The sequence below is a fragment of the Lolium perenne genome, chromosome 3 (genome assembly GCF_019359855.2).
Source record: "Lolium perenne isolate Kyuss_39 chromosome 3, Kyuss_2.0, whole genome shotgun sequence".
NCBI lineage: Eukaryota > Viridiplantae > Streptophyta > Magnoliopsida > Poales > Poaceae > Lolium > Lolium perenne.
This window is the reverse complement of record NC_067246.2, coordinates 268,440,750-268,512,838: the sequence shown is the minus strand read 5'-3', so window position 1 is coordinate 268,512,838 and position 72,089 is coordinate 268,440,750. Positions and strand designations below refer to the sequence as shown.

At 46.1% G+C, this 72,089-nt stretch overlaps 4 protein-coding genes and 1 long non-coding RNA gene across 5 annotated transcripts; 4 read left to right on the top strand and 1 right to left on the bottom strand.

Annotated features, from left to right (window-relative positions):
• The first annotated feature begins 10,236 nt into the window (after positions 1 to 10,236).
• Positions 10,237 to 11,175, top strand: LOC127339934 (uncharacterized). Its single transcript, XM_051365725.1, has one exon. It carries the CDS (start codon positions 10,237 to 10,239, stop codon positions 11,173 to 11,175), a length of 939 nt encoding a protein of 312 aa, XP_051221685.1.
• Positions 11,176 to 16,445: 5,270 nt separating this feature from the next.
• LOC127344016 (receptor-like protein EIX2) lies at positions 16,446 to 19,622 on the top strand. The gene has a single exon (XM_051370238.1). It carries the CDS (start codon positions 16,502 to 16,504, stop codon positions 19,379 to 19,381), a length of 2,880 nt encoding a protein of 959 aa, XP_051226198.1. The 5' UTR covers positions 16,446 to 16,501; the 3' UTR covers positions 19,382 to 19,622.
• Positions 19,623 to 37,557: 17,935 nt separating this feature from the next.
• On the top strand, positions 37,558 to 39,958 carry LOC127344017 (uncharacterized). Its single transcript, XM_051370239.2, has 2 exons — positions 37,558 to 38,194; positions 38,885 to 39,958. The coding sequence occupies exons 1-2, from the start codon at positions 37,656 to 37,658 to the stop codon at positions 39,603 to 39,605; spliced, it is 1,260 nt and encodes a 419-aa protein (XP_051226199.1). The 5' UTR covers positions 37,558 to 37,655; the 3' UTR covers positions 39,606 to 39,958.
• A 3,353-nt stretch (positions 39,959 to 43,311) lies between these two features.
• LOC127344018 (FBD-associated F-box protein At5g56370-like) lies at positions 43,312 to 44,971 on the bottom strand. The gene is made up of 3 exons (XM_051370240.1): positions 44,066 to 44,971; positions 43,822 to 43,971; positions 43,312 to 43,653 (listed from the first exon to the last, which is right to left on the bottom strand). Exons 1-3 carry the CDS (start codon positions 44,969 to 44,971, stop codon positions 43,312 to 43,314), a joined length of 1,398 nt encoding a protein of 465 aa, XP_051226200.1.
• Positions 44,972 to 50,990: 6,019 nt separating this feature from the next.
• On the top strand, positions 50,991 to 51,863 carry LOC127339935 (uncharacterized). Its single transcript, XR_011754250.1, has 4 exons — positions 50,991 to 51,109; positions 51,200 to 51,286; positions 51,365 to 51,430; positions 51,509 to 51,863. It is a non-coding gene; the product is annotated as an uncharacterized lncRNA (long non-coding RNA).
• The last annotated feature ends 20,226 nt before the right edge of the window (positions 51,864 to 72,089 follow it).

The window sequence follows — 72,089 nt, the reverse complement described above, 5'->3', positions numbered from 1 at the left end:
TAAGCAAAACTGAGCAGATCTTCGATTTGCTCCTGAAGGAAAAACAGCTGAAGTTACCCGAAGGCCATAAAATCTCTACGGTGCAAGAGTTGAATGGGAGACCATACTGCAAATGGCATCACACGTTCACCCACGCCACCAACGACTGCAAGGTGTTGCGTGGACAGATTCAGATGGCGATAGAGCAAGGCCGATTAATCTTCGGTCAATTTGCCATGAAAGTGGACATGCAACCGTTTCCTAGCGTCAACATGGTGGAGCTCAACCATGCCACGAAGCGTCAACCGGGTTTCTCTTTCGATATCAACATGGCAGGACCTGTAGACCGCCATGGTAAAGACAAAGAGGAGAGAAGTCACTCCCGTGGCAAGGATAAGAAGGAGGCCGATCCACGCGACCGGCCCCAATATGATAACAGACGGTACCTCACCGAGGAAGAAGTGAGAAGCGTGCGGTATCAACGACCACTCTCCACGCATCTCCTTAACAAATATGAGTACCAGTACGACCGACGTCGGTGGTACGACGAAGATGACGACAGATATCGTCGGTCTGGTGCAGACGATAGAAAACATCGTCGATATGATAGAGACGATGAAGGATATGAACGCCGCGCTAAAGGGAGATCAAGAGAGCAGGAAGACATGGACAGACACTGGGATTGTCCTTTCTTTAAGCACTGTTGGGACTCAGGAATGATCCGATTGCCTACAATCGACAACTACCCAGAATGTAGACAGCAGAGGAAGGGCACAAGTGAGGTGTCAGTGTTCAAGCGTCTAGGGCCTCTCCCACCTCAAAGCCGGCGAGCTGAGTTTTCTCGAGATGAAGACTTCGAGGAGTCAGAAGATGAAGAAGAAGATAGGTACCACCGGCCAAGGTGGTGCCCTGATGGACTCAGTCATTCTCAGAAGCGTAGGGTTCAGCGGCTACGTAACTTGGAGGAAGCCGAAGCGCAGTACCTGTACACGTTGAGGAAAGCACGACCCGATCTGGCCGCGAAAATTCAGCAAACTTTGGAGACGGAGGCGCGTCCACAGAAGAAAGAATGGCTCCCCAAGCAGACAAAAGCCAATGCAGAGGCATCGGCTGACATAAATATGGAGTTCATACTGCCGTCGGAGTTTCATGCTCCAAGAACTGAAGAAGTGCCAGTAGCACAGTTTGACTGCGGTCCACGGCCAGTTGTCTTTGAGAAGCCACGAGAGAGGAGCTACAGGCACTTGAAGGCCCTGTACCTAAGAGGTTATATCAATGGGCAGCCTGTCAACAAGATGTTGGTCGACACGGGAGCGGCAGTCAATATAATGCCATACTCCATGCTACGGCGTTTGGGACGCTCTAATGAAGATCTGATCAAGACCAACATCACACTAAGCGATTTCAATGGCCAAGCATCAGAAGCACAAGGCGTTCTGAACGTAGATCTAACCGTAGGCCGGAAAACCATCCCTACGTCGTTCTTCATCATCGACAGCAAGAGCACCTACGCGGTCCTGCTAGGGAGGGATTGGATTCACGCTAACTGCTGCATTCCATCTACGATGCACCAATGCCTGATACAGTGGGATGGAGATGAAGTGGAGGTCGTTCATGCAGATGACTCGATCGAAATCTCGCTAGCTGGCATGAACATTTGGGATGCAGACAACCAAGAGCCGATCTCTGGAATCAGTTTGGACGGCTGTGAGCGCATCGAAGCGTCAAAAAACGGGGTGAGGCTGGTCTTATCCACCGGCCTGACAGAGTAGCAAGACCAAAGTCAGTAGACGTACGTGGCAAGGCCGATCCCTGCGATCGGCCCCAAAAAATAAAAAGCAAGGATCTCACCCTAAACATGTCACGTAGTCGTCGTAGAGCACAAATAAGTTGTAAACCCTCATTGAGAAATGCAATGGAAAAGGAGGCCGATTCAGGCAATCGGCCCATATTATCCTCACCATATGTTTTGCCTGTGTTCAGCATCGATCTAGCAGGCGACGGAAAGCTAGGATATGGGTTTACATCAGCTGATGAGCTAGAAGAGATTGACATTGGTCCTGGGGATAAGCCACGACCAACATTTATCAGCAAAAAATTAGATCCGCATCTGAGGAGCCTGATGATAGCTTTGTTGAAAGAATACCCAGATTGCTTTGCATGGGATTACACTGAGATGCCAGGGTTAGACAGAAGCATCATTGAGCATCGGCTCCCTCTGAAGAAAGGATTTCGGCCGTTCCAGCAGCGAGCACGACAGATGAAGGCCGAAATTCTGGTGGAAGTCAAGAAAGAGATCGAGAAAATGCTGACCGCCGGATTCATCAGGCCATGCAGGTACGCTGAGTGGATTTCTAACGTCGTACCTGTAGAGAAAAAGGATGGCCGATGGCGCGTCGCCATAGATTTTCGGGATCTCAATAGAGCCACTCCAAAGGATGAGTACCCAATGCCGGTAGCAGAGACGTTGATCAATGCAGCTGCTGGTCATAAGGTTCTAAGTTTCATGGATGGCAATGCCGGCTACAACCAAATTTTCATGGCTCCAGAAGATATACACAAGACTGCATTCAGAGTGCCAGGCTCGGTGGGCTTGTTTGAGTATGTAGTCATGACATTTGGGCTGAAAAATGCCGGCGCGACGTACCAAAGAGCCATGAATTACATCTTTCATGATCTGATCAGCAAATTGGTGGAGATTTACATTGATGACGTGGTGGTCAAGTCTGTTGCAGTGGAAGGACACTTGGAGGATTTGCGACACATGCTGGACCGAACTAGAAAGTTCGGACTAAGAATGAATCCAAAGAAGTGTGCTTTTGGTGTAACGGCCGGTCAATTCTTGGGTTTCTTGGTTCATGAACGCGGAATTGAGATCGGCCTGAAAAGCCAAGAGGCAGTGCGAACGATGAAGCCACCTACCACGAAGAAAGAACTCCAGTGTCTCATCGGCAAAATCAACTTCGTCAGAAGATTCATCTCCAATCTGTCAGGGCGAATCGAGCCATTCATGGGTTTGGTGAAGATTAAAACTGATGAGGAGTTTCGCTGGGGGGCAGAGCAACAGCAAGCATTTGATGAGATTAAGGAGTATCTCACGAAGCCACCTGTGTTGGTTCCGCCACAGCAAGACAGGCCATTCTACATTTACTTGTCGATGTCGACACCTCCATCGCTTCAGTGGTGGTGCAAGTTTATGATGGTCTGGAGAGAGTGGTTTTCTACCTCAGCAGAAGAATGTTGGATGCAGAAACGAGGTACCCTGAGATCGAGAAGTTGTGCCTCTGTTTGTTTTTCACCTGCACCAAGATTCAGCATATTCTGCTGTCAGCAGAAATTATCGTCATATGCAAATCAGACGTCATCAAGCATATGTTGTCGGCTCCTGTGTTGAAAGGCCGACTCGGTAAATGGATGTTTGCATTATCGGAATTTGATATCCGGTATCAGCCTGCGAAAGCAGTCAAGGGACAGGCGTTGGCCGATCTTATTGCTGAACGAATAAACACTGATATAGCAGCACTGACTGTGCGTGCATGGGCCATGTTCTTCGATGGATCGGTTTGTGATGATGGTTGCGGCATCGGCATTCTACTCGTGTCGCCTCGGGGGCAACATATTCCTTCTCCATCAGGTTACCTACCCCTTGCACCAACAACGTCGCTGAGTATGAAGCAATATGCAAGGGAATGGAGTTGCTATTGGAAGCCGGGGCAGAAGCAGTGGAACTTTTTGGAGATTCCAAATTGGTGATTTCCCAGCTCACGGAGGAATACAAATGTGAGAGCGAGTCGCTCTTCCCATTATGGATGCAATACCGTGAGCTGATGACACAGTTCAGATATATAAATTTCAATTGGATCCCAAGGTCGCAGAATACCGAGGCGAACGATCTCGCACAGATGGCATCAGGATACAAGGATGTAGCAGATGGAACCGATGTCCAGGTGCAGTTCATGGAACCAGATGATTGGAGAGCCGATATTTTCAATTACTTGAAAGATTCAGCTCGGGGGGCACCTAAACGGATAAGATATAAGGCCATGAAGTACGTCCTAATTGGGGATGACATGTTCTATAGGACGTTGGAAGGGTTACTTCTCAAATGTTTGGGACCAGCCGAGTCCAATCGGCTCTTACATGAGGTACATGAAGGTGCCTGTGGAACGCATCAATCGGCTCATAAGATGAAATGGCTGATCAGGCGATCGGGATTTTATTGGCCCACCATGCTTGAGGACTGTTTTAAGTACTATAAAGGGTGTCAAGCATGTCAGAAATTTGGGAGTATTCAGATGGTACCTGCATCAGCAATGAATCCCATCATCAAACCTTGGCCATTTCGAGGTTGGGGCATGGATATGATCGGCAAAATTCATCCTCCATCGAGCAAAGGCCATGAGTGGGTTCTGGCCATTACAGATTATTTCACTAAGTGGGTGGAGGCCGTCCCTATGAAGTCAGTAGAATCCAAAGATGTCATCAGTTTCGTGAAGGAACATGTCATTCATAGATTCGGGATTCCCCAGACTATCACGACCGATGGAGGTTCGGTTTTCGTTTCTAAGGAATTTAGAAAGTTCTGTGAGGACATGGGAATCAAGCTGATCCGATCGTCTTCATACTATGCTCAAGCAAATGGGCAAGCTGAAGCGTCCAATAAGAGCCTTATCAGGCTGATTAAGAGGAAAATTGACGAGTATCCTAGACGTTGGCACGAGGTGTTGTCAGAGGCTTTGTGGGCTCATCGCATGTCGTGTCATGGAGCAATAAAGACCTCGCCATACCATCTGACGGACTATGTTTCAGAATGATTTAACAACTGAAGAATATGCAGCCCAGATGAGTGACAGCATTGAGGATGCAACGGAACTCAGACTCTGGTCGCTTGAGAAAATCAAGGAGAACAAAGCCAAGGTAGCTCGCGCATATAATAAGAAGGTGAGACCGAAGGAGTTCCTTGTTGGTGATCTGGTATGGGAAGCTGTGTTGCCGTTGGGGACTAAGGATAAAGCGTGGCACGGACCGTACAAAGTCGACCAAGTTTTGAAGGGCAATGCATACATGCTCGAGCAGTTGGATGGGGTGAAGTTCCCAGTGGCCGTCAATGGCCAGCATCTCAAGAAATATTTCCCAAGTATGTGGGATGATGGGCAGTAAAATATGGAGGCCGATGCACGAAATCGGCTAGTAAAAAAAACAATTCTCTTCCCAAGTATGGGGATGATGAACAATGGAATATGGGGGGGTCGATGTATGAAATCGGCCGATAAAAAGAAATATATGTGCAAAGCAACAGGATGCTAGGTACAGCCGATGCACAGACATCGACTTGAGAATAAAACAGCCGATGCGCAGCCATCGACTCTAGAGGAACAAAATATTATGATCAGGTATCAAGTTACAGTCTGAGTTTGAGGAGTGTTTGCTTGAACCAATCTAATTTGGTAATTGAGGTTGGCCTTATGGGCGTTTGATGGTGAAAGACCGATACGCTGCTATCGGTTCTTGGTGCGTTGACAATCGGAAGATTAGAAGACCCTCGGAAACTCAAATTGGGGGAACAATTTTCATTGATTCAAAGAGGGATTTTACAAGGAAGAGCCGATGGCTCTCAAAAGGATCATCCGATGCCTAATGCACTATCACTACTAGCCTTGCACTACTCCCTAATCTACGGGCCGTCGCTGCCCTCGTCGTCGCCGTCGTAGCTGCCGTCGGCGCTACTGCCGGCGGGCTCCTCGTCGCTGCTGATGAAGCTACCGGCAGGGGCTTCATCCTCCTCATCATCGTCGTCGTCGTCGTCATCCGACCCGACGCGGAAGCGCTTGGCCGGTGGGTACTCCTCGGAGGAGGAGTCCTCCTCCGTCTCTTCTTCCTCCTCGTCGGAGGAGAGGTCCGCCTCCCATGAGAAGAGGTCGTCATCGCTTGCCGCTTCCAGCTCCCCGTCAACGAGGAACTGGAGGTCTTCTTCCCCATCGGTGAGGGGTTCGTCGTCCTCCGACTCGATGGAGGAATCCCAATCCCTCGCGTCCCAATACTCGGGGGCGAGAGCCTCGTATATGGCCATCAGATTGACTTCCGGCTCTAGCTCGCTGGAGGAGGAGGAGTCGAAGGAAAGGCCGGAAGAGGCAGATGAGGAAGAGGAAGACATGGTTGCAGAGGGGGATTTTTGCCGATGGCTAGTGCGGAGGAAGGGGATGAAGAGGCGAGCTGCTCAGATGAGTTTAAATAAAAGGGATCTAGTGAAAGCCGATTTAATGCTTGAGCAGTTTTCGAGGATGCGGTGCCAAAGCTGACAATCGTGCAGGAGTTGAGAAGACAGGGCATTATGATGGAAAGATACTGAAGCGGTTCTGCTCTGCCACGACATGACCCTGCGAAGGAAAAAAAAATGCAGATCCCAAGGTGTCGTCGCTGCGTCACATGTTGGCCAAAAACAGAGTGGTTTTGAAATTATCATTACCAAAACCAGGGGGCATGTGTTATCACCAGATTTTGGCCAAATCAAGATATGGGCCGTAATCGAGATGGGCTTGGAGGATATACACGTGGAGTGTCTCTGAAGCGGCCTTGCACGAGAATTTGGGCTAGATTGCCCGTATATCTGTATATTATGACAGATTAGAATCAAGAGATAGAGTTTAACCCGTACACGGTTAGGTTTATTCCCGAATTAGGAAGTCCACAGACTATAAATATGTATCTAGGGTTATTGAGAAAGGAGGACGACCACGTTCACAACAAACACAATCTAGGCGCATCGCCACCCCTTGTTTCGAGGGTTTCTCCCGGGTAAGCATCATGCTGCCTAGATCGCATCTTGCGATCTAGGCAGTACAGGTTTATTCGTTATCTGGTGTTACTCGTACTGAAGCCTTTTTGATGGTGAGTAACACTACTTATCGTAGATGTTTTGGGGCTTGCATTGTTGTTCTTCTGATATGCTTGCTTAGATATGCAGCCCCTCGATATCTAGCCGCCCTTACACCTATCTTAGGTGTAGGGGTGACATCTTGCTTCATCTTTATTTAGTAGATTCGATCTGTTATAGTTGCTCCTTGTTCTTCAAGGATTAGTTTGATATCCGTATGGCTAGGCCTTACAAACGGGTTGAACGATCCGGTAGTGCGCTAGGTATGGCTTACCAATCCTAGAAGGGATGTTCCGGGAATCGACTTTATTTTGGTTTTTAGGCCTCTTTTAGGGTTAGTTTTCCATCATCTTTCGTATCTGCTAGGCTCAACTACGTGTAGGATGTTCCGGTTATACGGTGAAAACCCTAAACTGTCGTAGATTGATTTAGCTTAATTTAATGAAGCAGGACACCCATGTTATTGCAAGATCTAACATGAACCATGGGTCAATCGGCTCTTTGAGCCGATGAGCAGGGTAACCAGAGAGCCGATCGAGGCTCATTTAATGTTTACGTGTCTACCATGCAGGAAGCTAATCGAAGCGATCCAACACCTTCCTGACCAGGTATAGGTCAGGTGGCACGCCCTTGCGACCGTTAGGACGTGTGCCAGAGCATTGCGGGATGACGTCGAGGGACCAGGGCCCACCAGCAGTCTTGGAAGCCTCCCGACTCTTCGTGTTGCTCGACGCTGCTCGCCGGTGGGTTTTGGCAGGCAACAGTATCTTAAAGCTTGAAGCAAAACGAACTTAATGATTGATCATATGCTACGCTTACTATGGGTGTATGTCCATCACATCATTCACCAAGTGATATAATCTTGTTATTAATAACATCCAATGTTCATGATCAGGAAACCATGATCTAATCAACAAGCTAGTTTAACAAGAGGCTTACTAGGAACTCTTTTATGTTTACAAAACACACAAGTATTAATGTTTCCGGTTAATACAATTATAGCATGGGATGTAAATATTTATCATGAACACTAAGATATAAAAATAAACACTTTTATTATTGTCTCTTGGGCATATCGCCAACAAGCTCCACCACTCCGCCTGCCGGCAAGAAGACGGAGGCGGAGAAGCTCCGCTCCGACGTGGCGCGCATCCGCGGTAGCTACCGCTACCACAGGTACGACGTCGCGACGCCGCCCGCCTTCGCCAAGCGCGAGTCGGAGCGCTACCGCGCGGCCGTGCCTCCTGCCCTTCGGCGGCGGCGTCGTCGTCGTCGGGGTTGAGCTCCCGCCAGCGCCCGTCGACGGCGTTGGTGGTGAAGATGGAGGTCGACGCGGAGCCGGAGCCGCCGTGCCTCCTGCAGTTCGCCCCCGGCGACTACCTCGATGACAAGCAGCTGAAGTTCGTCCTCCCGCAGCTCGACGTGAACGCGGGGCTCGCGCCGGGCGACTTTGTCGAGGAGCGCGACCTCGACACGTTGGTCGGCCTGTCGCGCGCTCGAGCCAGCAGGACACGAACAAGGCCGCCGAATGGAAGCACATCGCCGAGGAGCAGGGCCGCGTCTTCTTCGACCTCGGCAGCGACGAGGAGTGAGGAGGCCGCTCCGACGCGCCGCCGCCACGGCACACGGCTCCGGTGAGTATCCCGGAGCCGATTTTGCTGTAATGTAGTCCCGTGGCGGCGGATTTCAACTTGGATTGAGGAAATTCGAGTTCCTTTTGATGTAATGCAGTTGAATTTAGGGTCAATGTATGCATGAACTGTGCGAACGAATTGATCTTCCGTCTTGCGCGCGTTCTTTTTTAATTTGCAGTTTTATATGCCGTATCTGAACTGTGTTCGTGCTTTTCGAACCCCAAATCCGCGTTGGGGTGCCCTGGATACGCAGATTTGAGATTTGGGGTTTGCCGTATCTGCTAGAGATGCTCTTATGTGGACAATTATACAGTTTCTCATTGCTCCTTTATAAAATTGAGATAATATTCAGAAAAAAGAACCAAGCCACCTCACTGAAATGGTGAAAACCAAGTAAATCCACCTCCCTGAATGGCTGTTATACTGACACCGGTGACACCTAAACAATTCATCGGCTCCAACAAACAACGGAGGAGTAAGACAAACCAAAAAGGCGGCAAGACTAAGGGGGAGACTCGCTCTCCTTCCCGGCCTTGGTGTGGGAGCTCTGGGCCTGGGGCTAGGGTTCTGACGGATCAGGCGTCTCCTCCGTAGATCGGATGGCTTCAAAGATGGATGCAAGATCGGCGACAAGTGGAGATAGCTCGCGGATGAAGGGCAAGGATCCGGTGAGTATCGATGTGATGCTGGAACAACTAGACTTGGAAGATGATGAGTTCAACGACTTGGTTGTGGACGAAGATGATCAGGAGATCAAGGAGAGCGTTCAATGGATGGCAGTTGCAAAAGTGCAAACCGACAAGTCGTTTAGCCATGCGGCGTTCTTCGGTGAGATGAGGGCAGCATGGAATACAGCGCAACCCGTGAAATTCAGATCGATTGGCGGGAGCGAATTGTGGAGTATGGTCCTTGGCTATTCCGCAATTGGGCAGTGTTGATTGAGCCATATGATGGCTTCTCAAGAGCTGAAGATATAGAGCTAGCTTTCATGGCAATTTGGATTCAGATCCATGCACTACCAGAGGGGTTTTGTAAGCTGAAAATTATTACCCAATTAGTGGAGCGTGCTGGCCTGAAAGTCATTGCGGTTAAAACTGATGGGATAAGAGGAAATTATGTCAGAGTAAGGGTGAAATATGATGTACGAAACCCCCTGACCCGGGTGGTATCGCTCATTAGGAATAATCAGAGGCAGTTATTTGTGGTCCGATATGAAAAATTGGCCTTTTTCTGCCAATCATGTGGGCGCCTTGGACATGGGTATAAGGAGTGTGGCAGGGGAGTATATGAAGAAAAGGATTTGAAGTACAAGGAGTGGTTATATGCTGATAATCTGCCTCGCACCAATATTGGCAGTGCTTTTAATAGGACTCGGGGTGGAGGAAGGATGGGACGTGGTGGCCTCGGCAGGGGTGGAAGGGGACATCCCCATCAGGTTGAGGAAGAGGATACTGATGAGCTCAAGGATACTGGTACAAGCCCAATAAAAACTAGAGATATCGTTATGAGGGACCAGAGCTTAAACGGTCGGAAGAGACTGAACTTCGACAAAGATAATGAGACTGGGGTGATTGATGGTCAATTAGTGGTGGCTAACCCAACAGAGGTTGTCATGCCAGAAGAGACCGATGAGAACAACTCCTCGTCGGTTGACAGTAAAGGAAACAAGAGAGCTAAAAAGGGCGGAGCTGAAAACAACAATAAATCGGGAAATTTGGCGGGCTCCCTCGAGGGGTGCCACCAGTCCCAATGAGAATCCTATCTTTGAACTGCCGTGGTTTGGGGAGTGCTGCGGCAGTTCGGGCGCTCCGAGAAATCCAGGAGCGAAACAACCCCCAGGTGATGTTTCTTTCGGAGACTCACCTGAATAAGGAGGGAGCAGAACGTTTACGAGTACAAACGTATATGGATGAAATCATAGTTGCGGAGAGTGATGGCCGAAGTGGTGGCCTGGTTATGCTTTGGAAAAATGAGGTGAAGTTACAGGAGATTAATATCCATACCAATTATATAGATGCCCTAGTAGATGGTGATGACGATGAGACTAGCTGGAGATTAACAGGCATTTATGGTGAGCCGTCTTGGGAGAACAAGTACAAAACCTGGGAGCGGTTGAGGGAGCTTCATGGGCTGATAGAAATGAGATGGGTGGTGATTGGAGATTGGAACGAGATCCTATATAGCCATGAGAAAGAGGGCGGCAACCCGAGACCCATGCAATATATGCAAGCTTTTCGGAATGCCCTCTCCGATTGTGGGTTGGAGGACCTTGGATACATAGGCGATACCTTCACGTGGAGAAGGAAGAGGAGCAGGCGTGCATCGGGTATGAGAGAGAGACTCGACCGTGCATGCAGTAATGAAACATGGGCTCAGCTCTTCCCCTATGCATGTCTGTCCAATCAGGAGGGTTTAAGATCGGATCACCGACCGATCCTGCTAGATACTGAGTACTACAAAGCGACTGCAATGTCTAGGAAAGTGAGAAGGAAGAGGTTTGAGGGTAAATGGCTGAAGGAAGAGGGAGTTGGCGAGGTAGTACAGGCAGCATGGGATGCAAGTTTATCTGAGAATGGCGGTGACGTAACCAGAGCTGTTGCTTCAGTTCAGAAAGCTTTACATGCCTGGGATGGTACCGTTTTGAAAAAAACCGAGAGCCAGGCTAAGGGTTTTGGCGAGACAACTTGAAGACGTGATTAAAGGGGAGTTGTCGGAAGAAAATTCAAAGAGACAAGAGGAACTTACAGAGGAAATAGAAAGGATCCTTGAGCAGGAGGAGATCTACAAGATGCAACGAAGTAGAGTGAACTGGTTGACTCATGGCGATCGAAACTCGGCCTTTTTTCACAACTATGCAAAAGCAAGAAAGAAAAAGAACCTAATTGTAAAGTTAAAAGACGATAATGGAGTATGGAGAGAAGGGGATGCTATGATTAAACCGATCATACAGGACTATTTCTCACAGTTGTTTTCTTCGGAGGTGGGAGCTACTGACCCGACCTTGATTGAAAGGGTAAAACCTCGAGTAACTACTGAGATGAACGAAAGACTAGTTGCTCCTTTCTCGGAGGAAGAAGTGAAGAAGGCTCTTTTTGCAATTGGCGATTTCAAATCACCAGGGACGGATGGAATGCATGCTATTTTTTTTCAAAAAATTCTGGCCCTATATAGGCGGTGCTATTACTAATGAGGTTTTGGTTTCTTTACAAACAGGTGTAATTCCTGTAGGGTGGAATGAGACGGCAATAATTCTTATCCCGAAAGTGGAGAGCCCGGAGATGATTACACAGTTCAGACCAATCAGTCTTTGTAATGTGCTATATAAGATAATCTCGAAGGTGCTCTCTAATAGGCTGAAGATTATCCTGCCTGAAATTATCAGTATAAGTCAGAGTGCTTTTGTACCGGGTCGGTTGATTACTGACAACGTCCTGGTAGCTTATGAATGTGTGCATGCTCTGAAGGGAAGAAGAGAAGGGAAGCATGGTTATTGTGCGGTGAAGCTAGATATGCATAAAGCATATGATCGAGTGGAGTGGGGTTTTCTGAGAGATATGATGAACAGATTGGGCTTTGTGGAGCAATGGACAAATCTGATTATGTCTTGCATTACCACTGTCCAATATCGTGTTTGGTTTAACTCGGATGAGACGGAGGTTTTTACTCCGACAAGGGGGCTGCGGCAGGGAGACCCACTCTCGCCGTACCTGTTTCTGCTATGTGCTGAGGGTCTCTCAAGTTTGCTAACACATGAAGAAGAGAGTGGTGGGATTCAAGGAGTCAGAGTGTGTCGCGGGGCACCATCGGTATCTCACCTCTTATTTGCCGATGATTCACTGATTCTAATGAAGGCGGATGCGCCTAATGCTGCAGCTGTTCGGAGGGTGTTGGACTTGTATTGTGCCAGTTCTGGACAATTGGTGAGTGACCCAAAGTCAAGTATTTACTTCAGCCCTAATACAGGAGAAGAAAGCAAGTTGGCTGTATGCACAGCCCTTCATATTGAGGCGGAGGCTTTAACAGAAAAATACCTTGGTCTTCCGTCACATGTAGGAGTGGATCGTTCGGATTGCTTCCAACACTTGGTGGATCGGGTGTGCAAAATCATTAGTGGATGGAATATGAAAAACCTCTCAATGGGAGGGAAAGAGATATTACTGAAGGCAGTGGCTCAAGCAATTCCATCATATGCTATGTCTGTTTTTAAATTGCCAAAAGGAATTTGTAAGGCCATTGCGGCTGCTATTGCTCGCTACTGGTGGGGTGAAAAGGATGGGAAGAAGGCGATGCACTGGTACTCATGGTGGAAAATGTGTACGCCAAAGAAACAAGGGGGTATGGGTTTTCGTGACCTACATTGTTTTAATTTGGCTATGTTAGCCAAGCAGATTTGGAGACTGGTAGAAGCCCCTGATTCATTATGTGCTCAAATCCTGCGAGCTAAATACTATCCCTCAGGTGATCTATTGCATGCTGAGCTAAAAAAAGGTGCATCTTTCACCTGGCAGAGTTTGATGGCGGGCCTGAATACATTTAAGAGAGGTTATATATGGAGAGTTGGTACTGGCTCGGATATTAACATATGGCAAGATCCATGGCTGCCAAACAGCCCCAATGGGAGAGTGCTTACTAGGCGTAACAATGTTATCATTGACAAGGTGGAGGATCTGATAGACCCAGGTACGGGATCTTGGGATGAGCAAATGCTGCATGATATCTTCTATCCAATAGATGTAAGGAGAATTCAAGCTATTCCCCTGTCACCACTGGCGGAGGAGGATTCTATAGCCTGGCTCGGTACAAAGAATGGAATGTTCTCGGTAAAATCAGCATATCATATGGAATGGCAACATCAATACGGGAGTAGAGCGAGGAGAAGAGATGAAGCCGGAAATTCTGAAATAAACCCAGTCTGGGATATTTGTTGGAAGCTAACAGTGCCGGCCAAGGTGAAAATATTTACCTGGAGAGCTCTACATGGGATCATACCGTGTATGTGCGTTTTAGCAAATAGACATCTTGGTGGATCTGGACAATGCCCGGTTTGTGAATGGGGAGCGGAAGACATTGCTCATATGATTTTCAAGTGTGATCGAGCAAAGGAAACATGGGAGGCTCTGGGTATATGGAACATTATTCAAGCAGCTGCTGATGAGGATCGGTCTGGTAGTGTCATCTTGGAGACGCTGCTCCGATCCAAGCAACTAGCTGCTAACCAAATTGGAGGTTCTCAGACGAGAGAAGTGATAACCACGGCAGCCTGGTTCATCTGGTGGCGACGCAGAGAATTGAAGCATAAAGGTGAAGCGCCATCCCCAAGCAGAATGGCACTATCCATAAAGGCAATGGTGGCAAACTGTAACCGGGCACGAGCAAATAGAAATGGGACGATCAAAAAAGGCTGGACTAAACCCCCGGGAGGTAAAGTTAAATTAAATACTGATGCCGCGGTTGATCTAGCGACGAGGAGGGCATCCACGGGGTGCATCATCAGAGATTCGCAAGGTCAGTTTCTGGCAGCTTGCGGAGTAGAAATTGAAGGGGTCATCGATGTTACTACCGCAGAGGCTCAAGCGGTAAGGGATGGGCTACGGTTGGCTGAACGCATTGGCTGTAACAATATGATTGTCGAGACAGACTGTCTAGATGTGGTCAATGCGTATAATTTCCCTCTTGAGAATAGGATCATTGGCGTGGCCTACTTGGACGAGTGCAGGACTATGATGGCTGGCTTCAATGAAGTATCTATATCACATTGTTCAAGGGAAGAAAACAAAGCGGCTCATCAAATAGCTAGATCTGTAGGAGACCCAAATTGTAATTTTTGGCTTGAGAGCCCGCCTTTTTTCTTGTATCCACAGCTGGTGGATGATGTAACCATACTTTGATTGGGGACAGCAAGTTCTTGACGCACTCTTTTCCTTCCAGGGTACCGAAGGGGGCTGGAAGGTTTTTAATGAGGCGGCTTGCTTGTCTAGTATAATGTTCAAAAAAAAAGGCGGCAAGATATACATACTTCTGTCTGAAATTAGAGGTTTTGTGCCACATGTATGGTATATTTACATAACAGATTCTTTGCCAAAATTTCTTTTTTTTTTACTGTGACTACGGCGGGCATAAGCCAGCCTGAACATATATTCAGTCAAGTTGCCTATGAAGCCTTTTAGCCTCTACAAGATGGGTCTAAATGGACCAGAGTACACAGGGGTTACAAGGATGGAGAATAAAAAGAAAAACACACACCCACAACACACAAGACCGAGGAGGAAAAGTGGCCACCCCACAAACCTATGGGGCGGTTGGCCGATGAGAACTCATCGCAACCCAAGTACAGCGATCACAAGGAAGAGCCCAGGGATACGCAAGAGGGGCACTACAGCTCTAGTCCTCGCCGGAGTAATCGAACGGCATTGGATCGCCGAGACTTAGCAACGACACTGCACCGTCGACGTAATCGAAGGGAAGCGCGCAACCGAGACCACCCTACGCACCGACACCATCTGCGTCGAGGGGGCTGCCGAAGGGTCGCGCGCGGCCGAGACGACGCCACGACGCCTGTGTGCCGCCAGCTAGAGTCGAAGGGCATCACCAAGCAGAGACACACCCATTGAGCACTCTCGCAAAGAGCACCCTCAACGCGCCACAGAGCTCCGACAAGGACCCGACACCGGAGCCTAGCAACCGGCAAGAAGAAGTCACCACCACCGCTGCCACGGCTCACCTCGCATCGGAGAGGAGACCGCACCCATGGACGCCATCTGCAGAACCATAGGGCACACCGGTACAGAAGGAAGCAACGTCCCCTGCAACTGATGGCAAGACAGAGGGGCTCAACACCCAGCCACGACGGCCCCCCCGGGTGGGAAGCGCGTCGTCACCATGGCCACCACTGCGAAACCATGGCACTCGCCAGCCCCAGCGGCAACCCCCTGCAGGCTGATGTCTGAGTAAAGAGGAGACGACTCTTGCAGCCACGCACCGACCACCACAGGCCGGCACACCGCAAGCAGGCACCCTGCCGCCCGACGCCACGCCGGCCAGCGAGAAGAACCGGCTCACGCCCCTGCCGCCGAGCTGCCGAACGTCGAGGCCTTGGAGGGGGGCGCCCTGCCACCGATGCAGGACACGACACCACTGCAAGATCCAAGATTTGGCCCAGCCGAACCCGCCCCAGGCCTGCAGGCCCGCAGCAGGCCCAGATCGAGCCCGAGCCGGCGCGCCGCCGGCAGAAACGCCCTCCGTCGACGCATCCCCCGCCGATGCGCCGCCCAGAGGCCACCAAGCTCGCCAAGGAGGCTCCGCCGAGCCTCACTGCGCCGCCGGGCAGAGGAGCGGAGGAGACCGACGCCACCAGATGCGACCGCCCCGCGAGGCCGCCCTAGCACGCGAAGAGGAGATCCCGCCGCCGCCGGCACCGCCCGAGCTTTGCCCGGCGGCTCCCGCCGGCGGCGGCAGGGGAGGGGAGGAGGGGGGTGGCTGTTGGACGGGCTAGGTTTCCGCCCCTTGCCAAAATTTCTGGCCAAGCGAAACTCACAAGATCATCTAGTGTTAGTTAGGACAGCAACCATAATTAAACGACCACGGATAAATCATAAACTCCCCATGTGGAAATTAATTCAGTCCTTATCCCAGTAAGACAAAAGAAGGAAACAGGGAAAGGCTCAAGTGTATCTGTTCCTTGAGTCAGCCTTTGGTATAAATGACGATGCCCTGATCCCATTGTCATCCATTGATTGGTTCCTCATTTTATTTCATCTTCTGCGAAAAATGTGTGCCTCATGTTTTAGCTCCTGATTTATTCCTCTGCCGTGCATTGCATGGTTGAGTGTCTTAATCATAAGAAACTCCAGCCACAAATTCTCTATAAGAAAATATGTGTGCCAAGACCAAGACCAAGACCAAGACCGAGACTTGGACCATAAATATATTGTGCTTTTCTGGGGAACCCAAGATCAGCTACTCTCTCCATTCCATTGCCATTCCGGTCTGCTGCTCCCTCCTTCGTGTGACCAATATGGCTGAGTTTGGGCATCTCGCCCGAGGAGTTGCAGCGATACTTTGCCTGTTGATTTTCCATGTAGCACCGTCCGAATTGGATTCCCTTGCTCAAGCGAGGATATCAGGTGGTACTGGAGTCTGCATCAGCAGGGAGCGGGATGCGCTTTTGTCCTTCAAGGCAGGCCTTCTGGATCCTGCTGGCCGTCTCTCGTCATGGCATGGCGAAGATTGCTGTCAGTGGGAGGGAGTCAGGTGCAGCAACAGAACAATCCATGTCGTCAGGCTCGACCTCCGCAATACGCATCACAACGACAATAACAGCCTGAGCCTGTCGAACGACGAGATGAGCCCCTCTTTGGCTTCTTTACAACAGTTGAGATACCTTGATCTGAGTTGGAACTACTTCAACTACACTAGCATACCTGTGTCCATCGGCTCTCTCAGAAACCTAAGGTACCTCAACCTCTCGTCATCACATTTTGGTGGGACAATACCTTCCCAACTCGGCAATCTCTCAAATTTAAAATATCTCGATGTTTCTGGGTTTTACGGTGATCTGCAAGCGGTGGATCTTGCATGGTTGTCACGTCTATCACTGTTGAGTTATCTTGACTTGAGCCAAGTGGAACTTCATGATGTGCGGGATTGGGTTCACATGGTTAACATGCTTTCTTCTCTCAAAGTACTCCGCTTAAGCTTTTGTAACCTAATTTCCAGTAGTGCAGTATCTGCTTCTTCAAAATCAAACCTCATACATCTCCAAGTCCTCGATCTATCAGGCAACTTATTTAGCACACCACTGGAATACAACTGGTTTTGGGTTCTCACAAGCCTTAAGGAACTTCACCTCTCTTCTTGCGAATGGCATGGATCTATTCCAGAAGAACTGGGAAACATGACGTCCCTTGAAGTCATAGATCTTAGTGAAAATTATATCATGGGTTTGATACCAAGTAACTTACAAAATTTGTGCAATTTGAAAGTTCTGCAGTTTGAATATAACAACATTCATGCGAGCATAGGGGAGTTCATGGATCGATTGCCAAGGTGCTCATGGAGTACAATACAAGTATTGTCAATGCGTAATGCAAATATGTTTGGAAAACTACCAATTTGGATTGGGAACATGACCAGTCTCATTGCTCTTGACGCTAATTATAACATGATAGCTGGTACTGTACCACTGGGAGTTGGAGCACTTGGTAACTTGACAGTGTTGGATCTCAGTTACAATAATCTCGATGGTGTGCTCATGAAGGAGCATTTTTCAGGCTTACTGAATTTAGAGTCTCTGGACTTGTCGTATAACTCCTTGAAAATGGATATTGAACCAAATTGGGTTCCTCCATTTAGACTAAAGGACATAAACTTCCAGTCATGCCCAGTTGGCCCCCGTTTTCCAGATTGGCTTAGATGGCAAAGCGACATTGATTTTCTTCTTCTCGGTAATACAAATTTGGATGATGTTATTCCTGATTGGTTCTGGGTGACATTTTCTCGAACGTCAGTCTTAGATGCATCAGGAAACATGTTGCGTGGTACATTACCGACAAATCTACAGCACATGTCTGCCTATCGTATATATCTGGGATCCAATAATCTTACAGGTCTAGTTCCACGGCTCCCAATAAATATATCAAGGTTGAATCTGTCTTCGAACTCTTTCTCAGGGTCATTGCCCTCAGATCTGAAAGCTCCACTACTTCAGGAGTTGTTAATCGCAGATAATCAAATTACGGGCACCATTCCATCAACTATTTGCCAATTGACTGGTCTGAGACGGTTGGACCTATCGGGAAATAGTTTAACAGGAGATGTTATGCAGTGCTGGAAGGAGTCAGATAACAATTCTTCAGTATTCAGCTTAAATTCTGCAGATCACTTTGGTTCTAGCCTGTATAGTCTAGCCTTGAGCTACAATGATCTATCAGGTGAATTCCCTAAATTTCTTCAGGGTGCATCACAATTAAAGTTCCTTGATCTTTCATACAATAGATTCTTTGGAACATTGCCAAAGTGGTTACCAGAAAAAATGCCACAATTGCAAATCTTGAGGGTGAGGTCAAATATGTTCAGTGGTCATATTCCTGACAATCTCACTAGCCTTGATGGTCTTCGTTATTTGGACATAGCCCATAACAATATATCAGGAACCATACCATTGTCGCTATCAAACTTGAAAGCAATGACACACATATTATATAGTAGTGCAGATGACTATGTTTTCGAGGAGAGCATACCAGTAATAACTAAAGGCCAAACACGTGAATATACCTTTAAAGTCTACCGCCTACTGGTGAATCTTGATCTATCATGTAATAGTTTAACAGGACAGATTCCAGAGGAGATAAGTTTTCTGATTATGCTCACCAATCTGAACTTATCAAGTAACCAGTTGATCGGCAAAATCCCAAATCAGATTGGTGACCTGAAGCAGTTGGAGTCCCTGGATTTATCCTACAACGAGCTTACCGGTGAAATCCCGTCGGGTTTGTCAGATCTGACCTCTCTGAGCTACTTGAACTTGTCATACAACAACTTGTCAGGCGCCATACCGTCCGGGCCGCAGTTGCAAACTCTTGACAGACAGATTGACATCTATATCGGCAACCTGGGTCTCTGTGGCTACCCTCTCTCGAAGAACTGCTCTACTAGTACTACTGGTGCAGGGCAAAGTGTTGGTCATGAAGATGCAGATCATGTTGTGCCTCTCTACCTTGGGATGTGCATAGGATTTGTGGTGGGTCTTTGGACTGTATTTTGCACAATGTTAACGAGGAGAGCCTGGGTGATTGCTTACTTCCAGATCATTGACAAGCTGTATGACAAGGTTTATGTACGGGTGGTTATAGCTTGGGCTCGCATGATGAAGAAAACATGCGATGGCGCAGCGTGAGGAGCCCACGGCATATGGTTGAATTGCTCAACCTTCCTATAATGTATTGTTGCTTTGTGATTTGGAGTAAGTGGTGCTATAGTGTGTGTACTGCTGCTTGTCTGTACTACTCCTGGTGTCCTCCATCACCATATATTGTATGGTTCGAATCAAGTGGAAATATTCCCATGTCAGTTTATAAGATGCCTTGTTCTGTAAACACCGATTTGTAGTTCTGATTATAAACAACGTAACCGCACACCGAACATACATGATTTGGATATCGGTGAACACAGACTATGTGCAACAATTTGAAAGAAAGGCAAAAGATTTGCCTTTATGTGCAACAATTTGCGATGACCCTTTGTATGTTGGCAGCTAACTGATTCATACAATACACTCCAATTCTCGGTGCTTAGTGGAATACATACCTCTCGATGTATAGGCATGCCCCTCACTTGCAAGGCTGCAAAAAACAAGTAATTACAACAGGTTTGTCATGTTCTCTGTTCAGTCCTAGCCCGCCGCTTTGTTCGTCTATATGTGTATGCTCGGACTAAACACAGTCCAATGTGCGTATTTGAACTGTATTTTGCACCATGTAACGAGGACAACCTGGATGATTGCTTACTTTCAAATGATCGACAAGCTGTATGATGAGGTTTATGTGCTAGTGGCTATAATTTGGGGTTGCCTGATGAAGAGAACCCACGGGTGGCTATAGAAAATGTTCCATCAGGTTTAAAAGATGTCATGTTCTGTAAGCATCCTATTCTAGTCTGATACATGAGATTGTGTTGGGTTCTATGTTCTGTTAGCAATTGTTCTTTCAGGCGTTATTTGCATATTTGGATTGCTATGTTCTTTATTCTAGCGCGACGCTGCCGCTCACAAGCCGGCAACTCTGGCGCATTGCTCCTAAGCAGATCCTGCTCTTCTCTGTCAACTGCACTCCTTAGACTCGCTCTTTTCTCTCAGCTGATCGTAAAAAAAAAAATCACTCGGGCTCTGTGCTACTGGTTCTGGCCAGTTCTTGTGCTAACTCGTCGGTTTAGTTCGGTGCGGCGGTTCGGGCCCTCGGTTGGGTCCGCGGGATTATGTCCACTGTCCGCCCACGACGGACATGGGACGCTTCAGGCTTTGCTAGCTGCCGTTTTTTTACGACTAAACCTTAAGAAGGCTGGAGAAGTTACACAAGTATTTGTTATCTGTAAAATGATTATGTGTGAGTAGATTAGTTCTAAAATTGACATCATCCGAAATATGAATGAATGCGTGTTTACAAGTAGAAGAAAATTTTAGTAAGACAAGTGTTTACATTAAGGGTTCGCCTAGCAAACACCTGAATGAGATTGACGTCATCCACATTTAAAGAGAAAATTTGAGTTGCAACCAAAGGGCAACCGAGAAATATCAGTTACAATCATCATGGTGCAACTGAAAGTTTCAGGCTAAATAAAAAAATTCAGCTGCAAGTCTGCAACAATTGTGCAATTGAAAAAAGTCTGATGGTAATGGCATGATTATTTACCGTTTCCATCCGTGTGGTACGAAAATGCATCTGCACCCTAGCCCAACTGCTCGATGCAAAATGACAGGTCTGTTCGCGGGGACTCAAACATGGCCTAAATTTGCGTCGCGAATACGTCTGTGCGGACGCAACATGTGACCTTGTATTCGTAGACGGTTCCACAGGTTAGGGACAACAAAATCGAACGCTCTCATTCCCCTCAATTCCGTTTTCGCGCCGGCGCGGCCCAATCCCCGGGCCGACCCCAATCCACGGTAGTGTGCAACCCCGGAATGACAACTGCGATGATTGATGCACCTTCCCAAGCATAGAGGAAGAGCAATCGCCGCCATCTTCAATTTCTGCGGTGCCTTCTCGGTTGCATGTCGCGGCAATGTAAAAGTTGTACGCCTACGCGTAAGAGATCTCCCACCATCTCCCGCCCGCCGCTGACATAATCTCTACGATACTAACCATGATAGGGCGGCGCCATGAGCAACCTCTCATTGCCTTCCGACTCTGACAACAAAGGCAAGGCCCCATGATGGCGATATTGCTGGGAAAGGGCTCAAACGCCCAGTAGCTCAAGCTCCCCACCGAGCGTCGACATCTCCGATGACCCGAATGTGCACGGCGCCATAGCCGACGACCAGGAAGAGGAGGGAGATGCCATCTGAAAGGACAAGATGTTGCCTAGAGGGGGATGTGTGAATAGACGTTTTGAAAAACTATTACGGACTTGGCTTGTAAGAATGCGAAATTAAACTAACATTTATTTTACAAGCACAAAACCTAAAGAGGCTTAACTAAGTGCAACAACGACAACTAGAGCTAAGAAAGATAGGCACAAGAAATATGAACACAAGAGATAGCAAGATAGAAGAACTTCAAGGTCGATGGCTATCTCAAGGAAAGTAAATCCAGGTATGGAGTGATAACTGAGGCACGCAGAGACTAAGATGTATTCCTGTGTTCCCCACACGAGGTGAGGTACGTCATGTTGGAGAGATGCAGGCTACCACGAAGGTAACCCGAACTCCACGAAGACTCACCTTCTTCTCCAAGCCAATTCCACGAAGGATAAAGTCCTTTCCCTTATGGTTAGCTTTTCCTCCACTCTGGAGATGGCAAGCTCCACAACCACTTCATAACCTCCACGAAGGAGGAGCCCGGTCATCTTCACAATGTTCCACCAAGAGGTCACTGGAGCACCAACCTTCAAGCCAACTAGAAGGTAACCCCTCCAAGAGTAACAAGCTCACGGTCTCTCACTCGAACTAATCGTAACGGAGAGCTCAACACTTATGCAAAGATGCAAAAGCAAGAACACCAAATATGTTCAAATCCCTCACACTCAACTCCCACCAAAGCAACAAATACTATGGAGGAACTAGAGAGGAAGAACAAGGGAGAAAACAACAAATGACTCCAAGATCTAGATCCCAAGAGTTCCCCACACAAAGAGGAGGTTTTGATTGGTGGAGTTGTAAATCTAGATCTTCTCTTTCAAATCCCTCAAGAATATGCAAGAATCATGGAGGAATGGAGAGGTAGCAAGCTTTTGAGGTTCAACAATAGAGTAGGGAGGGAGCAAATAGAATAGTTGACCTTACCTCCTCAAGGAGGAATGCAGGATATATATAGGTCAAGAAGAAAATTAGTCGTTTGAGGATAGAGTCGAGCAACCCATCGTACAACTTGGCAGAGCCGACCAGGAGACCGGCCACTCGGCGCCTCACCCGGCGGGCCGGGCTAGGGGCCAGCCTACCTGGAAGCAACACCCGGCGGGCCGGGCTTTGTGCCGGCTTGCTTGACTTTGCTCAAATGACCATTCTTCTCTGAGAACTAAAAGCTCGTCTCGTCTCACATTGTTTCCGGAATCCGATTGAGATGAAACCAATTTTGCTGGAAATAATAAGACTTCTCACAGAATGTTTTTAGAAAGGAGGCCTCTCAACATCAAGAAATATTAAAAGATGATTAAACTCGAAAATGCAATAGAAGATGCATACGGATTCTGTTTTCGATGAATTTAGGCTTGTTGAAAAGCTAGCAACAAGCTCAAAAATCTCACTTAGAGAAACACCAAGAAATAACAAGAATATAGGGATGAAAAGTATGCAAATGATTGAGATCCTAAGACGATGTGATAAGTTACCCAACCGAAAGCCCATCTTGATAGTGTGGCTATCCTATAACATGGTCTCCAAACAACCACCTTGAGAACGGAAAAATGAAAACCTAGCAAGGCCATACCTTTGCCTTGCACATAATACTTGATCTTGATGACAATGCTTCAAGGTTCACTCAAGCCAGAATGACTCATTTGATCATTGTTGCTTCGTGAAGACTCACAATTTCTCCCCATACACCACTATGGGATATCTTCATTGAGGCACATCTTTACATGTCCATTACACCAAATGAATGGCAAACTTCAAGCATGATATCTTCGATATGCTCATCTTGAACTTTTCCTTCACGTCACTGATGACATCCAAAGCTTGATGTCCTTCTCTCATGGGCTATATGAAATCAACTATTGATGCATGCCCATGGCAACATACTTAACCCACATAGACAATAAAAATACACATATAGTGGGTTAGCACATGAAGCGTAATTGACAAGGCTTACCATCCAGGAGATCACATGATCCAACGTGACACGATCTTTATGTTTCATGTATTGACCAACTTGAATTCAATCTTCAATCTTCACCCTCTTAATTTTGGTCAACCTTGTATCTCTTCATGTTCTATCATAATATCTTGATCATCCATTGCTAACACATACGCTAGAGCATGGCTAACTTGAGTTTCACGCAAGAACTCCATCTTCATTTCTTCTTTTTGATCATATAATATTATTTTCTTCAAATCAATCATCTTGATGTCAATACTTTTTTTTGAAACTAGGCAAGAGGCTTGCCATTCATTGATATAGGAGAAGAGAATGGCCAGTTTATGAGGGAAACCAGCCGAAAACCGATACAACACAACACAACACGCCGGCCCCGAGGCCACGCACCACACGAGCCGACGGCCTAGCCACCCCAGTGGCCAAGGCCGACACCCTAAAACACCTCAAAACGCAACAAGGCGGAGGCAAAACACGGAGCCGCCGCTCCGACATCCACGCCGACCCCCGGGGCCGCGCACCACCTAGCCGAAGACAAGCCGAGGACGAAACCGACAGGACAGACAAAACGAACAACAAACTTGCAGTGAAGGGCCTCCACAGTGATGCCTCCAACGAAGGGAGCGACGTCCAGAGCGCCGCCATCACCGGCATCGGCCGAGGCCGATGCAGGGTTTTCACCCGGAGCACACCGAAACCGAAGACGTGTTCGCCTGACCGCCTAGTCGAGGAAGCCAAACCACTCGTCGACGCTGACAACCAACTCGCTCCACAGCTCCCTCCGGCCGACGGAGCAACCAAGGCGAGGACCCCAGCAGGCAAAACGACACAGGAAAGTGTCGCCCTCGCCCGATCCCACGAGGAATCAGGGTTTCCCCTGGAGCACCCGGGCGGAGGCGCAAGAACACCACCACGCCGACGCCTCCAAGGAGGTCACGACGCCAAAAAAGGCGCCGCCGCCGTCGGTTCCAGCCGCAGCCAGAACAAGACTTTCGCCCGGCAGAGAGTCGCAACCTCACACCCGCCGCAAAGGGCCGGCCAGTCCACCACCACCACCCCGCGCCGACTCCGCGCAACAGCCACCACCACCACCAATCCATAGAGCTCCGCGAGCACGACCGACACCCACCGCACCTCGCGGAGATGAGAGGCCGGGCAGCACAGCATGCAGCCGACCGAGCACCGCCGAAGAGCACAGTGGGCGCCGCCGGAACGCCACGAAGGAGGGGGCGCCGGCCAACACCAACGCGGAGGCTCGGAGACGACGCTGACGCCCGCAGACTTGAGCTCCCAGGACCAGCCGCCGCGCCGCCCATGCGGCCACCGCGGCCGCCACACATCCGAGGAACCCGGGGCCGCCGCCCCTGCGCCCAACTCCGCTGGATCGCCGCGCCAAACCAGGGTCGCCACGCCGATCCGGCTGGAGCTCCAATCGCCCGAAGGGGAGAGGCCCCTGCCCAAACCGCCCGCGCGAGAGGAGGATGGTCCGCCGCCACCGTCAGCCGCGCGGCCTTCGTCCGGCGGCGTCCTCCGGCGGCGGCGAGAGGAGGTGGAAGGGGAGGAGGGGCGGCGGCTGGGCTAGGGTTAGAGTCGCCCGAGCCGCCCCCCTGGGAGCGACGCGGGGACGGTTCGGTTGCCGAGTGAAGGATGTTCCTTGATGTCAATACTTAATGTATATCTTTATCATAGCATCCACACTTGAATCTAACACATGGACTCAGTGACAGGCTTACAGGATATGCTCGGTATGCCGCGGAATACCCCACGGTCGACCGTGCAAGTCTTAGTAAAATTAACTGGCCGATCATTGCAGGTGAGCTAGTGCATGTGGACTGCAGCCTTGCAGTCTGAGCTAAGAGCATCCCCACTCGTTGGGGCTCCCCACGTCCAAATCCGGCGAAATTTTCGTCCGGATTGGATCAATTTTTGGCATGGGGGGCAGTATATTTCCAGTCGTGCGCTCCCCAAGCGGCGTTTCTCGGGAAAAAAGAGGATGGCCCGGGGAGTCCGGACGAAAGAGGAGACACGTGAGCGTGGGCAGTTGGTTTTGCTCCATCCGGAGTCCCCGAGAGATCCCCGGGAAACCGAGGATGGCCCGGGGAGTCCGGACGAAATTAGGCCGTTTTCCGGACGAAAATGAGAACCTGGGGGCGCGACTGGACCGTTTTTCGCCGTCCGGATGTAAAAACAGCTCGTGGGGGCTTCTCGGGGAGACGAGTGGAGATGCTCTAATGCATGCACCCTGAGCCATGCAATCTGAATAGTAATGTTGGACCAACTCTACAATGCGTTTTAGCAGTCTGATAATTTAGTCAACTGATAATTAATCTAGGATATAGTTAAGTATACGATTAATTTTTATATATTCTGTTGTAAATTTTTGTAACATCTTGTTTATATATTTTGTTGTCTATTTTTGTATAATCTGATTACCATGCAATTCAATACTTTCGAAATTAATTTAGGGTCGCACGTAACAGCTAAACTTCAGTTCAATCGGTCGATGATGTACTTGTCCAACAATTTATCTTTTGATTAGATTGCAAAATCACTTTTTTTTAATTATTTTATCGTATATGATAATTGTCATATATTTTTCCTCTATATTTTAAGATAAAATATATTTTTAATAAACTCGCTAAATTTTTGTTGTGGCATACCCTTTGCTAGAATTCTAGGTTCGCCACTGCATGGAAACAATACATATGAAACATTTCTTCGTATAAACACAATGAAAACATTAATCCATAGAGAACTGCCATTAATTACCAAAAACACACTTAATGTACCCTTACACCATCGCTGACGACCAGGAGGAGGAAGAGGGGCCTGCAGCGGCGAAGAAGAAGGCGAGGGCCCCGGCGAAGGTGGAGGCGCAGAGGGCGTACACCAACAGTGACATGGTGGCGGAGGAGGAAAACTGGAAGGACGACATGTCAGAGGGGGAGACATGCTCGTTGGAGGCGACTGACTCGTCTGAATAGGTGATGATCGACTCATCTGAACAGGCCGGTGACAAGCAGGGAGCGTCGCCATGACGATGGCACTACAGGCCCCTCCAAGAAGAAGAAGAAGTAGATTAATGTTTCGATGTTTCATATTGCTCCACTAGAATTTAATATTATTTTCTATAATTTGTTTGATATAATTAATTCTATGATTTTATTTCTACGAATTTTTACTTGTGGACTTATACGCGGGAAGGGGTTCAAGCCACATGAGCTTCACACGCACATGGAGTCATGCAGGGGCTTGAGGGAGGGGATGAGGAGCAGCGTGCGTATGAGTGTCAACAGGAGCCGAAACTCCACCGCCAAGGCTGGCCATTCCTCTACGGATCGACCACACAATGTGTTCCTCCTCACTGAGCCATGAACTCGTGATCCGATCCATGATACGACAGATGTAAATGTGATTATGTGGGTCAGTCTGTGGGTGTGTGCGTTCACGGGTGGAATCGTTTAGCTTGGCAGTGGAATACATAAGTGGTTTGGAGATTCTTGCAGCTAGCATTCTTCCTTTCAAACAGTAGGCACAAAGTGACCAGCTTTAATAAAGCCCATACGGCTAGGTTTGGTACAAGATGTAGAGGAGCAGCTTACAAGCAACACAGACAACAGCAAAACAAAGAAGGGGAGCGTCGTCGTCAACAGAGTAGCCGTCCTTGCCTGCACCAGGAGAAGCAAGCCATCACGTGAGCGTTCTCTTCCATGACCGGAGAGGGACCTCTACCCCCTCGCCCCGGCTCGAAGGGCGCCGCACCGCCGTCATTGGAAAAGCTCACCCTGAGCAGAGAACTGTCCAGGAACCAGACTGCCAAATGGACACAAAAGAGACGAGCTACACATTGAACCGAGCTCGCCTTGAGACGCCTTGCCGCCCGCCATGGATCCACTCACGCCGAACCGAAGCCGCGGATCTGATCGTTGATGAAGAAGTTGCAGAGGAATAGGAGCTCACCAAGGTACACAAGGAACCAAGACCAACCCCGAGCCACACTGCCTCCGCCGCCCCCACCAGCCAACACAGAGCCACACCCACCGCCCCATCTATCCCAAGGCGGCGCCTTCAAGAAGGTCATGACGCTACCAGCGCCGCCTCCGCCCCAACAAAGTTGGGGTTTTCACCCGGGAGACGGAGGGGGAGGGGGAGGGGAGGAGAGTAAGGACGGTACCTCAAGAAGGATGCACGGTGCCCGCAGGCGTCGTCACCGTCGGACCAGCAAGGCTACCAGGGATTTCTCCCTCTCTCACAACCCGAGAACCAGCACCTAACCCGGCCAGACACCCGGGGAACGAGGGTCGCCATGGACAGTACCGGAGATGCAGGGTGGGCCTAGGACGAAGTGGGAGGATGGCCTTCAGATCTGGCGTCGGCGTTCGCGAAAACGCCGCCACGCCACGACCAGCGCCCGACAGCACCTCGCCGTCCGCACGGCAGAGGGTGCTGGACCGCATCCACGCGCACTGCTCGCCGCCAAACCAGTGGTGCCTCACCCTGAGGCCGCCGCCTCAGCGTCCCGTAGAAGCTGCATCGTCGCACCCGTCGCCCGCGAGAATGCGACCACGCCGCCAAGCTCTGCCGCCTTGACCTCGAGGAACCGCCTCGCCGGGGCGCACCAGCCCACCGCGCGAGGAGCCGTCGATTCCTCGCAGTGGATCTCCGCTGCTCGAGGGAGAGGCCCCGCGCCACCTCCACACGAGCAAGATCCAGGGGCCCGCCGCCGCCGGCACCGCCCGGGCTTTGCCCGGCGGCAGCGGGGGAGAGGGGAGGAGGGGGCTGGGGCTAGGGTTTGGGATTCGCCCGCCCGTCGCCCGCCAGCATTCTTCCTTCGTGGATGATATTGGATGTTTTCATTTGCGCATCGATCTTTCATTCCTGCTCATATGTCCTACTTCATCTGTTACATTTTAATTGTCTCCGTATTAAATCAACAACAACTAATAAGAAAATTTGCATCCTTCACCTTCCACGCGAACCACGCGTCTTCCACGGGAGCTATCACTTTCTCCCTCATCTCTATCCTCTTGCATAGGTTGTCTTCGTGCAGTGTTGCCCCTACGCCTCTTTGAGTTCCCCGACCCTTGCAACGCCATGCCGCCTAGCATCGCCATCCTCAACCCCCCCTCTTTCTACTGCCACTAGCCTCGCGCCCACCCCCTTCTACACATCTCTTTCTTTCCGTTGTGACCATAAAACCACAGAGGTGTGGCTGCAAATCAAAAATTCACTCGATGATGGCTTCTATATGAGGGAGTAGCTCCTCGGCGCCAATGGGTGCCAGATGAGAGGAGCACCTCCTTGGTGCTCCCTGGGTGTAGACGATGTGGGAGGGGCTATTCTTTGGAGGCCCTTCTGCCCGGTCGTTAGTGCTGCAAGCAATGGCGGAGCGTGCAAGAACATTAAGCATGGACCGGTTCAGCTGGGCTAGGCCAAATCATCACAAGTAGTGCACTATTTTCTTTAAGTGGGGCTGAAATGATACCAGATAACTAGGTGTAAACCAAAGAGAAGGGGTGATCCACGGCCCATGATGGTCAACCTATAGCGCTGCCACTGGCTGCAATTTCCCGTGTTGTTGTTGGTGATGTGAACATCTCAAGTACATGTTATTGTTGCTTCAAAGAGCTACAAAGAGCGGTTGCCGGTGCTGCAAGGTCTCGCCGTCGCCGCACGCTAGGTGGAGGACCATTGTTTTGATTTTTCGAAGGCCGCTCAACACGACCCTTTTTCTTTGCTTTGAGGCTCAACAAGATATGGGATTCGGACGAGGAACCACCAGGTCCTCGGGTCGCTCCCTCGCGGGCGACTCCAGGGCGCCCCAACCCTAGCCCCTGTCCACCCTCCTCCTCCACTCTTCCCCCGTTGCTGCCGCCGGCAGGAGCCGTCGAGCAAAGCCGGGGCGGTGCCGGGGACAACGGCTTCTTCTCTACCTGGTGCGTTCCCTCTCCAGGCGGGCAGGCAGCGGTGCTCCTAGGTCGAGTGCGTTACGGCGGCGACGCGACTCCTGGGGCTACGGCGCTACGCGGTGTTGGGTGGCTTGGTGGCGACGGCGCGACGACATGTAAGCTTGCGGCGGCGCTCTCCCGGCTTGGATCTGGGCCCTTTGGGCCCCATCTGGGCCTAGGCGGGCTAGGTACGGGCTTCCCTGTGATGTCTCCGGCGGACGATGGAGCAGCTAGTGCTGCGGGGGGCTCTAGACGGCGGCGCGCTGACTACAGCGTGGCCATGGGTGCTTCACGAGCCCGCCGGGCTTGGCCGGGCCAGTAGGGACCTGGTTTGCTCCTGTAGCTGCGTCCGGTTGGTTACCGCAGGTGGTGGTGGAGGTTGTGCCCTCCCGCGTGGCCGCTGGTTCAGCCGCCTCTTGGCCCTGGTTGTCTCATCTCGTTTCTGTCGGTCGTCGTTGCTTGTCCACGGTGAGACGGCGGTAGTGACTCCAAGTCCGTGGTGGCAAGAGCTGGTGGGTGGTTGATGTCTACGCACGCTTCTATTCCTGTAGACAATGTTGGGCCTCCAAGAGAAGAGGTTTGTAGAACAGCAGCAAGTTTCCCTTAAGTGAATCACCCAAGGTTTATCGAACTCAGGGAGGAAGAGGTCAAAGATATCCCTCTCAAGCAACCCTGCAATCACGATACAAGAAGTCTCTTGTGTCCCCAACACACCTAATACACTTGTCAGATGTATAGGTGCACTAGTTCGGCGAAGAGATAGTGAAATACAAGTAATATGGATGAATATGAGTGGTAATAGCAATCTGAAATAAAGATGGCAACGAGTAAACATGCAACAGAACAGTAAATAAACGGAGTTTCAGTGCTTGGAAACAAGGCCTAGGGATCATACTTTCACTAGTGGACACTCTCAACATTGATCACATAACTGAATAAACAAATACTACTTTCTCTACACTCTCTTGTTGGATGACAAACACCATTCATTGTGTAGGGCTACAAGAGCACCACAATGCCGGAGTTAACAAGCTCCACAACATTCGATGTTCATATTTAAATAACCTTAGAGTGCATGATAGACCAACGCAATTATACCGAGTACTAACATAGCATGCACCTGTCAACATCAGCTATGAAAGGGGGAATAGATCACATCAATACTATCATAGTAATAGTTAACTTCATAATCTACAAGAGATCATAATCATAACCTACGCCAAGTACTACATGATGCACACACTGTCCACATTACATCATGAAGGAGGAATAGACTACTTTAATAACATCACTAGAGTAGCACATAGATTAATAGTGATACAAAGCTCATCATATGGATCTCAATTATGCAAGGCAATTCATGAGATCATTGTATTAGGGTACATGAGAGAGAGATTAACCACATAGCTACCGGTAGAGCCCTCAGCCACGAGAGAGAACTACTCCCTCCTCATCATGGAGACAGCGATGGCGGTGAAGATGGCGGTGGAGATGCCTTCCGAGGGCACTTCACCGTCCAGGCGGCGTGCCGGAACAGATACTTCTGTCCCCCGAATCTTGGCTTCGCGATGGCGGCGGCTCTGGAACTTTTCCCGTATCGTGGCTTATTCCTTTAGGGTTTTTGCGACGGAGTCCTTAACTAGGCGGAAGGGCAGCCTCGGAGGGGCCCTGGTGGGGCCACACAATAGGGGGGCGCGCCCCACCCCTTGGCCGCGCCGCCCTGGCGTGTGGGGCCCCCTGGCTCCCCCCTGGTCTCTCTCCGGTGTTCTGGAAGCTTCGTGGAAAAATAAGATACTAGGCGTTGATTTCGTCCAATTCCGAGAATATTTCCTTACTAGGATTTCTGAAACCAAAAACAGCAGAAAACTGGAACTAGCACTTCGGCATCTCGTTAATAGGTTAGTTCCGGAAAATGCATCAAAACGATATAAAGTGTGAACAAAACATGTAGGTAATGTCATAAAACTAGCATGGAACATAAGAAATTATAGATACGTTGGAGACGTATCAAGCATCCCCAAGCTTAGTTCCTACTCGCCCTTGAGTAGGTAAACGATAACAAGGATAATTTCTTAAGTGACATGCTACCAACATGATCTTGATCAATACTATTGTAAAGCATATGAGATGAATGAAGTGATTCAAAGCAATGGTAAAGATAATGACTAAACAACTGAATCATATAGCAAAGACTTTTCATGAATAGTACTTTCAAGACAAGCATCAATAAGTCTTGCATAAGAGTTAACCCATAAAGCAATAGATTCAAAGTAGAAGGTTTCGAAGCAACACAAAGGATGATTAAGTTTCAGCAATTGCTTTCAACTTGTAACATGTATATCTCATGGATAATTGTCAACATAAAGTAATATAACAAGTGCAATAAGTAAACATGTAAGAATCAATGCACACAGTTGACACAAGTTTTTTGCTTCTAAGATAGAAAGAAGTAGGTAAACTGACTCAACATAAAGTAAAAGAATGGCCCTTCGCAGAGGGAAGCATGGATTACTATTTTTGTGCTAGAGCTTTTCATTTTGAAAACATAGAAACAATTTTGTCAACGCTAGTAATAATTCATATGTGTTATGTATAAGACATCCTATAAGTTGCAAGCCTCATGCATAGAATACCAATAGTGCTCGCACCTTGTCCTAATTAGCTTGGATTAACACGGATTATCATTGCATAACATATGTTTCAACCAAGTGTCACAAAGGGGTACCTCTATGCCGCCTGTACAAAGGTCTAAGGAGAAAGTTCGCATTGGATTTCTCGCTTTTGATTATTCTCAACTTAGACATCCATACCGGGACAACATAGACAACAGATAATGGACTCCTCTTTAATGCATAAGCATTCAACAACAGATAAAATTCTCATAAGAGATTGAGGATTGATTGTCTAAACTGAAACTTCCACCATGGATCATGGCTTTAGTTAGCGGCCCAATGTTCTTCTCTAACAATATGCATACTCAAACCATTTGATCATGAAAATCGCCCTTACTTCAGACAAGACGAACATGCATAGCAACTCACATGATATTCAACAAAGGTAATAGTTGATGGCGTCCCCAGAAACATGGTTACCGCTCAACAAGCAACTTATTAAGAAATAAGATACATAAGTACATATTCAATACCACAATAGTTTTTAAGGCTATTTTCCCATGAGCTATATATTGCGGAGACAAAGAATAGAATTTTAAAGGTAGCACTCAAGTAATTTACTTTGGAATGATAGAGAAATACCATGTAGTAGGTAGGTATGGTGGACACAAATGGCATAGTTTTTGGCTCAAGGATTTGGATGCACGAGAAGAGTTCCCTCTCAATACAAGGCTAGGCTAGCAAGGTTGTTTGAAACAAACTCAAGTATAAAACGCTGCAGCAAGACTCACATATGAACATATTGTAAGCATTATAAGACTTTACATCGTCTCCTTGTTGTTCAAACACCTTAACCAGAAAATATCTAGACTCAGAGAGACCAATCATGCAAACCAAATTTTAACAAGCTCTATGTAGTTCTCCACTAATAGGTGCAAAGTACATGATGCAAGAGTTTAAACATGATCTATTTGAGCACAACAATTGCCAAGTATCAAATTATTCAAGACCATGTACCAATTACCACATGAAGCATTTCCTGTTTCCAACCATATAACAATGAACGAAGCAGTTTCAACCTTCGCCATGAACATTAAAAGTAACAATAAGAACACATGTGTTCATATGCAAAAGCGGAGCGTGTCTCTCTCCCACACAAGCATGAATTTATTCAGAGAATGAAAATAACAAAACAAAAATAAAATCACACAGACGCTCCAAGTAAAGTACATAAGATGTGACTGAATAAAAATATAGTTTCACTAGAGGTGACCTGATAAGTTATCGATGAAGAAGGGGATGCCTTGGGCATCCCCAAGCTTAGACGCTTGAGTCTTCTTGAAATATGCAGGGATGAACCACGGGGGCATCCCTAAGCTTAGACTTTTCACTCTTCTTGATCATAGTATATCATCCTCCTCTCTTGACCCTTGAAAACTTCCTCCACACCAAACTCGAAACAAACTCATTAGAGGGTTAGTGCATAATCAAAAATTCACATGTTCGGAGGTGACACAATCATTCTTAACACTTCTGGACATTGCCCAAAGCTACTGGAAGTTAATGGAACAAAGAAATCCATTCAACATAGCAAAAGAGGCAATGGGAAATAAAAGGCAGAATCTGCCAAAACAGAACAGTCCGTAAAGACGAATTTTTCTGGGGCACTTAAATTGCTCAGATGAAAAAGCTCAAAACTAATGAAAGTTGCGTACATATCTGAGGAACACGCACGTAAATTGGCAGATTTTTCTGAGTTACCTACAGAGAGCCCTGCCCAAATTCGTGACAGATAGAAATCTGTTTCTGCGCAGAAATCCAAATCTAGTATCAACCTTCTATTAGAGATTTCACTTGGCACAACATTGCAATAAAATAAAGATAAGGAGAGGTTTCTACAGTAGTAACAACTTCCAAGACACAACAAAACAGTAGCAAAATAAAACATGGGTTATCTCCCAAGAAGTACTTTCTTTATAGCCATTAAGATGGGCTCAGCAATTTTAATGATGCACTCCCAAGAAATAAGAGTTGAAGCAAAAGAGAGCATCAAAAAGCAAATTCAAAACACATTTAAGTCTAACCCACTTCCTATGAAAAGGAATCTTGTAAATAAACAAATTCATGAAGCATAATGCAACAAGCATAGAAAGATAAAACAAGTGTAACTTCAAGATTTTCAGCAAAAAGAGAGGTGTTTTAGTAACACAAAAATTTCTACAACCATATTTTCCTCTCTCATAAAGATTTTCAGTAGCATCATGAACAAACTCAACAATATAACTATCACATGAAACATTCTTATCATGAGCTACATGCATAAAATTATTACTCTCCACATAAGCATAGTCATTCTTATTAATTGTAGTGGGAGCAAATTCAACAAAGTAACTATCATTATTATTCTCATTACCATAATCATCATATATAGGAGGCATATTGTAATCATAATTAATTTTCTCCTCAGTAGTAGGTGGACTGAAAATATCATAGTCATCATTGTAATCATCATATTTAGGAGGTAAAGTATCATCAAAGTAAATTTTCTCCTCCATGCTTGGGGGACTAAAGATATCAAGCTCATCAAAACCAACTTCCCCAAGCTTAGAATTTTCCATAGCATTAGCAACAATGGTGTTCGAAGCGTTCATACTAATATCATTGCTACTAGCATGCAAATAAGGTTCCATAGGTTTTTTAATTTTCGCATCAAACCATCCATGTCTTAACTCAGAAAATAGATTAAAAAGCTCACTGTTGTTTTCCATTATGCCTAACTAGTGTAAACAAGAAACAAAAAGATATAATTGCAGGATCTAAAGGAAATATCTTTGAGCACTCACACACCGGCAACAGTGCTAGGAGATAGCTTAGTAGTCGGAGGGTGTGAATACCTTTTACCTTACCTCCCCGGAAACGGCGCCAGAAAATAGCTTGATGTCTACGCACGCTTCTATTCATGTAGACAGTGTTGGGCCTCCAAGAGCAAAGGTTTGTAGAACAGCAGCAAGTTTCCCTTAAGTGAATCACCCAAGGTTTATCGAACTCAGGGAGGAAGAGGTCAAAGATATCCCTCTCAAGCAACCCTGCAATCACGATACAAGAAGTCTCTTGTGTCCCCAACACACCTAATACACTTGTCAGATGTATAGGTGCACTAGTCCGGCAAAGAGATAGTTAAATACAAGTAATATGGATGAATATGAGTGGTAATAGCAACCTGAAATAAAGATGGCAGCGAGTAAACATGCAACAGAACAGTAAATAAACGGAGTTTCAGTGCTTGGAAACAAGGCCTAGGGATCATACTTTCACTAGTGGACACTCTCAACATTGATCACATAACTGAATAAACAAATACTACTTTCTCTACACTCTCTTGTTGGATGACAAACACCATTCATTGTGTAGGGCTACAAGAGCACCTCAATGCCGGAGTTAACAAGCTCCACAACATTCGATGTTCATATTTAAATAACCTTAGAGTGCATGATAGACCAACGCAATTATACCGAGTACTAACATAGCATGCACCTGTCAACATCAGCTATGAAAGGGGGAATAGATCACATCAATACTATCATAGTAATAGTTAACTTCATAATCTACAAGAGATCACAATCATAACCTACGCCAAGTACTACATGATGCACACACTGTCCACATTACATCATGAAGGAGGAATAGACTACTTTAATAACATCACTAGAGTAGCACATAGATTAATAGTGATACAAAGCTCATCATATGGATCTCAATTATGCAAGGCAATTCATGAGATCATTGTATTGGGGTACATGAGAGAGAGATTAACCACATAGCTACCAGTAGAGCCCTCAGCCCCGGGGGAGAACTACTCCCTCCTCATCATGGAGACAGCGATGGCGGTGAAGATGGCGGTGGAGATGCCTTCCGAGGGCACTTCTCCGTCCCGGCGGCGTGCCGGAACAGAGACTTCTGTCCCCCGAATCTTGGCTTCGCGATGGCGGCGGCTCTGGAACTTTTCCCGTATCGTGGCTTATTCCTTTAGAGTTTTCGCGGCGGAGTCCTTAAGTAGGCGGAAGGGCAGCCTCGGAGGGGCCCTGGTGGGGCCACACAATAGGGGGGGCGCCCAACCCTTTGGCCGCGCCGCCCTGGCGTGTGGGGCCCCCTGGCTCCCCTCTGGTCGCTTTCCGGTGTTCTGGAAGCTTCGTGGAAAAATAAGATATTGGGCGTTGATTTCGTCCAATTCCGAGAATATTTCCTTACTAGGATTTCTGAAACCAAAAACAGCAGAAAACAGGAACTGGCACTTCGACATCTCGTTAATAGGTTAGTTCCGGAAAATGCATCAAAACGATATAAAGTGTGAACAAAACATGTAGGTAATGTCATAAAACTAGCATGGAACATAAGAAATTATAGATACGTTGGAGACGTATCAGTGGTGAGGCTGGCGGAGCGCGATGGAGCGTCCGGGGTCGTTGTTCTTTTGGGGGTTGGGAGAAATCCTTGTCGGATGTCCGACACCGACACGGTGACACTTGCGGGTGCCGCCATTCCTTCTTGAAGGGCGTCGGGTTCCCCCTCCCCACATCCCTCCCGCATACCGGGGGAACCCTAGGATTTGTCCGGGCAGCAGCGTCGTCATCGTCACATCTCTTCCTGAAGGTGTGCTTAGGTATGCGGCGCTTCGGAGGGCTAAGATCGTGGTGGGAATTTTCCGGAGGGCGCACGGTGGCGGATCATTAGCATTTTCGTCAATCCGACTTGGTCGACATTGATTTCTTTTTTATTCTTCTTTTATTCTCTTGGGCTTTGGTGCGCTGCTTGCCCCCATGTTGGTCTCAATCTTGTATCGATTGGTTGCTATATTAATATAATGGGGCGAAAACCTATTTCGAGGATCAACAAGATATAAGGCATGCAGAGAATAATCAGAATTACTTCATTTTGGATAAATACAATCTAAATTACTGATTAGCATTGAGAAAGTAAATTGAGAAAGGAATTGGATGCTCCGGTTCCAAGAACCGAAAAACAGAAATATTATTTGTTACTTCCTTCGATCTTAATTGTTGGTCATAGATTTAATTATCTAGATAGATTTTGCACATCATTTTATAAAAATTTATGACAAGTACTTCCTATGTACTCTCTTTGTCCACAAATAAGTGTACATGTGGAGTCTTCAAGATAATTATGAAGTGGAGTAAAAAATGCATTGGGAAGATGCTCTCCCTCTTTAATTATTTCACTTCCAATGAGCTAAGTGCTTGTAGAAAATAAGGAGAACATTGCTCAATATTGTTAGGTTTGATTTTCGTGCGATAAGAGAGAAACAAATAAAATGCATTAGGAAGATAAAGTACACTCTTTTATGAACAAAATTTAGAGCTAGATATCTACTTATTTGTAGACGGAGGGAATCTATTGAGGTTACACACATTAGACAAAACTTTCACCCTTAATTTGATCAACAGAATAAGAAAATGCAACTCATTCGGCTCTATCCACTGGAGAGTGGAGCGGCAACCGCTGGCCAGTGGCCCAGGAACACAACAACTCGGCGACCTCCACCTCTCCCGGTCTCCCCCTCCAACGAGATGCTGCACGGCTCCTTCGACGACGCGCTGGCCGCGGCGCGCCCGTTCCTCCGCGGCGAGGACTCCGACTGCGACCCATCCCTCCCCGCCCTCACGGCCGTGCTGCGCGCCGCCGGCGCGGGCGAGTGCTGGCACAAGCACGGCACTTTCCTCGCCCACCTCCTCGAGGTCTACCGGATCCTCCGCCTCTGGGCGACCCCCGACGCCGTGTGCCGCTGCGGCCTCTACCACTCCGCCTACTCCAACTCCTACGTCAACCTCGCCATCTTCGAGCCCGACGTCGGCCGCGCCCGCGTCGCCGCCGTCGTGGGCGACGAGGCCGAGCGGCTCGTCCACCTCTTCTGCGTCGTCCCGCGCCAGCAGATCGTGCACGACGACCTGCTCTTCCACTACGCCGACGACGACCTCGTGGCCGACCTGGCCCGCTCCGAGGACTCCCTCCGGGACGCGCGCCAAGGGGTGTTCCAGGAGGACGAGCCCTGGCGCTGCAAGATCCAGCGGCTCCTCCCGGCCGCTGGCATCACTGTCAAGCACATCAGGTGTGTTTCTTCTGCATTTGAGTTGCTGCTTGCTTCAGTGAACTCATGTACAGGGTATTCACTGTTCACGAATACTGAACTGAGCATGGTTGTGCAGTGTTCGGAAATACTGACAGATATATAGAGTTCATTGAGGGAAAAAAAGATAATAGCTTAAGAATTGAGGATCATGTACTCTTATCTAGTTGACCATTACAACTAACAATGCTCAGGATTAGCCGAGTAGGCACTCATACAGTATTTATCAAGAATTTAGGACCTGTCTTATACCCTACCAAGGGTCCTCACCTTTCAAAAATGATACGCAAATTGCGCTGTCATGCAACTTTGTTTCAGGCACTTTTTGATACAGTTAATAATATCATTTCCCTGTCACAGAAGAAGTTAGAGCAGATTTACAGTCTTGCCAAGAAGATTTTTTTACATGTTAACTTGGAAGCCTGGAAGATTTCTGTCTAGTGTTTTTATTTCTGCTGCAACCGATGTTGTCAAAACACTTACAATATTTCATCATTAACTACTAGTCACCACAATTTACAGTAAATATACTACCTGTTATGAACCTTATGCAAACTTGAGACAACGCAGTCAAGTGTGCTAAGCAAATTACTCCCTACTAGTATTATTTGTTATTTCATAAAACGTGGTTCTGCATCCACCGTGCACCTGATGTGAATTATTACCCTGCAGGACCGGTGAGGATGTGGCTCTCTCTAGGCGGGTAGCCGCGACATTCCTTATGATGACAATGGCAGACTTCAGTGACCAGCTCTTCGACTGGCAGGACCGCCTCTTCGACAACACCAATGGCCGCCTTGAGTTTCGAGGGAACACCTGGACGTCGCTGTGGCCTGGCACTGGCAAGCCTGGCCTCTGGACCATGTCCATCTCCCGCATGGGGGCGCTCTACAACCTCATTGTTCGCGAAGAGGAGATATACATAGCTCACCGTGCACATGCTGCTGGCCAAGAAATCGATGACTCAGCTGCCCGTGATGAGGACATCGCCCTAGTGATCCCTCCGGTATTCGATTGCTGCACAAAGGTGCTCAACGCCGATGACCAGAAGGCAGCGCGTGACCTCTACTGGGAGGCAGTGTGCAGCGACGAAGACGGGATGGAACGGTGTAAAGTTGAGGAGCTCCTCCGGCAGAGCATCGACAAGAACCCGTTTGTGGGGGAGCCTCGGCTGGTCCTTGCGCAGGTGTGTCTCAACGCGGAGATGTACGAGGAGGCGCAGGAGCAGGCAGAGGAAGGGCTGAAGCTGTTGCTGGAGTGGGGGAGCAGCTGGGACAAGAGGATGCCATGGGAGGCGTGGGTGTCATGGGGCAGAGCAATGCTGACCAAGTCCAAGGAGAAGGACTGGCCTCACACCTCTTTCGGCATCATCAGCCTAGGGCTTGTGAAGTAGCTGCTTGTGTTATGATATCATCGTACGGTTAGCACGAAAGGTATGAAACTGATATACCTTACAGATTGAATAAATCGCTTCACAGACATCAAGATGAATTCTTGTTTCTTCCTTGTAAAAAAGATGCAATTGTGATTACCTTACAGATTGTGTATTTGATGTTCATACACAAGTCTCAGGAGAAAAAAATGCTTTGGATGCATCAGCACCAATACTCTCCCTAGAAGTTAAAACATCAGTGAATTACCTGTACTGTATTGTATGAACACCAAATCAGGGATCTTCTTTACTGTACTATATCAACTTGTTTTGAAGATTTTTCATATACCATAACATGCAAGTTTGTTGCATTAGTTTGAAGATTGCTAACATTGGCATATCCTGGCCGTAGCAATAGAAACAGGATTTGGGCGATCTCTGGTACTCCCCCATTTACTGAGAGTACCAAGAGGAGCCTTTCTTCCTTCTGCAGCAGGGAGAGGACATGAGATCACCTCAGCCTGAAGAGGAGGAAGGGCTGAAGCTGTTGCAGCTCGTTAGTCCACCCCTAATCTCAGGCTCAGGAACAGTGGCGAAGGACAAAAAAATTCTGAGGTAGGGCAAACTTTTAAGAATGCAAATGCCAAAATATAGTCCTAAAACAATAATGATGCATGGTTCAAACACAATCACTAAATACAATAAAAATAAAAACATATTTTATTATCAATAAAATAAAAAACATACCAATAATGCCTACTCAATGGCTAAGCTTTACCTCTTTTTAAAAAATCTAATGTAATTCAAACGCTTAAGACGTTTGATTATCTCTTATTTGATGCATAACTTGGTCTTGATTATCTTTGTTGCGGAAAATTCCTTTCAATTGTTAATGCCGCCATGTGTAAAACCATGTCATCTTAATGGAGTGATAATGCGGTCGAAGAAAATATGCCATGCCTTTTAAATATCTAGAAATCTCGAAAGTCTCCAATTTCACGAGTATAAATAATGAATAACTAAAACTTATCTTGTATATACTAAGGTCCAATCAATAATAAATCTATGTTATCAAGCAATGTTATTCATATTGAACATAGAATATGAGTCTATGTTTGGAGATAATAGTCTATGTTTTTGATTTGCAGTCGATTTTGCGCAGTGTTCACTGAAACAAGCATAACTTTCTCATACGGAGCTGTTTTCGACGTATGACCACTCAAAATTTTCAGAAAAAACACGCGCATCTGAATGTATTCACCAAAAATTAAGGTAGGGCGGCCGCCCTACCTTGCCCTATTGGGAGCTTCGCCCCTGCTCAGGAATATACAACATGCATTCTTAATGACGATTAAATAATATTAGTTGTCCCGATTAATGCTACACGTGTAAATGGGGATGTAGCTCAAATGGTAGAGCGCTTAATTATGCACGTAAGAGGCACGGGGATCGATACCTCCCATCTCCAAATAAAATTTTACAGTACCAATTTTTTTATTAGCCATCGTTTTACTCTGTTGTCAGTTTGCATGGGCTGCTTCTTGGGTCTTCAACTGGGCTGGAAGGGACATGAATGCCTACCGTGAGAGAGTGCTCCTATTTGCCGCACACTGCGGGACCGAAATCGTTAAAAAAAGGCCGACCTTCGCGAAGGAAAGGCAACTCGCTCCGCACGCGACAAGTGGCGCGCTCTGGTGCTAGAAAATCTCTGGGAAGTGGTCTCCCTGTTCGCCACGTGTCGCAAGGGGAAGCAAGGTGGGGATGGGGGAGGAGAGAGAAGGCTGGGTTGTGTCAGTTTTTCCATTTTTGTTCTAGATTCGTTTTTTCAAAATGAAATATCTTAAGAACCGTAAGTCCAAATTGCGAACCGTTTTCACTTTTGAGATCTTCGCGTCGAGATCTTCAAAACTAGATCCCATGTTGATACGTTTGAAGATACTTTTTTTCGTACTTCCAATAATATTATGATTGTACCTGTGGTGTGTACCTAACTGTACTCGTGTTTCAACTGATAAGTACTTCTGTTTTTAGTGTATTTGGTGCAATTTTTCCCTTTACTCGCTAACTGTACTCGCCCGTGTGGATCAGACTGTATTACGCGCGACTATACCGTCGTGTGCGCCATCGTATTTCAGACATGTACTTACTCGTGTTCACGATCACACCTTCGTCGTATGCGCGTTTGTACTGCTCGTCTGCGTGATCGTATTTGTACTCGCTCGTGTGTTCAATCGTACTCGTGTGTTGTGCGTGATCGTACACTGCTCGTGTGCACGATCGTACTGCTCGTGTGCGTGATCGTACTTGTACTCGCTTTGTGTGTTCAATCAGACTCGTGTGTTGTGCGTGTATCAGATCGCTAGTGTTCACGATCAGTATTCGCTCGTGTGCGTATCAGATTTGCTCGTGTGCGTGAATGTACTTGTATTCGTCCGTATGTTCAACTGTACTCATGTATTGTACGCAACTATACTCGTGTGTTATACGTGACTCTATTTATATGTAGACTTGTAGTTGCCTGTAGCTAGCTCCAACGTGAGGCATCGTGCATGGTAGGAAGTACGTACGTGCATGCAGCAGCTGTGGCACCTAGCTAGCTGCAACGCGACTCGCGTCGCTGTGCGAGCGATCTCTCAATGCTTGGGAAGCTGGTTTCCGCTGCTGTATCATACATAAGCTGGGCGGAGCTGGTTCCCACGGCTGTACCATACTTACGCTCGTGTTGCGCGCATATGTGATTGGGCTGGCTCGCTCCTTACTGACCCGCACGCGCTGCCACGCGTCAAGCGCGGAAGAGCTGTGTCACCAAATGGGCCGCTCCAAATGCGGCCGAAAAACAGGTCGTACTGTTTTTTTTCCTTCACCTCTTTTCTCCTTCGGTATCACTCATGGAAAGCCGACCTTTGCCAAGGTCGTTGTGTGTTCACTCTAGTTCTTTACGTGTCGAATGGCCAACATCCGGGCGTGCACATTTTCCCACAATGAATTGGAATGGGGTAGGCTAGAAAGCTTCTTCATCAGTTTGGTAGTAAGTTAGTCTGTTAGTGTGCATGATGTTACTGGTTGCTGGAATTATAAGTACACAAATTCGAAGGCAGTCAGCTTCTGAAATTTATTTGATTGATGCCCTCCAGGCATAGATCGTCGCACAATACGAAACTTCTCAATAGATGGAAGCAGGGTGCACAAATATTTTCCTTATACCGTAGAATGACCATGAATCGGGTGCTTCATGGCACCGTCTCCATTAAAGACATCGCCCTCCCACTTTCAAAGCTGCTTGAGTCAGATGCCGGTACTGCCAAGCCAAATTTAGAAGACAAGCCTATTACCACAAGGTTTCGCGCTGAGACATTCTGAGCCGTGGCAAGGTTTGCAAAGACACGTTCTGAAAAGAGAAAGGGGAATCCGAATGATGCCCCCAAGCAGGTGAACAAATCAACATATTTTTTTCAGTAAATCGAAAGAAGGTATGCATGCAGATTGTAGTAGAGGCATTTTCTGTGTATGCCATCCTTGGGCAAGGCCAGCCGTGCTGCATTTTGCCAAATTTAATATATGACCCTAAAGAGAAGACGTACACGTACTGCAGTCCACACAAATCAAGTATTTCCTGGCTACCTCTATGCGTAAAACGAAAGGAGGTAAATTACGACTGACTTTAGCAGCACGTGTGGCTTTAGAGCACTTCATTTATGAGACTATTGTCATTCCTTGTTCATCTCCTTCAACAGATTATTATGTCCACCGTTGAGGAGGATCCACGTGTGAGTTGCTCCTTAATCCGATGCTTGCAGGCATCATCCGTCTGAGATGTTGTCGGGGACTCGAGATTGATGGCATTGCACTCCTTGCATGTGTGACTACCCAGAGTGATTCTCTTCAACCCTACGGCTCGTTCCATGACAATCCTTATATAGTTCGTCACCTTGTCTTCCTCCTCGAACCCTATCATCACCAGCAACTTCAACTCGAGGTGCTTCAGATCCTTGGATGGTTCCCACACCACGTTGGTCTTCTGAGCACTATCCTTGGATGTTCCACCACAGGAATGTCGAGTCCGATTTAACTTCATGCATGGGCACAGAAAATTAGAAACATAGGAACATATATATACCCCATGAAATTGGAAACACGTTTCTCACGGACTCTAACATGTCATACGGAGTATTAGAATGATCCGTATCCAGGATGAGAGCGTGGATTAAAATAGAAGAAGGTAAAGTAACAGACTTACTATAAGCTTTTGTAGGGCGGGTGCAGCTTCAAGGATAAACAAGGTCCAGCTCAGATCACATTCAGGAAAGATATTCCAGAACGTCATATCCGTCAGGTTGCTGAATATAGCAGTGAGCTGCTTCGGATGTTGCTCCGGCCGAATCCAAATCTGCAGCAAGAGGAAGAACACAAATACACAGAAATCGGCGGAGAAAACTAAGATGTGATCGTGAATATGCATGAGGGCCCAGAAAGTAAGTTACCATCTGGCAGCCGAAATTGAGGTGCAGCTTCGACAGGTTCCTAGTATTCATCGAGAAGCACGCGCTGAGCGCGAACGGCGGCTGCCACGTCCTGGCACGACAGGCAATGCGGACCTTTTGAAGCTCGGGCACGTAGCCGAAACGCAGCGGGGGATTCTTTGAGCGCCACCGATGGCACCTCAGTTGCGTGAGCTTTGGGACGGAGACGAGGTCGATCTGGCTAAACTTACAGCGGATGAACTCGAGCTCCGTAATCGCGGAGTTTGGCGCGTCGATCTTGAGCGCGGCAGAGCGCGGAACCAACCCGCAGGAGCGCAGGGATAGGCTTTTGAGCTTGTCGCAAGCGCCAATGAGGCTGGGAAAGTCGTAGTCCCGGAACTTGAGGCTAGTTAGGGACAGGCCAGTGAGCCACCGGAAGGCGACGGGGCAGTCGCGGGAGAACGACATGAAGTGCTTCCCCGATTCGGTGCGGCTGACGGCCTGAATTAGGTCAGGGGAAGGCCTGATTAACTCGAACTCGAAGCGTTCGGTCTGGCCGCGGCTCACGGTGTCCTCGACGGCGTGGCCGATGGAGCTCAGGTGAGAGTTCGATAGGTAGAAGGTGAGGCCGAGGGTCTTGACGGCACGCCTGGTCTTGCAGTCGCACTTGCGCTCAGAGAGCAGCCTCCGTGTCGCACCCACGAACGCGTCCGAGATCTCGAGCAGCGTGGCTCCCTGGAAGTCCCCGACATTGAGGTGCAGGCGCGGGAGCTGGTGGGGGAGGTGCCACCACCGCGTTGAGACCGCCCCGGCACGGACCGCCTCGCGCAAGTCGAGGCGTTCGAGGATTCCGAGGAGGAGGTCGTCTGGGAGCGCGCTAATTCGATCTTGACCTTGGCCGAGTTTGAACGGCGGCGGTGACTCCATGGCTGTAACCCCGATTGGGTGTGTTCGATCGACTGCTCTTGGTGAGGAAATTTTGTCAAAAAGGACCACCTGCCCGACTGAAATGTCAAAAAGGACCACCTGTGAACGAAAATGCCAAAACTGCCGTGGCGGCAGCACGGCCAGGCGACGCGTGGCACCTGCCGCCGGAGCCGGTGGCGGCAGGGCCTGCCGCCGTCAGTCCTGGCGGCACGTCCGCCTCCGTGAGCCGACCGACGACGGAGCTTCGTCGACGTCGCCCTGCCGCCCGTGCCGGTGGCGGCACGCTGAGCTGGCAGGCCTGCCGCCACCACCGGTGGTGGCACGTCCTGCTGCCCCGACAGCCCTCCACAGCGCGCTAACGGCGCTGATTCCCACGCTGATGGCGCTGATTTCCACGCAAACTGTGTCAGATTCGGGCTGTCTCTGATTCTGAGGCTGTTTGCTCCGGTTTGAATCTATTTGGCACTAGTTTTTGCACTTTCAGCTATATTAGAGACTGTAGTTGTACAGAAAATTGATTGTATGATTCTCCGACATGAGTTGACGTCCGCCGCTGGTACAGGACCGTGACCACCGAAAGTGGTTGTTTCACGTCCTTTATAAGTAGCAGCTGGCCAGCTATTCGTCTCATACGTTTTCATCTTTCTTCGCGTACGAGAGCTCACAGAAGAACAGCTCGAAGCAGCCCTCCCATGCCATTATTCTTTAGTGATTGATTAGCTAATTGAGTCACTGATTGAGCCGCTAATTGGGTGCACGAAGCAGCGAAAGAAGAAAATTAAGGTGAGTTCTTGTAGATCGCCAATTTTATTCGTACATGCATATGTTAGCTGTTGGTATTTGTGGTGTAGTGTAGTATATTTTACTCTACTAATTAGGCAAGCAACATTGTATTAGCATATTATGTACAGAGAGTGAGATTTTATGAAGGATGTAATTTAATTTGAAATAGAACAACACGTAGTGCAGCGTACTATTATTGCATGTATGACTGAAAATTAAAGAGATGGATAATTTGTTGAACTAATAACCGTATGTTAGGAACATGCTTTAACTCGCAAATTTTAATGTGTATTTTAGGTGGATTGAAGTATGCACATGCTCTCTCACAGTTATTACTTGGATTATTGTGGCGCGTAAATTATTATTTGGAGGAATATCTATCTGCAAATTCAGGTATATATATGATGTCTTTTAATATTTTGTCTTGTGTATTTTTTTGCCGTATTATTTAGAAAAGGAAGGATTAATTATTTCCGTAAAGTCTTACCGCCATGTTAGAATAAGTGTATTAATGAAATTATTAAAACAGTAATATGATTTAAGGTAGGATGTTACTAATATTATTTTTTTAAATCTGGTTGTGCGGTAGGTACGATGGAAAATTTGGTAGTGTACTATGGGGACGTTGTACGTGACGAATTCGGTGGGGTGGATTTCTCGAACTGCGACTCGATGGAAGTTGCAGTGATAGATATGGTCAATAGAGCATTTGCGGATGTAAGAAAAATCATCCGAGCCCCATTTGGTCAGGGGATGCGTGGACAGAGGATGACGGTTGAGGCTCTTATCGTCGTAGAAGGGAATGGACCTCCCCGTTGGGGTTTGCGGGAGGTAAAAAATGATACAAATTGGCGTACGTACATGAGGTTTGCAAGCACACCTGGTGCTGCTATGTACGGACGGCCGATGGTGTATGTGAAGTTTATTTCAGCTACTGATGATGCTGGAAGCAGTAGGAGCGCTGCAGAAGAGCAGCTGTCCATCACCGCAGGTCCTAGCACCGGCCTGTCGGATCAGCTTGCCATGACCGCTGCTCGTAGCATCGACCCATCGGAGCAGATGCCTAGCCACCATAATGTTGACCCAGGATATTGGTCCGCGGTCGTCGACATCAGCGAACATGTGGAGGGATTGCCTGAGGCGTTGGATGATGATGCTCGTTCATCTTCGTCCGAATCCTCGTCGGATGAAGAAGGAGTAGGTCCTCCCCAGAGGGCGGTCCCAGGTCCAATGGACGCTGACTTCCTGCAGACCATGACCATAAGCAATGAATTTCGGTCTGTTCCAGGCCTAGGAGAGGATAGTCTGCTAGTTGGGCAAAGTTTCCCTGACAAGGACTTCGCTGACCAGGCAATAAAGAGGTATGCATTGAGCATATCTCGGGAGCACAGAGTGAAGCAGTCTGATCGAAGTCAGCTAAAAGTGATATGTGTCAAATTGAATGAGGGGTGCATGGGGAGAGTGGTCGCTCGAAAGAGCTCTGGGGTATGTCAGCCCTGGCATATCTCAAAAATAGAACCACATAGTTGCGAGCAGGTGGGGGCTATGGCTAAGCACCGCAACGTCACCGCAAAATATTTGTCACATATCTTGCAAGTGGCGGTGGAAAAAGACATCAATGTTAGTGTGAAGACGCTGCAAGAGACTGCAGAAGATCAGATTGGCTTTTCTGTCAGCTCGGGAAAGGCAAGGCGTGACAAGGAGGACATTTTCCAGAGGCTATATGGCACATATGAGCAAGCATATGACCTAGCCCCCAGACTGCTCCATCAGATATCATCAAGTAACCCGGGGACTCATGTATTCAGGAGAGATCGTCCACACCCCAGGGAGCAAAATGAAGAAATACTTGACCGTTTATTCAGGCATTCCCGCAAGCTATACAGGCATTTCAACACTGTCGTCCAGTGTTGTCAATAGATGGTACCTTCCTCACTGGAAAGTACAAGGGCACACTCCTGTTGGCGATCGCAGCAGATGCAAACAATCAGCTCCTTCCTATTGCATATGCATTGGTGGAGAGCGAGAACAAAGATAGCTGGTTCTGGTTCTTATGCTGCTTGAAGATTTCAGTTGTCGGAAATCGCCCCAATGTTTGCATCATCTCTGATCGCAACACGGGGCTATTGAGTGTGCTCGAGTTTATGAAGGTGGCACAAGATCCAGATTGGGGGTGGCCCGATCTAGAGACAAGGTGGTGCATGCGGCATTTGGCAGCCAATTTTTACTCAAAGTTCAAGAACAAGGATTGGTTCAAGCTGTTCAAGAGAATGTGCATGCAGAAGACAGAAGAGAAGATGAATGCAATTTGGAGTGGAATCAATGCCGAAATTGAGAAAGCTGCGTTGCCACAGAGAACAGATCGGAGGGGCAATACCAGGACAGTTAATCTGTCTACGTGGATTTCCGAGAGTTGCCCCGATTTAACCAAGTGGGCGCTTTCTCACGACTCTGGGGCACGGTACGGCATAATGACCACCAACATGTCAGAGGTGTACAATGGTGTGCTGAAGGGTGTGCGCGCCCTCCCTATCACGGCGTTGATTACTGAAACTTGGAACCGGACTTTGTCGTACTTTGCAGACAGAGTCCAGGTTGCCAACGCTCGGGACGCACTGAACAAGCCATGGTCTGAAAAGATGCAGCGACATCTAGACGAGAAAGCAAAAAAATCACAAAGCCATGGTTTCCGTCAAATTGACGCACTTAGGAATAAGTGGGAAATACATGTACGCGCCAAGTTTGTGAGAGGCCACCACAGAGGCTCAACAAAGCATGCTGTCACCCTCGGAACTAGCTCGTGTGAGTGCAGTTGTAACAAGCCAAAACTTTTGGGATACCCTTGTAGTCATGTCCTCAAGGCTGCTTCAGCACAGAACATCAGCGTGCAGTCCTACATATCTCCGTACTTCAACACATACAACCTACTGCACACATGGAATGGTGAGTTCTGGACATGGGGCATTGGGCAGCACTATAGGGATGTATGGCCGGATAAATCCACCATATGGGTTCCGGACCCGACGTTGAAGAGGACCGCGAAGGGTCGACGTCAATCTCGCCGTCATAGAAATTTATGATTATTTCTATTCATAATGTGATGTAATATATTTATAATAATTTGTGCGCATGATTTGCTGTAATAAAATTATGATTATTTCTATTCATAGTGTGATGTAATAAATTTATAATTATTTCTATTCATAATGTGTTGTAATATATTTATAATAATTTCTATTCATATTTCTAACATATTTATAATTATTATGTGTACAGGTGATGACCACGCACTTACCAGACCTTTTAGAGGCGTCGTTTGATGCCGATCACCGTTGTCACCAATGGTTGGACCCGAACGCCCACTTCGACCCCCCTCAGCCCTTCAGGCTACGCGGCATCAAAAATAGGCTCCATGTTCACGACCGTTATATGGATCATTTGCGCGCTCACGGACTTCTTTCATATTCCAAGCTTACATCAAGCAAGGAGAGGTTTCTGTTGGACCCATCTCTTATGTCAGCCCTTGTTGATCGTTGGAGACCCGAGACCCACACTTTTCACTTACGTTGTGGAGAGTTGACACCGACCCTATAAGATGTGTCCATGATTACTGCTCTTCCTATCATTGGTAATCCAGTGGTCCCCCAAGCATATTCTAGTAATTGGCCGCTACAGGTTGAAGCACGGCTTGGTGTTCCATTTCCTGTTAACACCCGCAGTGGGAACCGTCCTAGAGGTGTGCCTCTAAGCTGGATAGTCACACATTTTGCTAACTTACCTGCCAATGCAGATAATGTCACGCTGGCACGACATCTATTTGCATATGTGCTGTATCTCTTAGGTATAATGTTCCCTTCGTCACACGGTGACGTTGTTCTCCCCAGTTTGATTAAAATTGCCGAAGAGATAGTAGATGGCCCCTTACCTCCCAGGCCCATATACAGCTTTGGTTCAGCCATGCTTGCTCATACATACAGGGGGTTATGTCATGCCACCCAGAAAAAATCTAAAGGCCACATACTTGCCGTCAGCTATGAGTTTCTTCAGCTATGGTCATGGGAGTACTTACCTGTTGGACGTCCCCACCTATCCAACATAATCCACCCATATGATTTTGGCCAGGCTAGATATGGCCCTCTGACATTTGGATCTCGTTGGGTACATGCTAAAAAAAATTGGTCAACAAATGTGGTGCACGGTTGTTACCCCGAATACCACCAGGAGTTTGAGGGGCTAGAGGATCACATGATCAGCTGGAACCCATGGACGGATGATGTCGCTGTGTGGGGTGCTCAGCCATGTACAGCTGATATGTATATAGCCTCCGACTTGTGGTTAACACGCTGCCACCTCCTCTTTCTTTGGATGGTTGAGACATATAACCCAGAGCGTGTTATGCGGCAGTTTGGGCTCTATCAGGTTGTTCCACCACCATTACCGAGGCGACTTGACGATCTAGTTCACACGTAAGTGCGCTCATTTCAATATAAAATGTATATCATTTTATTTATGACTTACATATTCCTAATTAAATATATCATTTGATTTCAGGCAAGATAATAAAGGTTTGAATTGTGCCGACTGGAGCAGTCGTAATAGACAGTGGATAGAGCTGTGGATTAATAATGCGGCATCCGATGTAGTGCAAGAACATAGGTACGTTTTGTATTAAATTATTTCGATTATTTTTATACATGTGCTAACGACAATTATTTCTTATATTGGTAGACCATATAGTGATGGCACATACGACCACTACAATCATTGGTATCGCAGTAGCACAAGGATTTTGCTCACCGGTCCTCCACCAGATTACACACATGCCGATCAGCTGGTTGTAGGGACTGAACGAACAGCAGCATACCATCGCGAAACCTCGGTACTTGCATTTCTTTATAAATATGAGTTTATTGCAATTAAAATAAATATCCACAACATTTTCTCGTACTTTGAGTTTTCTATTTTCAGATACAAGAATATAGGGAGATCGCTCGGTCTGCATCGGATGCTTTGCGGCTGCGAAACGTGAATAGTCCTGAAGGAAAGTCCCTGATTAGGCGTATTTTTAATACGGCCATGAACGGGCTTAAAAGATTTGGTTGTGCTCGAGATGACGATGTTGTTACGCGAGAATACGACATGCCAGATGCACCATCGTCTAGACCCAGTATGGCGCGTAGGAGCAGTATGGCGCGTACGAGCAGTATGGCACGTACGAGCAGTATGGCGCGTACGAGCAGTATGGCGCGTACGAGCCAACCTCCTACGCGGAATCCATCATATGCACGCGTCGACTCATCTCTACTTGACCGCTCACAATCAGCTCGCATGTCTCCGCCCCATGGCGCCACACAGGTATTATCAGATACATTTAAAATTATAAATGCGCGTACGTTCTTCTACAAGATTTTACAATAAATATTATCTTCTGCGCATTAAAAATAGGAGGAGAATATTTTCTCTACTAATCCGTTCGGGGAACGATTTTCATACACCCAAGGGGAGACTTCAAACGTCGACAACACCACTCGCGTATGTTCATATTTTATAAATAATCACTCATACAACATAAAATTACGCCTATTATTTACGAATATTTTCCATCCGCAGCAATCTTTTGAACCTAACTGGTCAGAGACGGAAGCTGGACTCGGCTACAATATGCCTCCTCCACAGGTTCCTTCAATTTTAATATATAATTTCTCCCATAAAAATATTCATGTCTATTACTTACAACTAATTTTTTTTACGCAGCAATCTTTTGATCCTGCTTGGCCCAACATGATAGCTGGTTTCGGCCACAATATGGCCCCGCCACAGGGTACTGAGCATATGCAGGAAGAATACTATCCCGGAACTTCTAGTCAACCTGAGAATCAAGGGATATTTAATGAATTCTTTGGAGCTGACATTATAAGCACACAAGGCAGTTTAATTCCTCCGGCGACACAATCTCAACATGTATTACAAACTCCACCACAGAACTATGAGGCCCACACAGATGAGGAGCACGAACAGTACGGTCGAGGTTTGCGCCAACATCGTATACCAAATCCTTGGTCGCCTTCTGGTGCTAAGCAGAGACCACCACGCCGTCGTCGATAAGGGTGATATGTTGAAGACTCTGCCATATTACTATTATTTCTATCTATGTATGACCTATGTATGAGACATATTTCTATAATTTCGAATAATTATTCAACCAGTTTTTCAAAATAACATACATGCACATGCAAAAATACAACATAAAATGAAGATACATCGGCAATGCCAACACCACAACTTAAAATAAACGCTACGAGTAACATTATAAGCTTCACTTTTTTCCCTTCTTCTTGCTCTTCGATGATGAACTAGCCTTTCCCTTCTTACTCGGTGGCATAAAATCATCGTCCGAGTCAACGCAAGCGAATGCAGCGCTTTTTCCCTTCAAATATTCATTGCTCTTAGCCAGACTCCTCGGCGTGAAGACTTCTTCGTCATCCTCCGTCGAGGAAGCCCATGTATATGGATACCTTAGAAATTTTGGCGGGAAAAAATAAGGCGGGAACTTTACGCGGGAAAATTTACGCGCGAACTTTTTCCGGGAAACCAACATTTATTATTAATACATCTGCCGAAATAAAGTTGGAAATATAACTTAAATTAAAATACGGCTAATCACTACAACGGAATTTAAGATACAACGCGAAAGTAAACAGAATTTAAAATACGCAGTTACTACAACAGATCACTCTATTTGCCCTGCGTCCAGCGTGGCCATTTTCCAGTCTTGTCGCCGCGTTCTTCTGCTGCCTGCGCCTCAGCAGCCCTTTCTCTTAATCTCTTTCTTTCCGCTTCACGGGCCTCCCTGCGCACCTCTTCCTCTGCATACCTACGTGCAGCCTCATCATCCATCCGCTTCTGATTTACCTCGCGATTTCGAGCTTGCTCTGCCCTTAATTTTTGTATCTGTCTCTCTCTTTCTGCTTTATCATTAGCAATAGCCTTTTCGAAACGCTCCTCCTCATGGAACCTTGCCCACGCACGCCTCTGTTTTTCCTCCACCTCACGGCGAGCCCAATCCGGCTGCTCCTGGTCTATCCAGTGAAACCAGTTGCAAAGGGGCGGCGGAGACTGCAACAAAAAACAAGACGATAAATAAATTTAAATTAATGACATACAAATATGATTTTTAATCATGCTGTTACAACATACCGCAGGTCTCGAGGACGATGAACTTGTATGTGCGGGTGGATCATGATCGTAGTATGCGCACATGAAATATTTCATGCCGAACTTATCCGAAAAATCCACCACTTCCTTCACCTTCGCAAGGCGGCCGCACCAACACCTCTCTGCTCTAACCCCCGGCGGCAAAGTTGCATTCTTTCCCTTCATCGGTCTAAAATCCTGGTCTGAGCAAGGCACACTCATGCTGGCTAAGGTATGAGCACTTGTGTACCAAATGATATCAGCGAACTGAGCGAGAGAATTAGGCACACTCGACGCTGGCTTTTATAGCGAACTGAGCGAGAGAATTAGGCGGGAAAATTTAGCAGAACATGCCTCAATCAGTGCAATCAGCCAAAAAGCAGTACAATAATTCGAAAAAGTACATGGAAATCAGCGCCGTCAGCGCGCTGTGCAGGCCTGTCGGGGCAGCAGCACTTGCCTCCACCGGTGGCGGCGGCAGGCATGCCACGTCGGCGTGCCGCCACCGGCAAGGGCGGCAGGCTGCGGGCCGTTCACGGCAGCTGACGGTGCCGGACATGCCGCCACGGCTGACGGCGGCAGGCCCTGCCGCCACCGGCTACGGCGGCAGGCGCCACGCGTCGGCTGGCCGTCGTGCCGCCACGGCAGTTTTGCCATTTCCGTTCACAGGTGGTCCTTTTTGACATTTCAGTCGGGCAGGTGGTCCTTTTTGACAAAATTTCCTTGGTGAGATCTCAATGATCCAGCATGGTCGCCACCGTTGTACGGAACAGAAGAGAGAATTAGGCCGATTGATGTGATTTAATTTCTGAGCGTCGATCGATCGATGAGGATTTATGCTCTGAGCGATGAGCGACGTGAATTTACAATTCAGCTAGCGAACCCTGAAAAATCCTTGTCCGCCACGGCCGGACTGTTTTTCTTTTTTTCTTTTGAACATCAAGAAGATTTTATTAGCTATATCAGCTAGTAAGAGCATCTCTACCTGAGCCCGTAAACATGCGAACTGTAAAAAGCGAGTTCAGGCCACTAAACTCGTATTTACAGGTCTAAAAAATATCGGCGCAGATCAGAACCCCTAAAATAAAACTGTAAAAGAGCATATTCCTAAATATGCCATTGACCCACTTTTTTCCCATTGCCTTCCCCTTCTTCTTCCTATGTGTTGTAACCTTGCTCAGGCCACCTGCCCGGCTCCGGCCACCCACCCTGCACCGCCCCGGCCTCGGCCCCGTCCCGCCCGGCGCCGCCCGGCCCCGTCCCGCCCGACTTGGCCCGCCTCGAGCCGCCCCACGCTGCCCCGCCACGCCCTGCGCCGCCCGCTCCACCCCGTCCTTGCGTCGCCCTGGCCTGCGTCGCGCCACCCACCCCCCCGCTTCGCCCTGGCCTTGCATCGCCCCGCCCCGGGCCCGCGCCGCCCCGGCCCCGCTCCGGCTCACCCCACGCCGCCCAACACTGCCCGGGCTCGCCCTGCGCTGCCCAACACAGCCCCGGCGAGCTCGACCCCGCCCCGCCCTATCACGGACACCTCCAGGGCCGCCCCGCCCGCGCCCGACGAACTCGTGGCCAGCCGGCTGCCACTCTCCCTTCCCCGAGCTTGCAACGTAGGGCTCCGCTGAAATTTGGTTGTCCTTTGACCGAATTGTGCCGAATTGTGGTCGTATTCCGGGAGTCCTCCGGCGAACTGCAGTGTTCAGAACTGAAGTTTCAGCCCGCCAAAACGCCACTAGGAATACAGGTTTGCCTTCAGTTCGACTTTCCAACCCCTACAAATAGGGGTCGGAGTTTGGTTTTTGGGCTCAGCCTGTAATTTTTTTTCAATTTCGTCCCGTTTACAGTAAATGATCTGTGCAAATTTTCGAAGCAAACCCGTAATCTGGCGGTTATTTTTCGGTTTTACCCAGTTTACTAGCTCTGCTAAAGATGCTCTAAGTATCGTTACATCATCTAAGAAAGCTTGGGATAAGAAATCTGGAGGTGCATCATGCCACACTAGTTGGTGCTTACTTAGCAAAACTAGCTAACATATGTGCCACCCTATTCACTTCACGTGAACAATGCTCAAAAATGATCCTCTGAAAATCTTGAGATAATCTGTTACATTCTTCAAATACGGATGCAGCAGACCCCCCTGACTGTCCTCCATTCAACATAGTTTCAATGACATCCATACAGTCCGAGTTGACGATCACACGGCTGCATCCCAGGGATAACGCAAAATAAATGCCATTCCGGAGGGCATATGCTTCAGCCATTGGTGCATCATGTTCATAGTCCAAAATATCGTTTGATGCCGCCACAAAATTTCCATGTGAATCCCAGATAACAGCTCAGGTAGTGTCCGTTAGTTGGTCCAGGTCGAACCCTGCATCAACATTCAGTTTTACAAATTCAGAGGGAGGACGGGCTCATGTTTGCATTTTCATCTTCATGTTCTTCTCGTATGATTTCCCCATGTTTACGACCAACGCATTAATCGACATCACCGAGCGATCTGCTAATTGAACAAATTCACCATTGACGCATTGTCTCCGTTCCCACCAAATGTACCATGCCGCAACAATTATTGTTTCTTGCAGACCTCTCTGGTCTAGAACTAGTGAATTTCTTCTTGGTAAACATAAGAGATGCTCCAACACCACTTGGCAAGCATGCTTAATATCTTCGGCTCCCGCACAACACACTAGGCGTTGGCCGCTGATTTTGATATGTCTATTAGCCAATATTGCTCTACATGGCATAGTAGCGTGTAAGGCCTTCCATAAAAATATGTTCACTTTCACGGCTATATTCAAGTTCCATAACTTTCCCCATACTGGATTAACTGTAGAATTGCCAACTCCATTGGTACGTCGAAGTTTCTGTACATGTTGGAAATCCCATTCAACATGATATGCCGATTTTACTGAGAAAACCCCATTTTTATTGTAGTGCCATGCTATGAAATCTTCCATTGAATCAGTTAGAGGAATGGCCGGAATCCTCCCAATATCAATGGACCAGAAAGTTTGCTTTACAAGTTCTTCATCCCAACGATCAGTAATTGGCTCGTTTCAAAAAAAAAAAACGATCAGTAATTGGATCAATTAAGTCACTGACATGTGTTAACAAGTTATGCCCTCTCCTCGTAACAATTTTTCGGTCGTGACTTCCTGGAATCCACGCATCATTCCAGATATTGATTTTACTTCCATCACCAACCCTCCATATGTATCCTTTCTTCAAAGTGTTCACCCCGCACATGATACTTTGCCAAGTATAAGACGAACCCATTTTCAATATTTCTTCTAATAAATCACCATCAGAATAATATTTAGCTCTCAAAAGAGTTGCACAAAGAGACTCTGGTTTTGAAATCAATCGCCATGCCTGCTTCACCAATAGAGCTAAGTTGAAGCAATGGATATCCCGAAATCCCATACCGCCAATTTTCTTTGGTACACACATCTTTCACCACGCAAATCAGTGCATCCTTATGTGATTGTCCTCGTCACCCCACCAATATTTTGATATCGCATCTATAATTCCTTTCAACACTTGTTAATACCATTCTGTATAGGAAAATTATATTGTGCACCATTCGGATGTTAGCACATGCCATCTATTGGAGTTTTTGATCGACCACAGATGGCAACTTTCATGCTGGAATATTGCCACGTGGCAACTCTTGAATGTGTTCTATGTGCTTACCGAACTCGGTGTTCATAGCAAGGCCCATTCCGCATCTCTAAAATGTCTAGGTTCATTCCGTATCTCCAAAATGTCTAGATATATAAATGCATGGCAGAATATATACAAAAAAAGGAACCAGGTTTACATGGTTCAGCCGACTCACCGAGGAGGCTGGGCAATCTCTGATAATTCAATTGCCTCAGAATGACATATGCCATGTAGTAAATGTCATTGTCGAAGTAAGAAAATCTTAAAGTAAACTAGAAAGATGAAAGATTGAACTAGGGTTATTTTCCAGACAAAAACTTGAGAGAGAACTGAAAAATCCCGACTGAACTCAGAAATGGGGCCATTTTTCCTCTTGCAGCACGGGCAGAGATGGCCAGGAGATCACCTCAGATCACATAATATAGTACTTCGTTTGGATTAAAACTGATCTACATTGGCATAGACGATGAGTTTTTGCAAACCAAAAATTGAAATCATGGGTATGCGGAAACTAATTTTGCTAACCCATGGATTACTTAGTACTAGTTGAATACCCGTGCCTTGCTATGGCATCATATTTTTCTTCTCTTTTCACTCATATATCAATATAATCCATGCGAAAATTTACATGCATACAAAAGATAATACTCCGTACATCAACATAGTACTTCAAAACTGCTAATATTACACTTCCCTTTAAGTGTAATTCGATAAAAGCTAAATTCTTGTGTGTAGCTACGGAGTAACAAAGATGATACATGAATGAAGGTAGTCACGTAAATTGATGTTACATTCCACTTCCCACTCTTTATCGACCCCATTATGCACATGTTATCGTTTCTTGTGGCGCAACTCCTCTACATTGAGAAGACAAACATTTTTTCTCTCTATTTCGCCCCCTCTCGTCTCTGTCCTCATCGATGCATCTATCTATGTTGATGCTCTGCTCACGGTCATGTGCCACTATCTTATCCTTGTCTAGCCAGTCTTCTCGCGATTCTCATTGTTCACCGGTGATGGGTAGTCACGCTATAATATGTCTAAGTAAGTTGAAAACACATAGAAAGTAAAACACATATATCTCCAATTGGAACGACATTGGTCGCGACTCATACGGTGGCACTTTATAATAATTTTATGTATCTTACATGATAGAGATGTTAGCATAACCGTTAGAAAGGTCCATACCTATATCACGATCAATAGAAATAAATATATAGCAATCCATGAACCAGTTGTTGTAAGATAAGTGCAATTCTCAGTTGGCAGATAAAAAAACAAATTAATAACTATATAATTCAAATTTCACATTACGTTAAAATCTAGTCACGTGACAAATTCAAAACTAACAGTCTCATAAATACAAATTCTAACATTTCCACATAAGTGGAAATACATCCCAACACAACTCCCATGAAATTGAAAGTTAATTTAATTGAAAAAAATATCTCATATCCTACAGATTTAACATTTACGTCCCTAATGAAATTGAATAGTTACTCCTGCAAGACAAGCATGACTGTCAGCGCCAAACTTTGCATCCATATCTAGAGGCTGAGTACGAGCAAGTTAAAAAGGAAATGAAACACCGAGATGATACCCTGTACCAAACCTAAGTATAACTACAGGTACATACATCTTGTAAGAATCACCAAAGTATGGATAGATCATGTTTAGTTTTGCATCTATCTTGAATCTCGAATCCCGCCAGTGCTCCGTTACTGCATGACAATTTCTTTTCTCTCTCTCTCTCTCTCTCTCTCTCTCTCTCTCTCTCTCTCTCTCTCTCTCTCTCTCTCATTGCTTTCGAGCTGCATTGTCAAGGGGATAGCTGTAAGCAAAAGAATGCATATGCTTGCAGCATTTGTTTACACGAAAGTACACCCCAGAATTAGTAAAACATGTGAAATAAAGAGGATTTTAGTGTTGGCCTATCAAAGTATCATGCCAAAAAGCAATTACGTGTACCATTAAGACGATTTGGGAGTCCCTGTTTTCTCAATCGTCATTTTCATAATCCTCTAGAACTTGGAGTCCTCATAATTACATTTTATTTATAATAAGCTCAAAGGGCGTTACCACTGGATGCTGCGCAAATGGCCTTATTCGTCAATATTTACTTGACGAAACCAAACCCCCCCCCCCCCCCCCCCCCCGTGTTTTTACACACGAACTATATGATTTTCAATAACATAATATATGAGCTAAATATATAATTTATGTTCATAGTCAAATATGAGACCAAGCACCACTCAAGTAACAAAGATATTTTTAGGTGAAAATAATATGTCAAGAATAGAGATTGATATCAGAGAAGCATTATCGACGCTATTCTGATCACACTATTTATGTCATGGATTAACTCTTTCACATGTGTATGCTCAATATCCATGTATTCATAATGCATAAACACTTTAGCACATTGCTTATGACCTAACACCAAGGTGCCACTGTAACGAGCACGACAAAAGTTCATTGCGGCAGAAATTGTTTTGGATGTATGGACAGTATTGCAACTCAAATGGTCACACCCATAAAAGTTGCATTACCTATGAATTCTTTTCAACCACAGTCTACAGAAAAATAGAAAGAATGTGCATTGGTTTGTCAGTTTACAGTATCAAAACAGATATTCTGCTTGTGAGCCACCAACCTCTTACATGACAATAGATGTCAAACTCTAATCCGAAGGCATTACATTTACAGGAGCGGAGGTTGGAGCGAGGATCGAGATGGGGTGATGGGTACCTTCTCAGGTGACCCATATTACTTGTAGGCATGAACACGTGCGGTCCAGTAGATTTGGCTGCTGAGCATTGTGTGAGAGGTTACGCCACCGTATTGGGCACGAATGTGTAGTTGTACACGATTAAGAGAAACATACGAACCTAGTTTTTTTTTCCTTGCTAGGCAAAAAATAATTGAGCAAATAATTGAATATTGGTAGATTTTGTTCTATATTATTTTTTTCTCGGTGGTAACCATCAAATCGGTTTCCACAAAAAAAAAACAAAGAGATGGAGATAGTAGGACAAAAAAAAATTGTACTTCGGGATTCTCATGTTCGGTTATGTTACCGTGAGAAGCAAAAAAACTGGTTTCACCCCGAGTCTACAAAAAACATTATTTGGATATCTTTACTATTATATTCGAGTCCGTACATCATCAAAAATGTTTGATGTCAAACATCCAGCGCATCCGCACCGTCCAATAAAAGATGAGCGCCAAAAAATCAGCGTCCAATATGTCACACAGTTAAGAAAGTATATTACACCGTAATGCACAAAAAATGGAAAGCACATAATGTCATCCCCTACTCCCCATACATCATGTCAGCGTCTCACACTTGCCAAAAATAAATCCTCATTACCTTAAAGGTTTGCCAAAAATAACTTTGTGCCGCTAACCAGGCCGTCACACCCATCGCCGCCCCTTTCCATGTAACGCACGCATTATGTCACCTTCCTGATCTTTCCACGCCACCGCCCCGATCTGCCTACCGTCGCCATCATGCAGCCTCCGCCTCCCCTGCCTATTCTAGTACCCACGCCATGTAGTGTTCATGGAGAGGCTGGATGAATCTTTAGTTAACTTCACTAGTGTGACTCACAGATCTCCAAGCGTGCGGGCACGTGGTTCATCGGCACTGCCTTAGGGAAGCGCTGGCATGGCGCGTGGTGGCCGGATTCAGTATTTTAAACTACATTGATGGATTAAGTAGAGCTACGACAAAGCCATGCCCCCACGAAGGAAGCCCTTATAAATGAATCATTTCCCACCTCCCGAATCTGGCTATATGATTTTTTTTCTTACGCTCAGCCTTGCATCACATTTGCCCACATGCAATGGGATCAAGCTCTAACGGTATATTTGACAATTTGTATGGATCCACTATTGTAGATTCGAGTACACTGTAAGGATCAACTACATTTGACTACATTCTAAGGATCAACTACATTCGACTACATTGTGGATCCACTACACCACATTCGACTATATTGTATGGATCGACTACATTGTATCCATGACATATTAGTCACTCTCTCCGAGATAGCTTTTATGTGCTAGATGGTTCTCAATAAATATGCCAAAGACGTCGTTACGGAGGGCGGGAAGGTACCTGACTACATACAGTGAGATTGTTCAAAGAGGTTCAGGGAGAAAAAAGAACACCCTATTAGTTGAGGCGTTCCCCAATCTTAATTACCTCATTTTCTTACACTCATGAAGGAAGAAGATCAAAAAATGAGTACAATTGCCTTGCAAAACATGCTTTAGATCTTACTGAAGAACGCCAGCTGTGGATTATTAGTCCTCCTGTGTTTCTACATATAGCTATAAACATCTGTGACCAATAAAGCTAAGCGCGTGTTTTGCCCTAGAAAAGATACACATCCACAAATCATGACTAAACTTAGCCATGGTGCCATTTTCCTCCTGTACCAGAGACGGACAGGAGATCACCTCAGGTTCCAGCATATATCAACCACAAGTGAAACAAAATGCACTCTTACGAATGATTAATCAATATTAATAAGCGAGATTAACCATAAGTATATAATTGGGGATGTAGCTCAAATGGTAGAGCACTTATTTAGCTTATAAGAGGAAGGGGGATCGATACCTCCCATCTCCAAATAATTTTAACTTTTTATTGTTTTTATGGCGATCGTTTTTTCTTTCTTGCAGAACACGGCCAGATAAAAAAGAAAGGGAATACTGATGTGACTCTGCATGGGCTACTTATTGGGTCTTTAGTTGGGCTGGAAACTCGTCCATCCTCTGTTGGGCCATGCCCCACTCATATTAGCCAGCTACAACGACACATGGTCCACTTAAAAAAAGCCAACGTAGTATCCCTCACTGCTGGATAAGTTGCTCAACTGTGTCATGGAGAGAGCATCCAAGTTCCTCACCGAACGGCCATGGCTATCGGAGCTCTAGCAACAAATTATTGGAGATCGAAGAAGAAGCCTGCATGTCGTGACAAGGAAGCATGGAAGTGCCCGTCGGAGGGTTTCTTGAAAATTAACGTTGATGATGCATATAGCGAAGAGGAAGGCAGAGGAAGTGCAGGTGTTGTCATAAGAGATTATAGAGGGAAATATTGCAGCTCAAAGCAAAAATCTGCCTTTTGTTGCAGATTCCATTATGGCAGAAGCATATGCGCTAAGAGAAGGACTCTGTTTAGCACAACATATTGGTTGCAATAGATTTATCATCCAATATGATAATATTCAAGTGGTGGAAGCAATGTTGGATGGTGGTTTCTCGGCTACAGCTGCAGCTGCAATTTTTCTTGATTGCAACTTTTTAGCTTCAGGTTTCAGCAAAGTGTCATATGAATTTTGTCCAAGGGAATCAAATTCGGTGGCTCATGAGTTAGCTAGAAACTGTTTTCAGACTTTCAGTTCTTGTATTTGGGACGATGATCCCCCTAGTTTTATTCTCACCTCTTTGATAAACGATGTAAGCTTATTTGGTATGGAATAAAGCTAGCCGAATGGCATTCCCTCAAAAAAAAAGTTGGGACTACATGGAGGGGCAGCAGGGGCTGATCCACCTACAGGACCTTGCGTTCTAAAAAAAAAAACCTACAGGAGCTTGGGCAATGAGTTGCCTTAGGACTCCAAGCATTTCTAAAGGGCTATAGGAGTGTCGTGCCAAAAATCGCGTCCAGCTAGCCGGCCTAATTTCGTTTTAGCGCTGTCTGGACATAATTATTAATCTGGCGCCTCCTTGCCAAACCCAACCCACAGGGTGCTAGCGGGGGTGCTAGACGTACGGGAAAATAAGGTGGACTATGTAACATCCCAAGTTTCACCTATATTAATCAAGAAAGAAAATTTTCCCAAACTCAAAATTTGCAATTAACAAAAACTTTTTCCATGCATATAGTGCCACATATAGTCTCATGCATTTGAGTGAATTTCTTTTGTGCAATTGCCATGATGAGTGTTAGTATGATGATCAATGGCTATTAAACCCTAAACCAAGATCACCTAACCCTAATTAGAGAAGAATAAAAGGAAATGAGAAAAACCCATATCTCACTTACATACACATTAGGCCAAATTTCAAATCTTCATCTAAGGCCATAATTGCTTGCTCTCTTGCTTGTAGAATACTAAGATATGATAAACAAACACAATTGTATCAAAGAATCAAGAATCAAAACCAAGGAAATCTCAAATTCTTCACACATATGATAATGGTCATATGTCACCAAAATATTTTCTTCACTACTTTACCCCTCTGGTTTTCTTTATTCCTAAACTAAACTTGGTCAACCAAAGCCATGTCATCCAAGACCATGTCAAGGTGAGTAACTTTCATGTTGACCACCCTTGCTAGAGTTGACTAGGTTGACCACTATGAATGTGACAAGTAGTGTATGTGAAGCAAAGTGAAGATCAACCCCAAATTTGAAACTTTGCATTTCAACTCCAAAATGAACCCAACCACCACCATTCCAACACATTAATTATATAAATGAGATTCACCAAAAATAAAACCAAAATTCAAACAAAAGTTTCATGCGGCCATTTGACCGAACACTTGGCAGGCATTGTTTCACTTTTGTGTTACATGCTATTGTCCACTGGTTTCTTGCCTAAACCAACTTTCTCTGGTGATCATTAGCTACATCTATGATCCCTGCATCGAGCTTGGTACTTGCTAGGGTTGGATAAAGTGGAAAAGTGAGAGAAATGCCCCATGCCAAAGCACACCCGGCCACCTTTGGCCAAACCCTCTCTGGCCACCCTCTCAACGTCTCTCCTTGTCCTGGAGCATCTATGCCACTCAAGGACACCGACGGTACACGCCCCAACGACGCCAAGCCACGGCATTGGCCAGACGAGCCGCGTCCAAAGCGTGCCAGGACGTGCCAGCACGCGCGCTCACCGCGCTCTGGCCGCGCCAGTACGTCGCGCGCTCATGCGACGTCGTCCTCCCCCTGCATCCCTACCACTGCGTCGAGCATCTACTCCCCGCCCTCTACACGCTAGACAAGCGCCCAGGCCTGCCCCTGCTCCGTCGCCGTCGTCCTCATCGACTTTCGGCCGCGCGCCCCGTCACAGATATTGGATGCGCTCGAGCCATCCCTTCACGCTTTGGCCGCGCCAGCTACAAGTTGAGCATCGCCAGGACGAGAGCTAGCCCTAGCCGTCCTTCACTTGCCCTTTGGATCGCCACAAGAGCCACGCCATGGCCGCTCCTCCACAGCACACTCGGCCACCTCCCGCCTGCTATAAATAGAGACGATCGGCTCCTCCTCTCTTCACACAACTCACTCCCCTCTCCTCACTGAGCATTCTCCCCCAACCAATTTCACCTCTCACCGCCGGAGTTGCTCGAATCGCGAGCTCGAGTCCGCCGGAGCCCGCAGAAGCCTGGAGCCTCGCCGAGCTCTGCCGCTGCACTAGGCGCTTCCTCGTCGACGTCCACTTCCCCGAGCAGCTTGCCCACCACCTGCAACGGCCTGGTACTCCCTCCCACCCCCTAGGCTCGCCGCCAGGGAGCTCATCGCTCGTCGGAGACGACGATGCTTACACGCCGTCGGATCTCGTTCTAATCCTACGGCTTAGATCCCGCGTACCGCTTCGCTGTGTTAAGCGCCACTGACAGGTGGTCCCCACCTCGTCAGGGCAGCCCAGTGGCACCCGTTGCTTGTTGGGCTGCGCAGCGCTTTTAAATTCTGTTTCGGCCCAGTAACGTTCCCGCCTAAGCCCACCAATTCAAATCTGGATTTAATAATTATTCAAATTGTGCTGCAGATACTTTAGTAAATTTTGAATAGTTTGAAATCGGCCAAACCAAATTTAGCGAACTTTATATCGTTGGAAATCCCATGAAATTATCTAACAAATGCCACTGGTCCCACCTCCAAATTCAAAGTATAATTAATCTGCTAAAAATAACAAGACAGGGACTTTTGTACATTCAAACTTTATTTAAAATTCAACCATAATAGATTTTGAATTGTTTCCAACTCTAATAAATCAAAAATGATGTCCTCCAATTGATTATGCAATAATATAGACATGTTATTTGTATGATCATGGACTAGATCAAAATAGTGGCTATGTAGCCATTACTAGTGCATTAAATCTTGGAATTCAAACTCAACAAATGATATGAGAGCTACTCTCTCATTTAAATCTTGATCCTAAGTAATATAACCAGGGGGAATGACTTAGGCTAATGAACCTCTGATAATTATTACTTAGAAATTTTAATTCATTTACATGTTAGTATTAAACTAGGTGAAGTGTAGCACCTCAATTAAATTATACTCACATATAATAGATATGGAATGTTGACTTTGGTCAACCTATATTTCATACCTGATTATTATATGAAGAGATTAAATCTTAATAAGATGTAATGAGAAGAAATTAATTTCTCTAAGGATCTAAATACCAAATTAAAGAAATAAGAATAATGAGAGGAAATTATTTATCTCTTAAATAAGAACTAACCAAGTAATCCACCATGCCATGTTTGATTGATGATAGGATTAGTGTGTGAACTCTTTGAGTGTTTTTAGTTTAGTATGTGAGCTTGGTTTAGTATTTATACCTCGTATTCGTATATAGACGCTAGTAACGAGGACTATCAAGAGGAGGAAGCCTACTCCCAAGAAGAAGAGGAGAACTTCGATAACTACCCTGCTCAAGGCAAGCTAACCCTTGCTAAACACAAGTGCTTAGCTCTACAAGAGCAAAGGCACCATCACACTTTATATTATGTCTTACCTATCCCATGTTTTTACTTTACATTTACTTTTGCTTATTTATTTTCAAAGTACTTTTTGATTTATGATTCACTTGGTCTAGAGTAGAACAATACTTGAAGTTAGCTTAGCACAAATCAAGGCTAGATAGCACCCCTCATGAAATAGTTTCTAGTGCTAATCAATTAAAATTGACTATTCTAGATGGGAACATGGTGAAGTGAAATAACTTTAAAAGAATGTAAAGTGGAGGTGAATATGAACAAGAGAAGATGGTGATTTTTGATAAAAATGATGATTGGGTTTGAATGCGATACCCTTCCAATTATATAAGTACCCCCACAATACCTGATTATGGGTAGGGCTTAACTAGAAACTTGTGTATTTTAGTATGGGTTCCCTCTAAACAAGCATCATAGGGGTTACGCCGAGGCTGCCTCCGTTAAGTTGGAACGATGTTAATATGAGGTGAATGTACGGCCCAAGCCCTGTGCAGTTCCCGGGTTAACTGCGGTTTCCACCGGGAGGCCAAGCTCATGGGGAGAGGTGCTCATACTAGCATATATAAGTGAAAGGTTATGGTTGATGATCCGCGTACTGTGTTACGATGATTCGGGGTTATCCTCGACGGATGTAATCAAAAGTTGTGGCACAAGAGTACAACCTCTGAAGAGTGTTAAACCAATTCGAATAGCCGTGTCCACGGTTACGGACGATTGGAAAGGCCATACTATCTCCGTTATCATAAATTTGATCTTAAAAAGGAATGATGAATTGAAAGGTGATATTGAGGTGAATCATAATGAGTTGTGGGAATGACACTAATGTTCCCACTTGAGTTAGTCTAGCACATGATAAGGCTTTACTTAATGTTTATCAAACTAAAACTTGGCTTTATGCAAATAAACCTAGAGCTTAGCATCCCTTACTACACTTACTAAGTAATTACTCTAGTGTTAGTTTGCGAGTACTTTAAAGTACTCATGGCTTTGCCCTGGCTATTCAAATGCTAGACTTTGAAGGAGAACACCAGTATCAGGATGACGGATAGCAGGACGTCTACGATAACTAGGATCGTCTTCTAACGTCAAGCGTTGCCTGTGGAATAGATAGTCCACTACTACTTCGCTTCCGCTACTATTTGTGTTGTTGAACAATATATTCGTGTAATATTGGATCATGTGATCTATGGTTGTAAGACAATATGTGTTGTAATAAATGATGACTCTATGCTACTTACTATTATGTCTCGCAAAAACATTATTCCTGGGATTGCGATGTACGGCATAATAGGCATCTGGACTTAAAAATCCGGGTGTTGACAAGTTGGTATCAGAGCCATTGTTTGACCTTAGGAGACCCTAGTTAGAATGGATGTTCAAAAACTTAGTTTCAAATTCCATGAATTGACTAGCTATGAAAACTTTATTCATCCCCTTATCTTGAAGAGTCTTTGACGAACTTTAAATACATGCTCTTTCTTATGAGTGAATTAAAATTTGGAACACTGCACCTCTCTAACTTAATCATCTAATCCCTCTACAGATGGATGATACGTCTCCGACGTATCGATAATTTCTTATGTTCCATGCCACATTATTGATGTTATCTACATGTTTTATGCACACTTTATGTCATATTCGTGCATTTTCTGGAACTAACCTATTAACAAGATGCCGAAGTGCCGATTCTTTGTTTTCTGCTGTTTTTGGTTTCAGAAATCCTAGTAAGGAAATATTCTCGGAATTGGACGAAATCAAAGCCCAGGGGCCTATTTTTCCACGAAGCTTCCAGAAGTCCGAAGACGAAACGAAGAGGGGCCACGGGGTGGCCAAACCCTAGGGCGGCGCGGCCCCACCCCTGGCCGCGCCGGCCTGTGGTTTGGGCCCCCCGTGCCGCCTCTTGACTTGCCCTTCCGCCTACTTAAAGCCTCCGTGACGAAACCCCCAGTACCGAGAGCCACGATACGGAAAACCTTCCAGAGACGCCGCCAACGCCGATCCCATCTCGGGGGATCCAGGAGATCGCCTCCGGCACCCTGCCGGAGAGGGGAATCATCTCCCGGAGGACACTACGCCGCCATGGTCGCCTCCGGTGTGATGTGTGAGTAGTCTACCCCTGGACTATGGGTCCATAGCAGTAGCTAGATGGTTGTCTTCTCCCCATTGTGCTATCATTGTCGGATCTTGTGAGCTGCCTAACATGATCAAGATCATCTATCTGTAATTCTATATGTTGCGTTTGTTGGGATCCGATGAATAGAGGATACTTGTTATGTTGATTATCAAAGTTATATCTACGTGTTGTTTATGATCTTGCATGCTTTCCGTTACTAGTAGATGCTCTGGCCAAGTAAATGCTTGTAACTCCAAGAGGGAGTACTTATGCTCGATAGTGGGTTCATGCCTGCATTGACACCTGGGACAGTGACAGAAAGTTCTAAGGTTGTGTTGTGCTGTTGCCACTAGGGATAAAACATTGATGCTATGTCTAAGGATGTAGTTGTTGATTACATTAAGAACAATACTTAATGCAATTGTCTTTTTCTTTGCAACTTAATACTGGAAGGTTTTCGGATGATAACCTGAAGGTGGACTTTTTAGGCATAGATGCAGTTGGATGGCGGTCTATGTACTTTGTCGTAATGCCCAATTAAATCTCACTATAATCATCATGATATGTATGTGCATGGTCATGCTCTCTTTATTTGTCAATTGCCCAACTGTAATTTGTTCACCCAACATGCTGTTTGTCTTATGGGAGAGACACCTCTAGTGAACTGTGGACCCCGGTCCAATTCTCTTTACTGAAATACAATCTACTGCAATACTTGTTCTACTGTTTTCTGCAAACAATCATCTTCCACACAATACGGTTAATCCTTTGTTACAGCAAGCCGGTGAGATTGACAACCTCACTGTTTCGTTGGGGCAAAGTACTTTGGTTGTGTTGTGCAGGTTCCACGTTGGCGCCGGAATCTCTGGTGTTGCGCCGCACTACATCCCGCCGCCATCAACCTTCAACGTGCTTCTTGACTCCTACTGGTTCGATAAACCTTGGTTTCTTACTGAGGGAAACTTGCTGCTGTACGCATCACACCTTCCACTTGGGGTTCCCAACGAGCGTGTGCTTTACGCGTCATCAAGCTAAATTTACGAGGCGCCGTTGCCTGGGAGATCAAGACACGCTGCAAGGGGAGTCTCCACTTCTCAATCTCTTTACTTTGTTTTTGTCTTGCTTAGTTTTATTTACTACTTTGTTTGCTGCACTAAATCAAAATACAAAAAAATTAGTTGCTAGTTTTACTTTATTTGCTATCTTGTTTGCTATATCAAAAACACAAAAAATTAGTTATTTTTGTTACCATGTCTAGCTCTGAACCTGTTACTTCTTCGCCTGAAGAATTAGTCTTCACTTTTAAACAAGGGGATGAGGAGAGTTTTAAGGATGCTTGGTCTAGAATTTTTACTTCTTATCGTAAAACTGAACCTCAAATGACTCTAAGTTTGCTCCTTAGTAATTTTTATTTTGGTCTTATGGTTCGCTATAGATATGCTTTGGATACTTTAGTGGGAGGAGATTTCCTTCATTGCAATGGGGATCAAGCTTTTAATGCCATAAAGAAGTTGGTTGCATCACATGATTCAGCTAATAACTTTGATTCAGCCCTCACTAGCATATATAGTAGATTAAATAATCTCGAGATAAGTACATCTCACTTGAATGATAACTATTGCCACGTTCGTAATCGTCTTGAACAAGTTTTAGTGAACTCTAAACTCTCATTGTGGGATCCTGCTGTTAAAATTGTTATCGGTGATCGAACTCTCCATGCCTACTGTGATATTATGTATGAATTTTGCCTTATGCCTGAAAGTATTTATAAATCTTTGAAACTTTGGGGAGTTGATGAAGGAGGAGAAGAAATAACTCTCATAGATAACTCTACTATAATTCCTAAAGGAATAGCCGCAGGTGTGCATACAACCATTCTTGGAAGGACAATATCCATTGATTATCTTGTTATTAAAACAGGAAAACTCACACTCGGAAGATCCCTGCTGAAACTATTGGGAGCAGTCATTGATGTTGGAGAAGGCACTCTGAAATTCACCTCTATACCGGGGGGAAATCATATATTTCCTAAACCCAAGGGAAAGAAAAACAATAAGAAAGGTAAGGGTAAAGCCCAAGGTAAGGTTGACACACCATCTCTCGATAATACTTGATACACACTTTCTGCGCCTAGCTGAAAGGCGTTAAAGAAAAGCGCTTATGGGAGACAACCCATGTTTTTACCTACAGTACTTTGTTTTTATTTTGTGTCTTGGAAGTTGTTTACTACTGTAGCAACCTCTCCTTATCTTAGTTTTGTGTTTTGTTATGCCAAGTTAAGCCGTTGATAGAAAAGTAAGTACTAGATGTGGATTACTGCGCAGTTCCAGATTTCTTTGCTGTCACGAATCTGGGTCCACCTCCCTGTAGGTAGCTCAGAAAATTAAGCCAATTTACTTGCATGATCCTCAGATATGTACGCAACTTTCATTCAATTTGAGCATTTTCATTTGAGCAAGTCTGGTGCCATTTTAAAATTCGTCAATACGAACTGTTCTGTTTTGACAGATTCTGCCTTTTATTTCGCATTGCCTCTTTTGCTATGTTGGATGAATTTCTTTGATCCACTAATGTCCAGTAGCATTATGCAATGTCCAGAAGTGTTAAGAATGATTGTGTCACCTCTGAATATGTTAATTTTTATTGTGCACTAACCCTCTAATGAGTTGTTTCGAGTTTGGTGTGGAGGAAGTTTTCAAGGATCAAGAGAGGAGTATGATGCAACATGATCAAGGAGAGTGAAAGCTCTAAGCTTGGGGATGCCCCGGTGGTTCACCCCTGCATATATCAAGAAGACTCAAGCGTCTAAGCTTGGGGATGCCCAAGGCATCCCCTTCTTCATCGACAACATTATCAGGTTCCTCCCCTGAAACTATATTTTTATTCCATCACATCTTATGTGCTTTTTCTTGGAGCGTCGGTTTGTTTTTGTTTTTTGTTTTGTTTGAATAAAATGGATCCTAGCATTCACTTTATGGGAGAGAGACACGCTCCGCTGTAGCATATGGACAAGTATGTCCTTGGTTTCTACTCATAGTATTCATGGCGAAGTTTCTCCTTCGTTAAATTGTTATATGGTTGGAATTGGAAAATGATACATGTAGTAATTGCTATAAATGTCTTGGGTAATGTGATACTTGGCAATTGTTGTGCTCATGATTAAGCTCTTGCATCATATGCTTTGCACCCCTTAATGAAGAAATACATAGAGCATGCTAAAATTTGGTTTGCATATTTTGTTTCTCTAAGGTCTAGATAATTTCTAGTATTGAGTTTGGACAACAAGGAAGACGGTGTAGAGTTTTATAATGTTTTCAATATGTCTTTTATGTGAGTTTTGCTGCACCGGTTCATCCTTGTGTTTGTTTCAAATAAGCCTTGCTAGCCTAAACCTTGTATCGAGAGGGAATACTTCTCATGCATCCAAAATACTTGAGCCAACCACTATGCCATTTGTGTCCACCATACCTACCTACTACATGGTATTTTCCGCCATTCCAAAGTAAATTGCTTGAGTGCTACCTTTAAAATTCCATCATTCACCTTTGCAATATATAGCTCATGGGACAAATAGCTTAAAAACTATTGTGGTATTGAATATGTAATTATGCACTTTATCTCTTAATAAGTTGCTTGTTGTGCGATAACCATGTTCACTGGGGACGCCATCAACTATTCATTGTTAAATTTCATGTGAGTTGCTATGCATGTCCGTCTTGTCTGAAGTAAGAGAGATCTACCACCTTATGGTTAAGCATGCATAATGTTAGAGAAGAACATTGGGCCGCTAACTAAAGCCATGATCCATGGTGGAAGTTTCAGTTTTGGACATATATCCTCAATCTCAAATGAGAAAATTATTAATTGTTGTTACATGCTTATGCATAAAAGAGGAGTCCATTATCTGTTGTCTATGTTGTCCCGGTATGGATGTCTAAGTTGAAGAATAATCAATAGCGAGAAATCCAATGCGAGCTTTCTCCTTAGACCTTTGTACAGGCGGCATAGAGGTACCCCTTTGTGACACTTGGTAAAAACATGTGCATTGTGATGATCCGGTAGTCCAAGCTAATTAGGACAAGGTGCGGGCACTATTAGTACACTATGCATGAGGCTTGCAACTTATAAGATATAATTTACATGATGCATATGCTTTATTACTACCGTTGACAAAATTGTTTCATGTTTTCAAAATCAAAGCTCTAGCACAAATATAGCAATCGATGCTTTTCCTCTATGGAGGACCATTCTTTTACTTTCAATGTTGAGTCAGTTCACCTATTTCTCTCCACCTCAAGAAGCAAACACTTGTGTGAACTGTGCATTGATTCCTACATACTTGCTTATTACACTTATTATATTACTCTATGTTGACAATATCCATGAGATATACATGTTACAAGTTGAAAGCAACCGCTGAAACTTAATCTTCTTTTGTGTTGCTTCAATACTTTTACTTTGAATTATTGCTTTACGAGTTAACTCTTATGCAAGACTTATTGATGCTTGTCTTGAAGTGCTATTCATGAAAAGTCTTTGCTTTATGATTCACTTGTTTACTCATGTCATATACATTGTTTTGATCGCTGCATTCACTACATATGCTTTACAAATAGTATGATCAAGATT

Excerpts from the sequence above, each read along its gene's own strand:
- LOC127339934 (XM_051365725.1), top strand. The coding sequence starts at position 10,237 with ATGAGAATCCTATCTTTGAACTGCCGTGGTTTGGGGAGTGCTGCGGCA.
- LOC127344017 (XM_051370239.2), top strand. The coding sequence starts at position 37,656 with ATGCTGCACGGCTCCTTCGACGACGCGCTGGCCGCGGCGCGCCCGTTC. Across the intron at positions 38,195-38,884 it reads ATCACTGTCAAGCACATCAG|GACCGGTGAGGATGTGGCTC; the intron begins GTGTGTTTCTTC and ends ATTACCCTGCAG.
- LOC127344018 (XM_051370240.1), bottom strand. The coding sequence starts at position 44,971 with ATGGAGTCACCGCCGCCGTTCAAACTCGGCCAAGGTCAAGATCGAATT. Across the intron at positions 43,972-44,065 it reads TCAATTTCGGCTGCCAGATG|ATTTGGATTCGGCCGGAGCA; the intron begins GTAACTTACTTT and ends CTCTTGCTGCAG. Across the intron at positions 43,654-43,821 it reads CCGCCCTACAAAAGCTTATA|TTAAATCGGACTCGACATTC; the intron begins GTAAGTCTGTTA and ends CCATGCATGAAG.
- LOC127344016 (XM_051370238.1), top strand. The coding sequence starts at position 16,502 with ATGGCTGAGTTTGGGCATCTCGCCCGAGGAGTTGCAGCGATACTTTGC.